General features: G+C 43.5%; 1 protein-coding gene and 2 long non-coding RNA genes across 4 annotated transcripts in view; 1 reads left to right on the top strand and 2 right to left on the bottom strand.

Annotated features, from left to right (window-relative positions):
- Positions 1-26,920: 26,920 nt before the first annotated feature.
- On the bottom strand, positions 26,921-28,660 carry LOC139570456 (uncharacterized). The gene is made up of 2 exons (XR_011674072.1): positions 27,808-28,660; positions 26,921-27,712 (listed from the first exon to the last, which is right to left on the bottom strand). It is a non-coding gene; the product is annotated as an uncharacterized lncRNA (long non-coding RNA).
- A 1,359-nt stretch (positions 28,661-30,019) lies between these two features.
- On the top strand, positions 30,020-32,523 carry LOC139569710 (uncharacterized). The gene is made up of 3 exons (XR_011673931.1): positions 30,020-30,166; positions 30,348-30,410; positions 30,636-32,523. It is a non-coding gene; the product is annotated as an uncharacterized lncRNA (long non-coding RNA).
- Positions 32,524-48,223: 15,700 nt separating this feature from the next.
- The window catches only part of LOC139570457 (serine/threonine-protein kinase tousled-like 2), a 27,111-nt gene continuing 3,245 nt past the window's right edge, over positions 48,224-72,089 (bottom strand). The window contains exons 2-20 of one of the 2 annotated variants that reach the window (XM_071392345.1): positions 71,456-71,538; positions 67,032-67,103; positions 64,928-65,029; positions 64,627-64,725; positions 64,400-64,519; positions 63,858-63,950; positions 63,493-63,603; positions 62,668-62,804; positions 62,277-62,486; positions 59,971-60,037; positions 59,731-59,828; positions 59,060-59,141; positions 58,537-58,628; positions 57,881-57,970; positions 57,527-57,696; positions 55,735-55,873; positions 54,524-54,635; positions 54,080-54,187; positions 48,885-49,207 (exon numbers count right to left, since the gene is read on the bottom strand). In XM_071392345.1, the coding sequence (XP_071248446.1) occupies positions 49,028-49,207; positions 54,080-54,187; positions 54,524-54,635; positions 55,735-55,873; positions 57,527-57,696; positions 57,881-57,970; positions 58,537-58,628; positions 59,060-59,141; positions 59,731-59,828; positions 59,971-60,037; positions 62,277-62,486; positions 62,668-62,804; positions 63,493-63,603; positions 63,858-63,950; positions 64,400-64,519; positions 64,627-64,725; positions 64,928-65,029; positions 67,032-67,103; positions 71,456-71,536 (2,163 nt within the window). In that variant the 5' untranslated portion in view covers positions 71,537-71,538 and the 3' untranslated portion in view covers positions 48,885-49,027. Of the gene's footprint in view, positions 49,208-54,079; positions 54,188-54,523; positions 54,636-55,734; positions 55,874-57,526; positions 57,697-57,880; positions 57,971-58,536; positions 58,629-59,059; positions 59,142-59,730; positions 59,829-59,970; positions 60,038-62,276; positions 62,487-62,667; positions 62,805-63,492; positions 63,604-63,857; positions 63,951-64,399; positions 64,520-64,626; positions 64,726-64,927; positions 65,030-67,031; positions 67,104-71,455; positions 71,539-72,089 lie in introns of both variants that reach the window. The other variant, XM_071392346.1, reaches the window with a different exon arrangement.

The following is a 72,089-nucleotide window of genomic DNA, read 5'->3' on the forward strand; positions in this document are numbered from 1 at the left end:
TGTGTGTATGAATGTACGCTAGTGTTAGGGTTGCGTAAGTTCAACTGAGATAGGAACAATAGGACACCTGAACTTGATTAAAATAATTGTTTAATTCAAAAGTTAATAAATGGCAAATGCATTTTTCGTATATACGGGTCCACTGCACCACCCCGCAGGGTGGAAACAGAGAAGACACTTGTTACTGACAAAGACATTATAATAAATACTCATGACAGAGATAGTTCCCACTTCCGAGCCGGCCTGTCAGAGTAGAGACTGGGCGTGGTTTAGACTTACCCAGCCTATCGTTGATGTTGGCACATAAGCTAGTCCTAGCCCCTTTGCGCTCTCTGTTGTCCCGTCGCTGTTGCTGTGTAGATTACGCTTCTTCACCCCAAAGACTGGGGTCAGACAGCTCTGTAATATTGTCTGAGCTATTCACACCTGTTATACAATGTCCACTGTTCTCGCTCAAGGCTAACTACAGCTTCCCAGCTTCTTATCTGAGCTAACTGTTACTTTCAGCACACACACACAGACACCCAGGCGCCCAGACCAACAGTTAGCTAATATTCAATCACGTTTGTTGTAGTATTCAATCACATATCATACAGTTGCTAATATTCAATCATGTTTGTTATAGTATTCAATCACATATAATACAGTTGCTAATATTCAATCATGTTTGTTATAGTATTGGGTTATAGTGCATGACTCAGAACCTCACATATGTTTTTCGTGTGTATAGTTTATCTGTTATTGTCTGGTCAGCAGTCTCCTGATTCACCCCCCTCCTGTGTCTCTCTAAGATTAGCACAGTCTCGGCCACACAGTACAGCTTCACACTACTGATACATTTGTTTCATACACACACATATTTCATACAGTACAGCGCTATCTTTAACACACACACATTTCAGGCTGATATTCATGGTTAGGCCCTGAGCACTGGTAAGAGTGAGAACAATGGAAAATGCAGGTTCACAGGAGTCAGCAATTCAAACTTTAATGCATAAGAAGCCCTACTAGCTTATAGTTAGTTAAGCATGTCAAAAAACCTTTATAAAACCCCACACTAGGGACATTTAAAAATTCTGAAAGAATTTAGGGAAGTGAGTGAGGACAATGGCAACATAACCACCGTGAAGGGCGGGATATTGGACATAAGACAAGTTCTAATATTGAACGGCAATATACCGGTCACACGGATTTTTATGTGTTTGCATGGTATGTTGGATATAAGATAAATTGTCGATTAATAAGTTTAGGTGGACCCTCGACTAAAGTGGACGGCAACATAGTCCAGGGAAAGGCAGAAGTATTGGAAATAAGACAAGTCTAGGTGGACCCTCGACGGCAATACACTGAGTAAGACAAGTTCCCTGTAACAAGTAAACGGCAAAGCAGTGGTGAAGAGAGGTTGGGTTATACTGCGCAGATGGCCCAACGGCATTGTTTTGGAGATAAGACAAGTTTACTGATTGAATAAGACGTGTCGGATATAAGACAAGTCACACTGTATGATTGTTGCTTTATGATTGTATCCCACTGTATGTACTAAATCAGGCTTCTATGTGACAGATAATAACGACATATAACTAACGTAACCAGTTACACTTAAGTACTAGTATAACCACGTAATTAACACTCTCACTAGGTAATAACAAATAGAGACAGAAATTATAAAACCTCCGATAAAAAGGAATAATAAGAAATAAATATGGCTCAAATTGTTTTTTTTTGGAAAACGTTCAAATCAACTCTGTAAGTGAATGGGGGAAAAGCTATACAGAGAAATGGACAGAAGAGGGCAGTATTGCCACGCTCAACGGGCTCCCAGACGACGGGGAGCCTGGTTGAATGCTGGTGACATCACGAAAAACTTAAAACCAATTCGGAGTAGAGAGAGAATAAGGATAATCCTCGCTGGGGGAAAGCTTGGACCTTTGAATTGTAATGTTTTCTGGGAATTGTTTCGGTGCTGGAGTTTGCGTATACAGACAATTATAATAATATGCTTGTTGGTGGGGAAACTCAGTTATTTCAGTGGTGTTGGTGGTTCAGCGGTAGGGTTTTTGTTTTTGCCTTCAACGAGGGAGACTGAGGTTCGTATCTCAGCCTTGACATCGATAGACTAAAACTAATTCTGATGGTAATTCAAATATTTATAGGTTTTGCCCGGAAAGATACGGTTGTTAGTGTTTGTTCAACATATGAACTGAACGTTTTGATAACTTGTTTAGGTTATATTTAAAGACTAATGCTATTATTGTTATGGATTGGCTGACATGCGATATAAATTTAGCAAAGAACATGGTACCTTTACATTTTTGAGTAGAGAAAGTTGAGAAGTTGATTTCACTTATACGATAGTTTTGGTGCAAAACTCAGTTGGAGTAAGAGGATGTTTTGCCTAGAGGCAGGAATAAGAGAGTTAGTTTTGGTATTGTATTGGCTACTAATTTTCAGGGTACGTTGCTAGAGACAGGACGATGTGTTGTGTAACGACGTTATATTGGGGATTGTTCATTCCATTTAGTAATAAATACTATAGTTGAGGAGTTTTTTAATTAAAGAGAGCAACAGTGTGAATGTATATGTAAACGCATATCCTGATTTGAACTATACTAATCTATTTGCTAAAATTACTGAACCTGTATATTCAACATTTGATAATGATCCTGTATTATAGGAGGAACGGGATACAATTTGTACTTTCCCCACCGGGTGTGGCCGTATCAAATTATGACAGGGAAAATTGGTTGTGTTATTTAGAGGGAAAAGGCGTGCATTATATCTTTGAGTCACTTTCAAAAGTGGCTAAAAGTTATTGGTTTTTGGTTAGGTAACACCAGGGAATTCGAACAAGAAGTAAACGTATTCTAAACATGATCTGTTTTCATTATGGGGAACAATGAACGGCCAGCAAACTGGTATGGCTGGCCGGGAGTGTTTTATTTTAAAAGGGACAGTACACGTTTATCACAGTTGTGTGAGTGTAATGGTAGAGTGTAAAGTATTTTGGGGAGACAATTTGGAGAAAGACTGAATGAGTTACATGAAACATAGAGGAAATTTAAAACGAATGATTTGAGGGTATTATCATAATTATTAGGTTTTGTTTTAGTAGTAAACGTTTGGGTTGAGGGGATTTCCATGTTCCCAGAGACAGGATATCTTAAAGGGACACACTCGCATATATGGCATATTAGGAGTTTTATTTTCTGAGTTTGAATTAGACAAGGGAATTTTTAAAAGTTTTATTTTTAAAGATAAGGGGTTCTTTAATAGGTCTAGATATGGTATGGAACACGAATGTAAGGGGGTGGTGTAACCTTTGACCAGTTTTCATTGCATTCCCAGGTGGTCTGATCACCCACAGGGGGGGGCATGAAGATAATAAATTTGTGGTCATCTGGGATACTAGTTTTGAGGTAAATTAATTATAATGGAGTTTATGGCTCTTGACCATAATTGTAGCTTGAACCACAGAGGAAAAAATGGAATTGAGGTAGGACAAATTATGGGGAGCAGGGGAATAAACTCTAGGGAGAAAGAGGAAGTGGTTCGGAATTCTGTTTTTAAACATTGGCTATGAAGGTTTTGAATTGGCTATTATTTATTTGGTATTAAAACAGAAACAATCCCATTTGTCATCGATAATAAATGGGGGGAGATATGATACATTGAGGGTTGGACAGGAGATATTTTAAGCCAATAGGGCAGGAAAATACATAAGCATTAAAATTATTTATGAAAATAAATAAGTTTCAGTTCTTAGGAGTGGTAATTTACTGTTGATAAGGTATCCACACTGTAAAACATATATTAATTATTTATGAGACTGAGATTGCCACCATAGACATGTTTTTCTAAAAATCCATGAGTTTAGATGAAGCCAAACAGTGAGACATTTAGTTAAAATTTGGAAACAACACAGTTGTTACAGACAGATAAGGGAAAGGGCAGACAGAGGAGCCCTCCCCGCACTGCTGAGACCTTGTAGGTTTGAGAGCAGAGAGGGGAGTTTTGGAAGGGGCGCCAGGACATAGATAACAGAATGGGTAGATAATAGTTACTGAATGGAGACAAAAGGGAGAATTGGACATGTGGAAAATGAAAGGGGTGCTCCTACATGATAATGTAGAACATAAGAATATTTTACTAATCTTACCTAAGTCATTATTTAGAGTAGGTAAGGTTGTTACCTGGCCTGAGCCAGGTATCAAAAGGGGGATGGGTACATTGTGGTCTAGGATAGGATGGGGCCTATTGGATAATAAACTAATTAGAATGGGTACATTGTGGTCTAGGATAGGATGGGGCCTATTGGATAATAAACTAATAAAAAAAAATAAAAAAAAATAATTATAGCTAACAAATAGGCATAGAAGTTAAATATATAATCAGATAGAACAAATGAGAAACTGTTTGTTAACCAAACCTGTATGTCCAAGATTTTATGCATTACAGGTGAATTAAAGGAGGGTAGGATTCACTCGACCTGGGGGCATATCGCGCTTGGAGGGTGAGACACACTGACACTGCCGAATGATCACAGAGTTAAGGAGAAGAACCGTTGCTAATAGAGTTCGGGGGTCAACTCCTTAATGAAAATTCCCTGACCCCGCCCTCTCATCACTGTGTACGTTCATAGAAGTGAAAGTGTTGCTTGATCTCTGGCTGATGATGTGTTCTCTGGGAGAGGGTGGGGCTTTACAGGACTGTTGGTCGTACTGAGCTATCTAATTGGGATACGATGGGGATGGTTGCCATCACAGTGCTGCCAGGGCCACCACCAGTTCCGGCGGGCCTGGTTCAGCCGGCCTCCTCCACCACTTCAAGACCAAGTCCCACACCATCACCTAAGCTCTCCAATCCGGTACAGGTAATAAATGTGAATGACATCTCAGATAGTGACCAATTGGGAACTGAAACTGGTTATGAGGGAAGGGAGAATATGTGGTTGGCCTATATGAGATACACAGCCAAAACACTTAACAGAAAAGACTGTGTGATCTGTGGACACGCCAGACCTATTCTGGCTGCTCACCCATTTGCCCTAGGTAATGGGGAAGGTTGGATGTGCATATTGGAAAGTTTCTATCATAATAAGCCAAATTCAACCCTGTGTAAAACTCTGAGTCTTGTGTTCCCAGAAGTCCCTCCCCAGAAGGCACCATGGGGGGTTAAGGCGTATGGGGGAAATTACAGCTGTATCACTGGTACAGGTAGGGGTATAGAGTATGGGAGGCTCCCTACTACTGGTTGAAGGGCTGAACCAAACTAGAGGTGTTGCTGATGTATGGTGGATGTGTGGACCTGCCAGGCGGTTGACCCCCATTTTGAAAGGAGACTGGCAGGGCACATGTGCTTTGGCCAGTCTGATAACACCATTGACTATTATTAAAGTTACAGCTAACCAACTCCTGGGAGCTGCACATGACAAAGAGGCTCGGGACCAACCCAGGAGACGGCAGAAACGTGACGCTCCTTGGTCCGAGGGTACAGATAACATCCACACCAACCTGTTGGGGGTCCCAATAGGGGTCCCCCACGAATTCCAGACATTAAACAGGAATGATGGCCTGTGGCATTTGATGCCCATTATTGGCCCAGCTATTGTTGATGCTAAACAAAATGCCTGGATCAATTATATCTACTATAATCAACAACGATTTGTTAACTACACCCACACAGCACTTACGGGGATGGCTGAACAATTGGATGCCACCTCTCGAACCAGTAGACAAAATGGGCTAGCACTAGACATGATTCTGGCCAACCAGGGAGGTGTATGTAAAATGTTTGGAGAACAATGTTGCACGTTTGTCCCTAACAATACCAGTCCGGATGGGAGTATTTCAAGGGCTCTGGTCGGATTGGGGGGGTTATCTGTGGAGATGGGGGGTCTTGCAGGTGTGGAGGAGAGTGGACTGTTCTCCTGGCTGGGTGGTTGGTTTGGTGAGTACACTGTATTGATGGTTACTGGATTTCTGACCCTAATAGTTGTATTTCTTGTGTTAATGTGCTGTGCTGCATGTATTATCCCATGTTTGAGGAAATCTTTTACAGATGTTGCGCACGCTGCAGTTATGATGCCACTGCTTGCTCACGGGGGGGATGCTGAGACTGCCTTGACAGAGGATGACCCATGGTTTGCGGTCCAAGAGGTCTATGAGTAAAACTGTTCTCCCTAAGAAGGTTATAAGTTCCTGGGTGGCAACGAGCCCACCTAGCATGTGGAAAAGGGATGAAATATGTTAATATATGAATAAACAGTAATATCTGTCCTATTGTTGTGAAGGTTTGAAGTTCCCGGGTGGCAATGAGCCCACCTGGTACAGGGTATATGAAGGGATGGACCTGATGTTTACATATACATATTTGTTCATATTGGTTTGTGGGTTTATTTTTTATGACACCTTTGTGGGTGTCAAAAGGGGGAATCTAAAAACCCCAAACGCTTGTTACTAATATTTTGATGACACCTTCCAAGTGTCAAAAGGGGGATTGTGGGGTTCTTTAAGGTTTTTAGCATGCTTGCTTAACAATGGGAAATCAACACACTAATAAAAATGTAAATAGCAAAAAAATTATATATATATATTTTCTTTTTAACCTCAAAAATCTAACCTATATCCTTTACTTAACACCCATCCTGGATGTTAAGCATCCTCATCTGTAAAAGCTGACTAGCATAGCCTAGCATAGCGCCACAATTAAATATCATGAAATCACAAGTCCAATACAGCAAATGAAAGATAAACATCTTGTGAATCCAGCCATCATTTCCGATTTTTAAAATGTTTTACAGCGAAAACACAATATGTATTTCTATTAGCTAACCACAATAGCCAAAGACTCAACCGCATATTTTCACCATGTTTCTACCGCATAGGTAGCTATCACAAAACCGACCAAATAGAGATATAATTAGTCACTAACCAAGAAACAACTTCATCAGATGACAGTCTTATAACATGTTATACAATAAATTTATGTTTTGTTCGAAAAATGTGCATATTTGAGGTATAAATCATAGTTTTACATTGCAGCTACCATCAAAAATATCACCAAAGCAGCCAGAATAATTACAGAGAGCAACGTGAAATACCTAAATACTCATCATAAAACATTTATGGAAAATACATGGTGTACAGCAAATGAAAGATAAACATCTTGTGAATCCAGCCAATATTTCCGATTTTTTAAGTGTTTTACAGCGAAAACACAATATAGCATTATATTAGCTTACCACAATAGCCAAACACACAACCGCATTTATTCACCGCATAGATAGCATTCGCAAAAACCAGCAAAATATATACAATTAATCACTAACCTTGACCAACTTCATCAGATGACAGTCTTATAACATCAGGTTATACAATACACTTATGTTTTGTTCGAAAATGTGCATATTTAGAGCTGCAAACCGTGGTTATACATTGTGAATATGTAGCATCGATTCACCAGAATGTCCGGAGCTATTTTGGACACTCACCTAATCTGACCAAAGAACTCATCATAAACTTTACATAAAAATACTTGTTGTATGGCAAATGAAAGATACACTGGTTCTTAATGCAACCGCCGTGTTAGATTTAAAAAAATTACTTTACCATAACAAACAGCTTGCGTTATTGCGAGACAGCTCCCGCCAAAACGGCAGAGAATAGAAATAACATTTTCCACAGAAATACGAAATAACATCATAAATTGTTCTTACTTTTGCTGAGCTTCCATCAGAATCTTGTACAAGGAGTCCTAGGTCCAGAATAAATCGTTGTTTGGTTTTAGAATGTCCTTTTCTCCTGTCGAATTAGCAACCTTAGCTAGCCATGTGGCGCGAACATGCCCATCTTCTCTTGACGCAAAGAACGGAAAATTCAAAAAGTCCCAATAAACGTTGAATAAACTGATACAACTCGGTTGAAAAAAACTACTTTATGATGTTATTATCACATGTATCAAATAAAATCAGAGCCGGAGATATCCGCCGTGTATACCGAACGCTTTTCAGAAGCCAATGTCGACGTACTTCGCGCGCCAGAGAAGACAAAGAAATTTCCAGACCTGTCACTCCAAAAGCTCTTGTTCGGCCTCAGATCCAGCTAGACACCCCATTCCACCTTCCACTGCCTGTTGACATCTAGTGGAAGGCGTATGAAGTGCATGCATATCGTTAAATATTAGGCAATTGAATAGGCAGGCCCTGGAACAGATCATCATTTTCAGATTTTTCACTTCCTATATAGAAGTTTGCTGCAAAATTAGTTCTGTTTTACTCACAGATATAATTCAAACAGTTTTAGAAACTTGAGAGTGTTTTCTATCCAATAGTAATAATAATATGCATATTGTACGATCTAGAATAGAGTACGAGGCAGTTTAATTTGGGCACGATTTTTTCCAAAGTGAAAACAGCGCCCCCCTATTGACATGAAGATATCTAGTACACTGGTAAAACTCACCCTACTTATATCAGATATACATTAGAATTGCAAATAAACAAGTAACACAAAAGTTATATAGTTTATCTGTGAAGAGTCTCAGCCAGAGAAATCATCAATTTCGATAATAAAACGTTGCGGTGGCGCAATGCGATATCGCCATAAACTGCACCAGCAACGTCTTATCTGATTCTTCAACGGCAACCACGGCGAAGTTCTGAGATGGAAATCCAGCGAAGGATGACCCGATCCAGAAGAACGGTCACGGCACCACTGTAACAGTACTCTGCTTGCGTTGTGTACAATCAATCACCGACACGAACTCCAACGTGTAGCACCAGTCATGGAGATTTATTCTGATAGGAACAGCACAAAATTGCACGTCATGCAATGCACGGCTCACCATCCAACTCTGCACTCACGCAAGCTGGTTTGGTACTTGTTCACTGGGCATGTAGTTACCAAAATAATACAATTACAATATACAATATAATATCTTTAACAATGTACCTGATAGGAACAGCACAAAATTGCACGTCATGCAATGCACGGCTCACCATCCAACTCTGCACTCACGCACTGTACAAAATATATGAACCCCCCCCCACCAGACACAGTAAGTTGCTAGCTAGTACTGGCGGGAATTCTTTGCAACAAAATGCACAACCAATATTCTCCCAAAAACACTGAATCTTATGTGTGATGTTCGAATAACATTTACAAACAAATTTATATAAATTGTACATTTAAATCATCACTTGGGAGTATAAAAATCACTTTTGACGGACAGTGCTTTGCAACCAACAACTTACCGCTGCTTTGGTGCTTGTTCACTGGGACGATTCTAACTGAAACATCCCCCCTCGTAAGCAAGCTACGCAAACCAGCCAATAAGATGCCATGTTGAGTAGGTGAAGGCAAGACAAAACTAAAACCAAAAACCCATTGGCTAAACAATGAAGTGGCAAGGGGAATCACCAATATAACCCTGTTACACTAGCTAATTTCCGATTCATATACGAAAATGTTTGACTACAGAGGTAGCAAAGCTGTACTTCAAATCTATGATACTCCCCCACTTAACGCTTGAGTAGTTGGGCCCAAGCTTGCTGTAGAACATTAAAACCCATTCAGTCTGTCTATAAACAGGCTCTCAAAGTGCTTGATAGGAAGCCCAATAGCCATCATCACTGTTACATCCTCAGAAAGCACGAGCTCCTGAGTTTGGAAAATCTTGTGCAATACACCAACGCATGTCTTGTATTCAAGGGCACTTCAGATATTACTCCTCCATCCTTTAGTCTGTTTTTACCCCCTCCATCCTCCTTCCCCCATCCCCATATCCAGAAGGGAGGGCGTTTGAGTAATGTGGCCCCCACACGAGCCCTCAGGGGTGGCGTTGGGCACCTCAGTTCGAGGCACTGCTGTTGTATGCACTGGAGGTGGATGGCGTGGAGCCCGACGCCAACGGCCGAGGTCCGGTGGCAAGGGCCTTGCAGAAGGGGGGCATGAGAAAGGGGTCTTGGGTCAGCTGCAGCACGTCGATGCGCTCCTCCTTGCGGTTGCCCAGGTAGCGGCGGATGAAGGCCTGACGGAGAGAGAGATAAAGGCACCGAATTGAGATGTTTATTTGTTTTTTAGGGGGAAGATCAGCTTTAATATTGCATATAGATTGTGGCTTCCATCAATGTAATTGTCTGCATCATTTCCAATCCCCCAATAGATAGATAGATAGATAGATAGATAGATAGATAGATAGATAGATAGATAGATAGATAGATAGATAGATAGATAGATAGATAGATAGATAGATAGATAGATAGACAGAACCAGATACAAATTTGAACACACTACTCATTCAAGTGTTCAACAAATAAACATATATTATAGATTCTTCAAAGCAGACACCCTTTGCCTTGATGACAGCTTTGCACACTCTTGACATTCATTTAACCAGCTTCATGAGGTATTCACCTGGAAGGCATTTAATTAACAGGTGTGCCTTGTTAAAAGTTAATTTGGCCTCCCGGGTGGCGCAGTGGTCTAGGGCACTGCACCGCAGAGCTAGCTGTGCCGCCAGAGACTCTGGGTTCGCGCTCTGTCGCAGCCGGCTGCGACCGGGAGGTCCGTGGGGCGACGCACAATTGGCCTAGCGTCGTCCGGGTTAGGGAGGGTTTGGCCGGTAGGGATATCCTTGTCTCATTGCGCACCAGCGACTCCTGTGGCGGGCCGGGCGCAGTGCGCGCTAACCAAGGCAGCTAGGTGCACGGTGTTTCCTCCGACACATTGGTGCGGCTGGCTTCCGGGTTAGAGGCGCGCTGTGTTAAGAAGCAGTGCGGCTCTGTTGGGTTGTGTTTCGGAGGACGCATGGCTTTCGACCTTCGTCCCTCCCGAGCCCGTACGGGAGTTGTAGCGATGAGACAAGTTAGTAATTACTAACAATTGGATACCACGAAAATTGGGGAGAAAAGGGGGTAAAATTATTAAAAAAATAAAAAAAAGTTAATTTGTAGAATTTCTTTCCTTCTTAACACCTCTAACGAGTCACAAACCCGGATCCGGGATCCCCCCCATCAAAAAAGCTGACTAGCATAGCCTAGCCTAAAGCCACAGGGATATCATATAATCAAATGTTCATGAAATCACAAGTCCAAGACACCAAATGAAAGATACAGATCTTGTGAATCCAGCCATCATTTCCGATTTTTAAAATGTTTTACAGGGAAGACAAAATATGTATTTCTATTAGCTAACCACCATAGCAAAAGACACAACTTTTTTTTGTCCACCATTTTTTTACTCCATCAGTAGCTATCACTAATTCGACTAAATAAAGATATATATAGCCACTAACCAAGAAACAACTTCATAAGATGACAGTCTGATAACATATTTATGGTATAGCATATGTTTATTTAGAAAAATGTGCATTTTTCAGGTATAAATCACAGTTTACCATTGCAGCCACTATCACAAAACTCACCCAAAGCGACTAGAATAACTAGAGAGAGCAACGTGTATTACCTAATTACTCATCTTAAAACATTTCTGAAAAATACACAGCGTACAGCAAATGAAAGCCCAACATCTTGTGAATCCAGACAATATTTCAGATTTTCTAAGTGTTTTACAGCGAAAACACAATATATCGTTATATTAGCATACCACATTTAATAAATGCATTCTACAGAAGATAATGGTATAGGAAACCTACAAAATAATAGCAAGAACCCCCTCTGCAGTTTAGAAAATGCTGTCATAATGCTGTGCTGATAAACATTTACAATACATGTTTAACTTTATCACCACCAAAATATATACATTTTTTCACTAACCTTCTCAGAATTCTTCAGATGACAGTCCTGTAACATCATATTACACAATGCATATAGAGTTTGTTCGAAAATGTGCATATTTAGCATCACAAATCGTGGTTATGCTATGTAATCAGTCAAAACATGGCATGCATTCTGGCCGGCGCCATCTTGGAAGGGCACCTAAGTTTACGATTATTTATCGATTAGATTGACTAAAAAAATACAGGTTGGACAGCCAATGAAAGATGCATTGGTTATTAATGCAACCGCTGATTTAGATTTTTAAAATTAACCTTACTAGGCATACAGTGTGCGTTACAGTCAGACTAGTGCCGCAATATTGGCCGAAAAATGCGTTTACATTTTTCCACATAAATACAGAATAAAATCATAAATAGTTCTTACTTTTGGACGAGCTTCCATCAGAATCTTGGGCAAGGTGTCCTTTTGTCCAAAAGAATCGTTGCTTTGTTGTAAAACGTCCACTTCAACTTCGGAACTAGCAGCTAACAGTAGCTACCTGGCACACACATGTCCAAATCCTCAAACGCAATACTACGAAAATTCCGAAAATAGCAATATACTTGCATAAACTGATATAAATCGGTTTCAAATAACTTCGTTATGATGTTTCTAACACCTATACCGAATTAAATTACAGACGGACATATCTAAGGCCGATAACTGAGCGTTTCAAAATGCTATCCTGGGGTCTTGCGTTGCGTAATGGCGGAAGTCGAAAAGGGAGCGCACCTCGTTCCTTGCCCTTTTATAAGCTCTTTGAAATACGTAGAAACACCATTCCACTTCTCATTGGTTACTGACATCCAGGGGAAGGCGGGTGCAGTTCATTTCGATCCATAGGGCACACACAGAGTTTTAAACTGATCCGAGATCAGAGCCTAGTTTTCAGACCTTCGCATGTCCTGTCATGATTTTCGCTGTAGAAAGAGTTCTGGTTCACCCACAGACATAATTCAAACGGTTTTAGAAACTAGAGATTGTTTTCTATCCAATAGTAATAATAATATGCATATTGTACGAGCAAGAATTGAGTACGAGGCAGTTTAATTTGGAGACGCAAAATGTCGAAGTTGAAACAGCACCCCCTGTAGTGACAAGTTAATTAATGTGTTTGAGCCAATCAGTTGTGTTGTGACAAGGTAGGGGTGGTATACAGAAGATAGCCCTATTTGGTAAAAAGCAAAGCGGGGTGGCAGGTACCCTAGTGGTTAGAGTGTTGGGCTAATAATCGAAAGGTTGCCAGCTCAAATCCCTGAGCTGACAAGATAAAAATCTCTCGTTCAGATGCTGAATAAGGCAGTTAACTCGCTGTTCCCCAGTAGGCTGTCATTGTAAATAACAATTTGTCCTTAACTGACTTGCCTTGTTAAAAAAAAACAATTATGGCAAGAACAGTTCAAATAAGGAAAGAGAAACGACAGTCCATTGTTACTTTTAGACATGAAAGTCAGTCATTACGGAACATTCAAAGTTTCTTCAAGTGCAGTCGCAAAAACCTTTAAGCTCTATGATGATACTGGCTCTCATGAGGATCCCCACGGGACAGGAAGAGTTACTTCTGCTGCACAGGATGAGTTCATTAGAGTTAACTGCACCTCAGATTGCAGCCCAAATAAATGCTTCACAGAGTTCAAGTAACAGATGCGACTTAACATCAACTGTTCAGAGGAGACTGCGTGAATCAGGCCTTCATGGTCGAATTGCTGCAAAGAAACCACTACTAAAGGACATCAACAAGAAGAAGAGACTTGCCTGGGCCAAGAAACACGAGCAATGGACATTAGAACGGTGGAAATCTGTCCTTTGGTCTGATGAGTCCAAATTTGAGATTTGGTTCCAACCGTCGTGTCTTTGTGAGACGCGGAGTAGATGAACGGATCTCTGCATGTGTGGTTCCCACCGTGAAGCATGGATGAGGAGGTGTGATGGTTGTTACCAACAAGTGAGGTCTCGAACTAAAAGCTACAGTACATGAACACACTTACCGCTGGCTACTATATGGAGACAAACAACATTTTTTAATGAGCTGTGAAAAAAAGAGTGAACTATTTTCCAATGCTCATTAGACTGGCCCAAGCCAACCCCAGTGAATAGGCCATGTTGTATATGGTACATTCTACTCTCTCTTTCTTCTTGTGTGTGTAGGAGCTACCACTGTACTGTATAGGGGGTCTGCGCTTCTTCTGGGACAACAAGTTTGACCATGCCATGGTGGCCTTCCTGGACTGTGTGCAGCAGTTCAAGGAGGAGGTGGAGAAGGGAGACATGGGATTCTGCCTGCCCTACAGGTCAGTCAACTAGTCTAGCAGACATCATAATTGTAATCATCTATGGATTATGCTGAGAGACCAAGGATTAAGCTGTCAAAAGCTGACCAACTTCAGTTATTTGTGTAATTTTGGTAAGTTATACAACTAAATGTATTAGTTTATCTTCATTTTCCCAATTCATAGAAAAACAAATCACTCCTTTTCGTATTCAGATTTGATAAATTCATTCCCTTGTTTCTTAATATTTCATTTATTCTACTTTCTTGCACTAGTAATACATCTGACAGAATGATTTAGGTGAGTATTTGGATTAGATTGTATTGAGGTGTTTTATACAGGTGTTTCTGTAGATTTGAGGAACTGCTGAACACTGTTGGTTTAGACGTTTCTGGATTCAATACTGCCTCCTAGTAGTACTGCCTCTTATTGGAACCCTCACAGATTTCAAGGTAGAAGTCCTCATTTGGGCAGCAGGTGGTTTAGCAGTCCCTGTATGTCTGTCTGTTCAATCCAAAATACAAAAGAGCGACAGACTCAGGTCCCTTGGTGCATCACACCACGGATCGCGTCACGTAGCCAGCCAGTACAGTGCCTTTGAGCCGGTGCTTGGTGGAGTCATAGACCCCCCGTCTAGAGCTCTTGGAGGAGAGCTTGGCACAGATCTCGCTGTGTTTCTCCAGGCGACTAGGATCAAAGCACCGGCCGCAGTGCTCACACTGCTTCAGCTTGGAGTTGGCTGCACTCATCCCAAATCGACGTTTCAACACCACCTGAATGAATGGATGTTATCAGATGGGCCAGAAAATGGGCAGCTGGGCAACAAAGACAAGATATACAATATGTACAAACCAGATGAGGCTGCTGGGAGGAGCTCATTGTAATGGCTGGAATAGAATAAAAGGAAAGGTATCACATACATCAATCACATGGAAACCACGTTTGATTCCGTTCCATTAATTCCATTCCGGCCATTACAACAAGCCTATCCTCCGATAGCTCCTCCCATCAGCCTCCTCTGATACAAATGCACGTGATCACTAACACTACACTAGATCAGCAGTTAGCATGGCTTTGGAATGCCAAGCTACTTTACCTGTCTGTCCTCCTTTCTCTTCCATGTTCAATCCCTTCTTAACTTCCTTTGGCTTGCTCACAGTGTATCTCGTGGCTGTCTGCTTTGGCTTACTTGTCACACTGCTTTCTTCTCCATTTCTCCTCACCTCTTTAATCCTTTCTTCCCCTTCTTCCTCTTCTTCGTTATCTCTTATCATCTCCCATAGGTCAGAATCCACCTTCATCAGGCAGATCTCCTTGATGAACTTCTCCACCTTTTTTCTGAACCGCTCTTTTGCGTACTTCTCCTCCAAAGCCTGAGCATCCATCTTGGCCCCACTCTTAATCAGTTTCAATTCTTGGGTGACACTGATCAGCTTGGCCTTCATACATGCCATCACCTGCTCAGCCTCTGAGTTAAAGACGTCCCATACCATCTCATCGGGGCACGGCGGTAGATCCTGTACAGTTAGGGTCTGAGTCTTGAAGTGAACGTGTTTCTTCACAACCTGCCTTCTGAACTTTGAAGCAGCAGGACGAGGGCTGCCCTCTGGTCTGACTGGCTGGAATGGCTTCTTCTTGGCATCATTGTTTGGCACAGTGACTCTGGCTCTAATGGGAGGCAGTGGCATCTTGGCGACCATATTGTCTCCATGGACTGCCTTCAATGGCTTGGCACTACGGAGGTAGATGTCTTTCACCACGCAGGTTTGATCCCTCTTGGTACGGATGGGTTGCAGTGGCTTCCGGATGGGAGGAACAGTAGCCTTCCCTGACTGCTGAGATGTTGGAGCTACATGCAGTCCTTGACTCTTCCCATTGCAGATGGACCTCTTCTTCTGCAGTACTGGGATTCTGGAGGGAGGATGTGGTTTCTTTTCCACAGCCTTCAAACTGGCAAGTCGCTGCAGAGCACCCTTTCTTTCTTCAGTCAACTCCAGTACTGGGATTCTGGAGGTGTTTAAACTGTTTTGTTTGAGAGCTGGAAGCTTCTCAGTGGCCTGAGATGGCAGGGCAGGCTGAACGGAGTTGCTACTGGCAGCTCCAAGGTTCCCTGTTAAAGCATTATCTTCCTGTAGCGGCTGCAAGAATCTCCTCATCATCAAGGAGATTGACAGTGGCCTTCTTCTAACCTGGTTCTGCAACTAAGTTTTCGTCTAGTAGCACTTTCTATATTTTATGGTGATCTACTGTGTTAACTATATCTCAGGAGGATTCTGCTAGATTGTCTTGGATACTAGTGTTCTATTTTCAGCAATCAGACATCAGAATATTAAATCAGAACATTTGGAATTTATTGATCGGTTGTGACATCATAATTGGTTCACATATAATGAGACTTCTAGAATCTCACACACTTATGTGGATGTGATGTCATAATAGACCATAATATACAGCCCAAAATGGTGAATGTGACCTACCTGTGTTGAACTGCTTGCCCTCATCTCATATTTAAACATGCCACTTTTCTTTGAGGTGAAACATATTAGTGAACTCTCTGAATTGTCAATTTAAAGACATTTTGCCTATTAATTCATTACTAAATTTAGCTAACATAGTTAATTCAGAGATTCTTACCTTTGCCTCGGCAGTCTCATCCAGATCATCATGGCATTTGTAGTTCTTTGATAGCCACATTAGCAGCTAATTAGCAGTTCATTTTGGGGGGCTAAATACAGGCGACAAAATTGATAAGTCACCTTGTCCTACAGATATTTCCATGGTTATAAAAACATCACACAAGGGTAAGCCTACATGAAACACATCCCTTATTTTATGTGTTTCTAAAATTCCCTATGGGGAAAAATGAATGGTGGAAAAACGGTTGGAACCATTTCCTAGTTTGACCGCTATGTTTTATGGGTATTATGACTCATACTGTGGTACTTTATTGTACTTACACAAATAACTGGAGTTGGTCAGCTTTTGACAGCTTAATCCTTTGTCTCTGCATGATCATTTGCCTCCAACTAGTCACTAGCATGAGAAATCTGCAGATTATTTTGTTTTAGTGTACTGGCCTTAGATAATTTTTTTTTTATGTGGGTGTTAGCAGCTGTAGATATTGCACCAGTTTCTTTTATACCCCTCAAGAAATAAACACTTGGGGGTTTGAGTTTTAACGCACATTTTTCTGTTATGGGTCAGGATGGATGTCGAGATTGAGGACATGGGAGGCAGCGGCGGCTCCTACTCCATCAAGACCCAGTTCAACTCAGAGGAGCAGTGGACCAAGGCGCTCAAGTTCATGTTGACCAACCTCAAGTGGGGCCTGGCGTGGGTGTCGTCTCAGTTTTACAACCGATAGAGGAGGAAGATGAGGACTGACCCTGGGTGTGCCCCTTGACCCTTATAAAACCACCATTTCATCACAATGTGTGACTGTAAAGTTCTTCTTCTACAATGCTCTCCTTGCTTCCCTAGAATGTTTTGAGAGGGTGGGGAGAAGACTGGAGGAAGGACTTTTGAGATTCACCACTGGTGTGAGTTCCAATCCAATAAGTTTTGTTTCCTTGTTTGATTTCCATATTGACCATTTGAAAGGACAAAATAAAAAATGTTAAATTGTACACATTTAAGTCCACCTAGACTCGTAGGTGTTATGAAGGGAGCTATCTGAGACTTTTGGAGCACATTCCAGGATTGAGTCCTAATAGTAGCTAAGTGGCTTCTGGTCGATTCTTTTCCAGCACATATCTTATGACACTGGATAGGTGAAAGCTGTTGTTTCCAATTGACCTGTTCAATTCTTAAAGATCAGTACACATGAAGGGAAGGAGAGAAGGACACGTTGAACTACTGAGATGCAGCACTGGAATGGGTTCTTATGTATCACAAGCTTCTTACTTTGCTCCAGAAGCAAATCTAGAGAGTCACGAATCTGGTTTTCTGCCTATTTTTCTTCAATTGGTTTGTATCTTAGTGGTTCAACTCCACTCTAGCCACAGAATAATGTAAATTTATTATGTTCTAATAGTTTTTCTTTTACTGTGCTGACAAGGTAAAGATGGTTTAATTTCACCATGCGTTGGAACAGGATTGGAAGGTTTGCCTCGTCTGTTCTGTCTCCACACTCGCAGGGCGCACCAAGTGTCTACCGAAAGCTTTGTCATCGGGATTATGCTGTCCTTTTGTTCATTGGCAAATTCAACAAGGCAATCCTTTCACTACAAGTGACTTCTTGGTGTAGATGTAAATGTAGACAAGGAGGCTTGTGGCAGTATTTAATGCTCATATCACTGTATGGTTTGGTTTTTCAGGTTCATTACACATATGAACATGCCAATAATAGACCCACACAGAACACCTTATGTAAAAGGATATTTCCAATTCTAACATTTGTATAAAAAAAAGGTCATCAAAATGTATAGACAGATAGTTTGATTTATTGATTACGTAAGTATTCAACCTCCTGAGTCAATACATGTTCAAATCACCATTGGCAGCAATTACAGCTGAGAGTCTTTCTGGGTAAGTCTGTAAATGCTTTGCACACCAGGATTGCATGTTAGTCTTCAAGCTCTGTCAAGTTGCTTGTTGATCATTGCTACAAAGCCATTTAAGTCTTGCCATAGAATTTCAAGCTAAGTTTTGACTTAAATAACTAGGGCGCTCTGGAACATTCAATGTCGTCTTGGTAAGCAACTCCAGTGTATATTTGGCCTTGTGTTTCAGGTTATTGTCCTGCTAAAAGTTGAATATCTCCCAGTGTCTGTAAAGCAGACTGAACCAGCTTTTCCTCTAGGATTTTGCCAGTGCTTAGCGCTATTCTGTTTATTTTCATTATAAACATCCTTGCCGATGACAGGCATGTAGCCACCACCATGCTTGAAAAGTTGAAGAGTGGTACTCAGTTATTTGTTGTTGGATTTGCTCCAAATATAACGCTTTGTATTCAGGACATAAAGTTAATTTCATTGCCACATTTTCTGCAGTATTACTTGTGCCTTAATTGCAAACAGGATGCATGTTTGGGAATATTTGTATTCTGTACAAACTTCCTTTTCACTATGTCATTTAGGTTAGTATTGTGGAGTATCTACAATGTAGTTGATCCATCCTCAGTTTTCTATCACAGCCGTTAAACTGTTTCAAAGTCACCATTGGTCTCATGGTTAAATCCTTGAGCGTTTTCCTTCCTCTTCGGCAACTGAGTTAGGATGGACGCCTATATCTTGGTACTGACTGGGTATATTGATACACCATCCAAAGTGTAATTATCAACTTCACCATGCTCAAAGGAATATTCAATGTCTGTTTGTTTTTTTACCCACCTACCAATAGGTGCACTTCTTTGCGAGGCATGGGAAAACCTCCCTGGTTTTTGTTGTTGAATCTGTGTTTGAAATTCACTGCTCATCTGAGGGACCTTACAATTATCTGTATGTGTCGGGTACAGAGATGAGGTAGTAATTCAAAAACCCTATTAAACACTTATCAGATGAGTCCATGCAATTTGTGACTTGTTAAGCACATTTTTAGTCCTGAACTTCATGCTTGCCATAACAAAGGGATTGAATACTTATTGACACAATACTTTTAATTCATTCATTTGTAAAAATCTCTAGAAACCTAATTCCACTTTCACATTATAGGTGATTGTGTGTAGGCCAGTGAAACTCAATTTAAACCATACAACAAAATGTGGAAAAAGTAAAGTGGCGTGAATACAGTAATGAACATTTTCCACTTGGCCATAGCCTTTTTATATGAAGAAGTCATGTCCCGGTCGTGGATGGCGTCCGAGAGGACTTCTGTCTGCAGCACAGAGAGGAGTGTCACAATGCACATGGGATATGTGAGGTGAAAGGCGTAATAACACGCCATGAGATACGTCACACTGGCATAGATGTCCTCTTTTGGGAAGGTCACCACAGGTATGGTTCCAATAGCCAGTATGCAGTTGGTTTCGCAGGCAATCACGACAGGGCTGAAGAGTGGTCTCTCCTGAAGAAAGGTGTTGGGGTCTTCTGCAGACTGACACAAACACAAAGAGAAAAACAAATATGACCACAAAGACAATTCACACCCTTTAGGTAAGAAATGTGTGCATGTATTAGAATTAGCCAGGATGGAAGGTGCCGGCTCAGCGCATCTGGCCTCCAGTGCATCTCCACGGCCCAGGATATCCTTCGCCGGCTCTGCGCACTGTGTCTCCGGTGAGTCTGCACAGTTTTGCATCTGCAGGGCGAAAATAACCATCCAGCCAGAACGGGTTGAGCAGGCTCTACGCTCAAGACCTCCAGTGCGCCTCCACGGCCCAGTGTATCCTGTGCCTGTCCCCAGAACCAGGCCTCCTGTATGTCTCTCCAGCCTGGTAAGCCCAGTGGCAGCTCCACGCACCAGGCTGCCAGTACGTCTCCTCAGTCGGTTGAGACCTGTTCCGGCTCCACGGAGGAAGCCTCCAGTGATGGTCCAGGGCACGAAGCCTCCAGTGATGATCCATGGCACGAAGCCTCCAGCGATGATCCATGGCACGAAGCCTCCAGCGATGATCCATGGCACGAAGCCTCCAGCGATGATCCATGGCACGAAGCCTCCAGCGATGATCCATGGCACGAAGCCTCCAGCGAGGATCCCCGGTCCGGAGCCTCCAGCGATGGTCTCCGGTCCGGAGCCTCCAGCGACGGTCCCCGGTCCGGGGCCCGCAACGAGTGTCCCCAGTCCGGGGTCGGCGACGACGGTCCCCGCACAAGAGGTGCCACCAAAGTGGGGTGAGCCAGTGGTGGAGCGGGGTCTGCGTCCCGCACCTGAGCCGCCACCGCGGATAGATGCCCACCCAGACCCTCCCCTATAGGTTCAGGTTTTGCGGCCGGAGTCCGCACCTTTGGGGGGGGGGGGTACTGTCACGCCCTGACCTTAGAGAGCGTGTGATTTGGGGTGGGCATTCTATGCTTTGTTTTCTATGTTTCTTTATTTCTATGTTTTGGCCGGGTATGGTTCTCAATCAGGGACAGCTGTTTATCATTGTCTCTGATTGGGAATTATACCTAGGTAGCCCTTTTACCCTCCTTTCAGTGTGGGTAGTTCACTTTGTTAGTGGCACTATAGCCCTGTAAGCTTCACGGTTGTTTCTTTCGTTTCTTGTTTTGTTGGCGACATTCTAATAAAAGGAATATGTACGCTCACCACGCTGCACTTTGGTCCACTTCTTTTGACGGCCGTGACACGTTCATGGGATTCTCCATTGTCTACAGAGCCAGTAATTACCTTTGTCCAGCAGTGGTGGCTTCATGACCTTTTTGAACACTCCATAAAACTGTTCCTGTTGTTAACTTCTTCAGGCTGCAAGCCCGACATCGGGATCAATATGACAACAGCCTGTCCAAGTGCAGAGCGCGAAATTCAAAATCTATTTTTGTAAAATATTTAACTTTCACACATTAACAAGTCCAATACAGCATTTGAAAGATAAACATCTTGTCAATCCAGCCAACATGTCCGATTTTTTAAATGTTTTACAGAGAAAACACCACATATATTTATGTTAGGTCACCACCAAATAAAAAAAGACAGAAAGACATTTTTCACAGCACAAGTAGGCTGCATTTAGCATGCACAAGCCAACCTAACTAACCTAGAACCAACCTAAATAACCTAGAAAAAACTACCTCAGATGACAGTCCTATAACATGTTACACAATAAATCTATGTTTTGTTCAAAAAAAATGCATATTTTAGCTATAAATCAGTTTTACATTACTGCTACCATCATAGTTACAGTAAGAAATCGCACGGGAGTAGCCAGAGAAAATACAGACACCAACGTCAACTACCTTATTACACTTCAGAAAACATTTCAGAGAAATATATGGTGGATAGCTAATGAAAGAGAAAGATCTTGTGAATACAGACAATATTTCAGATTCTTTAAATGTTTTACAGCGAAAACACCACATATATTCATGTTAGCTCACCACCAAATACAAAAAGAGAGACATATTTTTCACAGCACCGGTAGCATGCAGCTAGCATGCAGCTAGCATGCAAAGCCAACCTAACTAACCTAGAACTAACCTAAATAACCTAGAAAAAACTCCCTCAGATGACAGTCCTATAACATGTTACACAATAAATCTATGTTTTGTTCAAAAAAAATGCATATTTTAGCTATAAATCAGTTTTACATTACTGCTACCATCATAGCTACAGTAAGAAATCGCACGGCAGTAGCCAGAGAAAACAGACACCAACGTCTACTTCTAATTTCACATCAGAAAAGATTTCAGAACAATATATGGTGGATAGCTAATGAAAGAGAAAGATCTTGTGAATACAGACAATATTTCCGATTTCTGAAGTGTTTTACAGCGAAAACACAATATATCGTTATATTAGCTTACTACAATAGCTAGCACACAGCAGCATTGATTCTAGTCAAACGCTAGCGATAGCACAGTTCGACAGATATATGAAAAAGCATCCCAAATTGGGTCCTTATCTTTGTTGATTTTCCATCAGAATGTTCTCCAAAGGGTCCTTTGTTCAGAACCGTGTTCATTTGGACCTAGAACGAACGATGTCCCTGTTGAATTAGCATGACACACTGGCCATGCCATGCTAACCTCTCCGTCTTGACAAAATTCTTGCGTCGCATCACGTCTAAAGTCCAGAATAAATTTCAATAATATAATTAAAGTATATTGAAAAAACATACTTTAGGATGATTTTGTGACATGTATCAAAGAAAATCGAAGCTGGAGGTCATATTCACCTATAACGAGTGTTTTCCAGGAGCGCGGTCCAGTTCCTACTTCGCGCCCAGAAAAAATTATAAAGTGCGCACTTATCACTCAAAGAGGTTCCTTTCAGTCCCTGACAGAGATAATCAAGTCCTTTTTTCTCTCACTTCCGCATGACAACCAGGGGAAGATGTGTGACGTGTTTGTACAGTCCCAAGTGCCAAGGCCTTTTATAGAGAGTATCTTGAAGAGAGACATAGCTTCTTGGAAAATTCACTTTTTCCAGAAAATGGGCTGTAAAAAGAGTTATGTTTCACTTAGAGAAATAATTAAACCTGTTTTAGAAACTAGAAGGTGTTTTATATCCAAAGGTAATAAATAATATGCATATTGTACGAGCAAGAATTGAGTACGAGGCCGTTTGAAATGGGCACCTTTTTTCTGGCTACTCAATAATTTCCCTTGCAGCCATAAGAGGTTAAAGGTCCCCCAGCGGGTCTTCAGTTCAGGTATAAAGCAGTTCCCTCGATCGAGGATCCGCCAGAGTTCATCCATAACATGACAGACAGACATACAGACAGACAACCAGACCGAATTCTCGCGAGCTCACTGTTTTACATTTGCCCGAAGTAGTTTACCCCCGTCCCTGCTATGGCTTCTCACGCTGCTCATTTCCCACACCATATGTCATTTGAGATTCGGTCTGGTGTTAACCAGGCTAAAGAAGCATAGGCCTACTTAAAACTTCTTAGGGCTGCAATCCCGTTAACGGGATCGATATGACAACAGCCAGTGAAAGTGCAGGGCGCCAAATTCAAACAACAGAAATCTCATCATTAAAATTCCTCAAGCATACAAGTATTTCACACCATTTAAAATATACACTTCTTGTTAATCCCACCACAGTGTCCGATTTCAAAAAGGCTTTACAGCGAAAGCACCACAAACGATTATGTTAGGTCACCGCCAAATCACAGAAAAACAGCCATTTTCCCAGCCAAACACAGGAGTCACAAAAAGCAGAAATAGAGATAAAATTAATCACTAACCTTTGATGATCTTCATCAGATGACACTCATAGGACTTCATGTTACACAATACATATATGTTTTGTTCAATAAAGTTCATATTTATATCCAAAAACATCAGTTTACATTGGCGCCATGTTCAGAAATGCCTCCAAAATATCCAGAGAAATTGCAGAGAGCCACATCAAATAACATAAATACTCATCATAAACTTTGATGAAAGATACATGTTTTACATAGAATTAAAGATAAACTTGTTCTTAATGCAACTGCTCTGTCAGATTTCAAAAAAGCTTTACGGAAAAAGCAAAAACCATGCAATAACCTGAGGTCGGCGCTCAGAGCCCAATCAAGACAAAAAGATTTCCGCCATATTGTGCAGTCAACAGAAGTCAGAAATAACATTATAAATATTCCCTTACCTTTGATGATCTTCATCAGAATGCACTCCCAGGAATCCCAGTTCCACAATAAATGTTTGATTTGTTCGGTAATGTCCATCATTTATGTCCAAATAGCTACTTTTGTTAGCGCGTTTGGTAAACAAATCCAAAGTCACGAAGCGCGTTCACTAAAAGCAGACAAAATGTCAAAAAGTTCCGTAACAGTCAGTAAAAACATGTCAAACGATGTATTGAATCAATCTTTAAGATGTTTTTAACATAAATCTTCAATAATGTTCCAACCGGAGAATTCCTTTGTCTTCAGAAGTGCGATGGAACAGAGCTCGCTCTCACATGAACGCGCATGTTCAGGTCATGGTAGACCTTACTCAATCCCCTCTCATTCGGCCCCCCTTCACAGTAGAAGCATCAGACAAGGTTCTAAAGACTGTTGACATCTAGTGGAAGCCATAGGAAGTGCAAAATGACCCAAATCCCACTGTGTATTCGATAGGCGATGAGTTGAAAACCTACAAACCTCCCACTTCCTGGTTGGATTTTCTTCTCAGGTTTTTGCCTGCCATGTGAGTTCTGTTATACTCACAGATATCATTCAAGCAGTTTTAGAAACTTCAGTGTTTTCTATCCAATACTAATAATAATATGCATATATTAGCAACTAGGACTGAGGAGCAGGCAGTTTACTCTGGGCACCTTTTCATCCAAGCTACTCAATACTGCCCCTGCAGCCATAAGAAGTTAAAATGAATATATTTGCTTACATTATCCAGTTCTCTGAAGCAGGGATACGCTTGAAGTATCTTGGTAGGCCTCTCCTGCTCCTTAGTAGTAGTAAAAGTTGCATTTATACGGAAACACACTCCACTATTTAAATTTGTGTACTTACCACCCAACTGTTCAACCTCTGGGGTGCTGCATCTAGATAGTGGGGATCTCTCCAAGATCAAGGTTGAGGAGGTGGATTCGTCAGTCTCATCAGTGGACATCTCCTGACTGCTCTGAAATCTAAGGCTTTGTGGCCTCTTTCTTGAAGAGGTCGCTCCCTGCTTCTTTTTGGGGGTTGTCACATTCTGAATCCTTTTCAAAAGCTGCTAGTTCACAGATTCCTAACAAACAACAAATAGTTTGTGTTATAAATTACATTAAACAAAATCGAATCCAGAAATGAAACGATACAAGCAGACACATGTTGCCCTGATTGATCTGGATGAAGCACATCCCTCCTATTTTGAGTGTCAGATGTTTACACTTTGGCTGCCAGGTTCCAACAGTGCTGCGTTTGGAAACATGTGTTGAATACCTGAGTAGTGACTTACCTACTCAGCTCCACTGGTTGTAGATCTGTCCCGCAGCATTGGGTAGTACTCTATGAGACGCTTCACCATTACAGTGAGTTCACGGCTGCATGGATACTGGAAGTCATCCCCTACCGCTCTCTTAATGGAAATCATGCTTGTTACTGTATTCCTGATTAATCGACAGCGAAGACCGTTGGAAAGGATATAGTCTCCTTGTCCAGCACGCTGTTTTTCAAAAAAGGTGTTTCTTGATTGCTCCAACTCTGTGTCTGTGTATAAGACATACTGTGGGCTGACAAGCTGTACGGTTCTGGTGGCACCATGTTGGTCTCTTGGGTTTGGATGGGTGGGGGGATGGAGGGGACAGGAGGATGGAATCACAGGTCCCAGAGGAGGTGCCTGGTCTACACAGGTCTGATTCTTGACCCTGTATAAGACATACATTTATTCTTTAGTAATTATAAAGGCAAAGAACACCACACTGTAACAACAACCTAACAGCAAACACCAAAACAAGTACATCTGTAGATACATGTATTGTAATGATGGCCAGGAAATGCTACTTTGATAACAGGAAACACTGTCTGCTTGGTTAGATTAAATGTCTCCCAAATGTCAAAATCTAACATTACCTCATTTTCACCTTGAGTAAATCTCCAAATGGTTCTCCTTCTGAAGAAGTGCTCTGGCCCGGGAAAGAGATCACGTAAATCCTCCTTAGAGAGGCTGGGCAGCATGTCTGTGCTTATATTAGCAGCTGAAAAACACATTTAACCACATGGTAAATAGTTAAGTAATTAGCAACTAAGTCATAGTTTATAGACGCAAAGTGTCAGGTTGATATAGGTTATGAGACATTAGCATACTGTCTTCCCTTTCCAGTTAATACAGGAATGATTTACCAAGCTAGCTAATGTTAGCTAACAAAATTAGACTACCAGTATATCATTAACGTTGACGTCAATTACTTTAAACCAAAAGATTGTGCAAGCTAATGAAACTAACGTTAACGCTAAATTGTCTCCCATAATTGAAAATCTTAGTTAATCTTTGCTTGCCTAGCTAAGATTGTAGACAATGACTGACACCATCGATAATTTAGCTTCGCCGTCTTTGGCACCATTTCTATTTATTTTCTATTGTCAATAGAAAGGGCGCCAAAGACTGCGAAGCTAAATAATCAACGGTGTCAGTCATTAGGGCACATTTACACCTCATTAACACCATTTCTGGCAATTAAGCACTCTCAATCTAACCAAAGTTCAAGTTTTTTCAACGAATGGCCGTTCGTGCAGTTATTAACTGCTAAAAGTCAACGTTACCTAGTTAAAATTAGCAAACTTGGTTTGCCAACTTGTTAGGGTTGCGAAAGTTCAACTGAGATAGGAACAATAGGACACCTGAACTTGATTAAAATAATTGTTTAATTCAAAAGTTAATAAATGGCAAATGCATTTTTCGTATATACGGGTCCACTGCACCACCCCGCAGGGTGGAAACAGAGAAGACACTTGTTACTGACAAAGACATTATAATAAATACTCATGACAGAGATAGTTCCCACTTCCGAGCCGGCCTGTCAGAGTAGAGACTGGGCGTGGTTTAGACTCACCCAGCCTATCGTTGGTGTTGGCACATAAGCTAGTCCTAGCCCCTTTGCGCTCTCTGTTGTCCCGTCGCTGTTGCTGTGTAGATTACGCTCCTTCACCCCAAAGACTGGGGTCAGACAGCTCTGTAATATTGTCTGAGCTATTCACACCTGTTATACAATGGCCACTGTTCTTGCTCAAGGCTAACTACAGCTTCCCAGCTTCTTATCTGAGCTAACTGTTACTTCCAGCACACACACACAGACACCTAGGCGCCCAGGCCAACAGGTTGTCAATATCCAATCACATATGATATAGTTGCTAATCACGTTTGTTATAGTATTCAATCACATATGATATAGTTGCTAATGTAATAAATACCATTTAAAATAACACAAGCATATTGCTATTACATTGTTATAACTAACTTCTTTCAAAACAGGGTTTCTCACAAACTCATAAACAGATACAGAGACCCACACACACACCCAAGTACAGAGGGCTGACGTAAACCTGTCATAAAACACCGATAAGAAAAGGGTGCTTGGTACTGCATTTCACGAGATACTGAGACACACACATACCCAGAGACAGATGGCTGACATAGACCTTTTATAAACACGGACAAGAAAGGGGTGCTTGGTACTGCATTTCACGAGATACTGAGACACACACATACCCAAGGACAGAGGGCTGACATAAACCTTTTATAAACACTGACAAGACAGGAACATCTACGCACACACAAAATCTCCTCTTCAGTCTGAACATTTTACAGAGACACACAGAAATGTCAAAATAGGCACATCTACGCACACACCTAATCTCCTGTTTTAGCTGAACATTTCTGAAGACAAAGAACTCTACTCAGAGCCAATGGGACAGTGATACTAGCCTGAAGGGGACCTCGCCCAACTCATCAGGACCAACCAGAGGACCAGAACTTCCAGACTCAACCTACTTTCTGTGCTGTATAAAATGTCTATGCACTCTGTTATTTGGGCTTTTTTCTGCTGGTTCCTTATGAGCTGAATGAACGAGTCCGTATACGCTTGTACCAGATATCTTTACTCTTAAATAAAACTGTCACTTGTCATACAATTTACCACCTTGTCTGAATCGATCCTTGACCGGCTCACCCTTCTCCATATCCTATTATCAACACTAATCACGTTTGTTATAGTATTACTCAGAACCTCACATATGTTCTTCGTGTGTATAGCTTATCTGTTATTGTCCATTGTACACCACAGTCAGCAGTCTCATGATTCACCCCCTCCTGTGTCTCTCTAAGATTAGCACAGTCTCGGTCACACAGTACAGCTTCACACTACTGATACATTTGTTTCATACACACACATATTTCATACAGTACAGCGCTCTCTTTAACACACACACATTTCAGGCTGATATTCATGGTTAGGCCCTGAGCACTGGTAAGAGTGAGAACAATGGAAAATGCAGGTTCACAAGAATCAGCAATTCAAACTTTAATGCATAAGAAGCCCTACTAGCTTATAGTTAGTTAAGCATGTCAAAAAACCTTTATAAAACCCCACAAACTTTCCAATTCAAATGAACGTTAGCTAGCTAAGGAGAAAGGTAGACGAGTATAAACAAATGAACATTACCTTTTAATACTGCGGTTGATATATGGTCCATGCCTGGATAGGTGTCACCCATTCCATCTTCATTCATACTGTTGTTAGATGACTCAAAGATTTGCACCGTATTTGACTTTTTAGTTTTTTAGGCCTCCCTTATTTAGCTAGATAATGTGATGAACGTACCTCAGTTAAGCAATAACACATGAGAGGGAGTGCTGAATATCAGCATGGCTGTGATTCGGCCGTAGGTACGAGGCCGCAGGACAAATATAATAATATTCAGTATAACAGCACGACCTCGAGTGTGATATTGCTTTTATACAACAGTTCTACAAGCACAATTTATTATTTAACAGTAATAAGCGACAACAGATTATGATTTGTTTATTTATTTAATCATTTATTTGGCTCCAACACACATAGTTCCCCAACTGGTCTGGTACTGGACTGTTGCCAAGCACCACATATACATTTTCCTACACACTAGCTTGCTACTGCTACTTTGTGTAGTTCTACACGTTACCGTCCTCTCCTGACGACCATTCATAATTTAACTCAAATGTTATTTGTGGAAATATGTTCATATTTGCGGTGCAAAGTTTGTTACAATTTAAGATGGATAACGATCGTTAATGTAATTTACGGTTATTAGAACACCTGTAAAGCGGAGTGATACATGTATAGTTAAAAGTCCCAGTGCTGTTGTTCTCTACTCCAATCAAATTACTGGTCATATTATAAATACTTGTGAACATAATTTTCAGTTCTTTCCGCCCTTTTCATCGAAAGCATTGGAAACATTTTACTTGCGTTTGCGTTTAGTAACGTTCAAGATGCTTTGACGGTGCGTTATCTGCTGCGTTTTTATGACTTTTTCATTGAAACTGTTATTGAGCCATATCAATAGATTGCACAGTCGCAGCCCTGATTTCTGGTTGCTCTGTGGTATTGACGGATGCACTGAGGAATATAGTGTACAATTCCTTCCATCATGTAAAGAGAAACCACCTTCAACACCTACTTGATTGCATCCGACCAGATGAACAGCCATCGGAGGAAAGCCAAGCACCACCGGAACACGTAAGTAGCTGGCTAGTATTTTTTTTTTCTCTGGATTTAAAAAAAATATTTAATGAACTGACGATACACGGACCAAAGTCATACTGTCCATTAGGCTACTCGATCATTTTAGCCATAATGACTCTTATGGCTAAAGCTGGGTTAATGTGAAAATAATCGATGATAAATGGGAACAAAACACTTAAATAGCACTATTGGTGAAACTAAATACAATTTCAAATAATCATCTGTTAATTTGATGCGTGGTACACACGACAACATTTAACCCGATAATCTTCTAGCTAACTCCAGCATCACTGATCAGCAACTCCATACATCTGACTCAGATGAAGGGCAAAGGGGCATTGACCAACATGGAGCTGTCACAGTGCAACAAGTAAGTGCCACCAACCGAGTAAATCTACTGAAATTGACCATCTTTTTTAAAGTACTTAGATTTACTAATAGCATTCATAGTCAGACTTCGCAACCACTTCTCCCGTCACAAACATTATACTTGTCATGAACTAGTAATGTCCAGCCTCAGGATACTACATTCAATGTCAACATTTTTTTAGAATCTGACAACACATGCCACTGCTTTTGTGATAAATGCCAGAGCCAAGCATCCTCTCTCACAGGTAAGATGCTTTTTCTGAACAGAGCACATCATTTGGTTTGTTACATTATGCAGAGCATTTTGTAGTGGTTCAGTGATGGTTAAGTTCATTCTCAGTGCCAGGTTGTCCACCTTACTATTGTTGATCCCTTATGTCCTTATGTTAATGAATATGTCATAAGAACATCTGAATATCATAGGTATACATGATTGATGACATCCCCACCTCTCTCGCTCTCATTTTCAGAAAGGTGTGAATGACATTGTTGCTGGGGTACAGCAGTATCAATCATCACTATTGGACAACCTCAGGAAGCAGATGGAGGCAGTACTAAAGAAGCATTCAGGAAGCACATCAGGGCAACTTGAAAAAGATGCAATGAATATATTTGACAATTTCATTGGGCCTTTTGCTGGCGTTGCAACAACATTTAGACAGGACAGTGTTATTAAGAAGCAGTTTAGCTGTTTGGATGCAGAGGAAATTCACATTGCTCGAACCATATGCAGGATGAAATGTGGAGGATCAAAAGACATTTTCATCAAAGACAAATTATTTTATTATTTACCATTAGTCAAAAGTCTAGAACAGTTCTTATCACACCCAAGGATTTTGTCTATGGTTGAAAAGGGACCCCAGATGTGCAGGGGAAGTTTTTTTCATGATATTGTATATGGTGCTCTTCTAAAATCACAACCCTTATTTTCAGAGAAACGAAATGATTTGCAGATTGTTCTGTACACGGATGAAATAGAGATCTGTAATCCACTAGGATCCTTAGCATCAAAAAACAAATTGTTAATGGTGTACTACACCCTAGGAAATATAAATCCAAAATACAGGTCTAAACTGGCTGCTATCAAGCTAGATCAGCAAACCTCCGTCAATCTGGTGTAGATGTAATATTGACTAGAATCAAGGAAGACATGGATGCATTGTACAGTGGGGTTAAAATGCTAACTATTAACGGAAAGAACTTTATATGGTGCCATGGTCTCTCTCTGGAGATTCCCTGGCACAACATGAACTAGCAGGGTGTAAAGAGGGTGTGGGCTTTGCCTACAGTAAGTACAGACACTGAGTGTTCTTTTGAGGACATGCAGTCACACTTCAATGAGGATGCATATACTAAAAGGACATTGGAGAAGCATGTCAGACAGTGTGATGAAATAGAAAAGGCACAGACTGACTTGCTTCGCAACAGCCTGAAAACAACATATGGGATCAATAGAAGGAGCAAGTTAGTTGAATTCCCAGCCTTTGATATCATGCAACAAACTCCGCAAGACATTATGCATGTAATTCTGGAGGGCATAGCCTCATTGGCACTTATCAGCATTTGTGATTTCAGACTTTTTTGTTATGATACTTATTTTAATTCTGGAGGGCATAGCCTCATTGGCACTTATCAGCATTTGTGATTTCAGACTTTTTTGTTATGATACTTTTGAATCATCTTGTTGTGTCAGGTTTCTAGTTTTGAGTTGGTTGATCCACTTCTATCTCTGAGACGTGGAAACCGGAGGGGGGAAGGGAGGGGGTGCACTCCACTCATATGCGCGTATGCCGGAGGGGTCCGGGCGCGGCCGGCCAAAGTCGTAGGCCCCATGGTTGCCCACTTGTAGATTAACCCGTAGGTTGGGTTAATTAAAAAGTCGTCTGTCCGTACGGTTAGGGTTAGGTATAGTTTGTAGAATGGTTAAGGTTAGGGTTGAGGTTAGGGTAAGGTATGGTTTCTTAATATTTAGGTTAGGGTTAAGGTTAGGTATGGATTTTTAGAATGGTTAGGGTTAGGGTCAGGTATAGTTTTTAGAATGGTTAAGTTTAGGTAGGTCTGTCGACTCGATGTAGGATCAGGCAAAATCCCTTGAGTTGCGCACCTTATGCAGGTTTGGTCCTCGGTTGGTTGCCATGTGTCCATATCGAGAGGTGTGGTCATGATGTCTAGGTACGCTTTGTCAACGGATGTGGAAAGCATAGTGCAACCTAGGAGTTTGCTCCCCATCGGATCCTTCTCTTTTAGCTCCACGTTGTCTATGTATTTACTTCCGTGTTCGCCAGTCTTTAGGTCCTGGATGTTTTCAATCCTGTGTGTAATTCAGGGGTTATTCCCTTCCAGGATCCTAACTCTGAATCAACCCATGTCTAGTCGATTCCAGCTGGTCTGTATGGGTAGGATCAGGCAAAACCGTCGAGTTGCGTACCTTGTGCAGGTCCGGACCTCAGTTGGTTGCCATGTGTCCCTGTCGAGTGGTTAGTCATTGAACTGCCATTGGTTTGAGCAGACAAAAACCCAGAAGGCGAGCCCTCTCTACGGTTGTCATTCATCCGCCCTTGGAGTTCCGTCCTGCGTTTCGGTAGGTGTATGGAGGGTTTAGGATCAGGCAAACTTCCTCTGGCTTTGTATCGTACGTCTGCCAGGAGTCACAGTTGATTGCCATGTGTCTAGTTCTATTTTATTGTTTCTTTTCATCAAGGCCCATGGTCATGGTAACCCCGAGTTCAAGAAACCAAAAAGAAAAACATATATATATATATATATATAAATATTACAATATATATATACAGTGGGGAGAACAAGTATTTGATACACTGCCGATTTTGCAGGTTTTCCTACTTACAAAGCATGTAGAGGTCTGTAATTTTTATCATAGGTACACTTCAACTGTGAGAGACGGAATCTAAAACAAAAATCCAGAAAATCACATTGTATGATTTTTAAATAATTAATTTGCATTTTATTGCATGACATAAGTATTTGATCACCTACCAACCAGTAAGAATTCCGGCTCTCACAGACCTGTTAGTTTTTCTTTAAGAAGCCCTCCTGTTCTCCACTCATTACCTGTATTAACTGCACCTGTTTGAACTCGTTACCTGTATAAAAGACACCTGTCCACACACTCAATCAAACAGATTCCAACCTCTCCACAATGGCAAAGACCAGAGAGCTGTGTAAGGACATCAGGGATAAAATTGTAGACCTGCACAAGGCTGGGATGGGCTACAGGACAATAGGCAAGCAGCTTGGTGAGAAGGAAACAACTGTTGGCACAATTATTAGAAAATGGAAGAAGTTCAAGATGACGGTCAATCACCCTCGGTCTGGGGCTCCATGCAAGATTTCACCTCGTGGGGCATCAATGATCATGAGGAAGGTGAGGGATCAGCCCAGAACTACACGGCAGGACCTGGTCAATGACCTGAAGAGAGCTGGGACCACAGTCTCAAAGAAAACCATTAGTAACACACTACGCCGTCATGGATTAAAATCCTGCAGCGCACGCAAGGTCCCCCTGCTTAAGCCAGTGCATGTCCAGGCCTGTCTGAAGTTTGCCAATGACCATCTGGATGATCCAGAGGAGGAATGGGAGAAGGTCATGTGGTCTGATGAGACAAAAATAGAGCTTTTGGTCTAACTCCACTCGCCATGTTTGGAGGAAGAAGAAGTATGAGTACAACCCCAAGAACACCATCCCAACCGTGAAGCATGGAGGTGGAAACATCATTCTTTGGGGATGCTTTTCTGCAAAGGGGACAGGACGACTGCACAGTATTGAGGGGAGGATGGATGGGGCCATGTATCGCGAGATCTTGGCCAACAACCTCCTTCCCTCAGTAAGAGCATTGAAGATGGGTCGTGGCTGGGTCTTCCAGCATGACAACGACACGAAGCACACAGCCATGGCAACTAAGGAGTGGCTCCGTAAGAAGCATCTCAAGGTCCTGGAGTGGCCTAGCCAGTCTCCAGACCTGAACCCAATAGAAAATCTTTGGAGGGAGCTGAAAGTCCGTATTGCCCAGCGACAGCCCCGAAACCTGAAGGATCTGGAGAAGATCTGTAGGGAGGAGTGGGCCAAAATCCCTGCTGCAGTGTGTGCAAACCTAGTCAAGAACTACAGGAAACGTATGATCTCTGTAATTGCAAACAAAGGTTTCTGTACCAAATATTAAGTTCTGCTTTTCTGATGTATCAAATACTTATGTCATGCAATAAAATGCAAATTAATTATTTAAAAATCATACAATGTGATTTTCTGGATTTTTGGATTCCGTCTCTCACAGTTGAAGTGTACCTATGATAAAAATTACAGACCTCTACATGCTTTGTAAGTAGGAAAACCTGCAAAATCGGCAGTGTATCAAATACTTGTTCTCCCCACTGTATATATTTTTTAAGAGTGACGGTAAGAATAAGAATTTGGTAAGAATTTGCGAGTCCGTGGTCACGGTAACTCTATAGTGCTATTGGAGGTCTATTTTTGTGGTCTTAATGACCCCCTATCTTTTGTGTGGGGTGTGGCAGGTGCAGTGTATGTCCGGGCGTTCCTCCGCTGTACTGAAAGCCTCAGTGGTGGTCCGGCCCGTAGTAGTAGTGTTGGACCTGGAGGGGTTCGGGAGGTGAATCCTGGTCCGTGGATCCTGGCGAGTTTATTTGGTTTCTTCATTGTGGTTTATTTGGTTTCTTCATTGTGGTTTATTTTAGAGGTGGCTGCTGACTAGAGCATCCTTGAGGTTCTTGTTCCTTATGAGGGCCAGGATGGGTATGTGAAGAGGGAGTAGTTGTTTATATTTGAGTCTTTTTTGGATGTGAGTAGCCACTCGGTAGCTGGGTGAGTTGTAGGTTGTAATGATGGGTATGATTTGGTGGTTTCCTTTGGTTTGTCCTTTCCGTGTGTGTCTCTCGGAGTCGCGTTGGGCCTTTGAGTGCCGAGCGAGTATATCCTCTGTTTTTGTATAGGGCTTTGGAGAGGATGTGCGTAGCAGTTTTGAGGTCTTGGGATTGGGTGCATATCCTGCTGTACCTGAGGAATTGTGATTTGGTCGGTGTCGTTTGGAGAGGAGGAGTCTCTGCCTGTGGGGGTGGAAGGGTTCGTAGATCGGAAGTGATCCGAGGGTTATCCTGGTGTGGGGTAGTTGCGAGGAAGTTGAGTATTTCCACCTGAGATGCTGCATCCATGAGTACCTCGTTCTTGATGATGTTAAACTCCAACAGGTGCTGTGGGGGTGGTGAGAGTGGTGGTCCTAAGAGTGCTGGTGGATTGGTGGTTAGCATCTTGAAGGTGGGGAGGTTTTTGTCCGTAGCTGCCCATTTGTTTATGGTCACTTCTATCCCCTCGGATTGGGGAGGATGGTTCTTGTCCTCTTGTGGTATGTGGCTAGCCGAGGATTTCCGTGGCTGGTTGTAACCCGCTCCTGCTGATTTTCATGACATTCCCCCCTGGTTTGGGTATGGGATGGCATGGAAAGAGGCCACCTTAGCACTATCCTTCTGCTCCTCTCCCTCAACCACCCTGGTCAGGGTATGATCTCGGGGTGGGTAAGGAGGGTTAGTGTTTCCCGGCGGGGGCCCACCCTGTGCCACCCTGGTCAGGGTATGGCTGGGTCCCTGGGTATGGTGGAGGTAAGCAGCTTTTTGTTGGAAGTGTCCCTGTTTTTTCTTGTTGGGCAGTGGAAATATTTTTCCCTGGAGTGGTGTGGGGTGACGATTCCCGAAGAGGGGGCGTAATCACCTCCTTGGGGGGGTACCGTACCGATGTAAGGCGTCTGTTGGTCCGTGGAGATGGTGAGGTCCTCCTGGTGTGCGTAGCTAGTGTGGCTACATCGTCCTCCTCCTCGCTGTGAGGTTGGCAGTGGGTGAGCGGTGGCTTAAATTGGCTGTTGTCTTTTGTTGGCCAATTACCGTGGAAGTTGGTGAGTGAGTCCCTAATGTCCTGTAGGAGGCGGTCCAGGATTGGTTCGCTGAGGAGCTTTTTGGCCCATATGATGCCTAGGTACCAGGCTTCCTGCCAGTCAGAGCATGATGGTGTGTTGCAGAGTGTGGCGTATCTATTGGATACCTCCTCCCTGTAGTGCCGTTGTAGGATCTCGTGGCTGGTTTCTATCCAGAGTGAGGATGCCGTGGAGAGTGCCGCCAGTGTGGTATCAGATGCTCCCGATGGTGTGAAGGCTGCCGTGAGTGTTCTGGCCTTGTGGAGGTAGCCAGGAGGTAGGTCATTACCGGAGAGGTAATGGCTAATGGTCTCCAGGTGGTGTCTCGCTCTGATGAGTTTGGAGAGTGTATGTGCTGTGGCGTTGAAGCTGGCGGGGGTCTGTGGTTCCCCCGGTGATGTGACGTGCCACCGATTTGTAAGTGGTTGGTGAGACCAGGTTGTCCGAGTGGCTCTGAATGGTGGCAGTAGAGGCCTGCTGTTCAGCTCGGCTCTCAATACTCATGGGGGTGGTGCCGAGTATAGAGGTGTCGGTCCTCTGGTGCTGGGTGGGTGAAGGCATCGGTCTGGGTTGGGTGCGCTGCACATCCCGATCTGCTTGTTGGGTCCGAACCGTAGAGTGTCTGGAGATCGGTTTTAGGCGTGTGTCCCAAATGGTTAGCTTCGGTGTGTGATGTCCATCTCTGTATTCATGGCCTTTGGGAGTATCCGGTGGATGTGATGGGGTGGAGGGGTGCCTGGAGTAGGTGTAGCTCCTAGGTTTCCCCCGCCGTATCTGGTCCCGTAAAAGGTGGACCGGTATTCAGTTGGTCTATCCCTGTACGAGGGATTATTTTTCGGGGTGTCTGTATTCTATCTTGGTAGCCTTGGGGGTGGTGTGTGGTGGTGGTGTTCTGTAGAGGGGGTGGAAATCTGTGTAGTAGGTCTGAGATGGGTCTTCTAGGTATCTTTGAGGTCCTGGAGTGGGGTGGCGTGAGGTGGGCTGTGGAGTGTGGTTGCCTGCTGGGGATGTCATCAGGAGGTGTTTCTTTTCGTCCCCGGTGTGATGGTGTAGTCATCCGGTAGCTGGTTCCTATTGAGACCGTGGAGAGGAACTGCCTGGTGGGAGAGAAAGCCCACTGGTGTGGGATGTTTCTCCCGCTGTGTAGAAGACTGAGAAGGAAGTTCATTATATGACGTTTCTATTATAATGAGACCAGGCTGCCGGTCTAAACTTATTTCGGCCGGCTCCTCTGTGCGTCTCTTTTTAAAGAGTTCAGAGGGTCTGTGTTGGTAGCTGTGCCCTGTAGAAATAATAGGGCTAGTCTTGTGGTAGAGTAGGGGTTCTGAGTAGTCATCAGAGTGCCCGGAGTCGTCGCTGTCTCGTGGATCTTCCATGTGTAGTGTGTCCCTGTGTAAAACTTAAAATAAGGGTAAGAAAAAAGTACAAATGAAAATAAGTAGCCAAAAGGAGCTACCCCTGGAGTCCGTGTGGAACCTGCCTTCCTTACAGCTGCACAACGGGTCTAGGGGCATCCCAGCCACGACGCGTTTCTGCCTTACTCGGCTTCATCAGGTAGCAGGGAGGAGAAAAAGGTGCAAAAAAGCGCACTCGGTCGTAATGCGGTAAAAAGGCCGTATTATGGACCGGGAAAAATAGGGTGTAGGTGTATGTGTGGTGGAGGCTCGACGGTCTGGAAGGTCTATGAAGGTCCGTTGTGGGAGTACCAGCTGGTGTCTTGATCCAGGTGAGGTGTTTTAAGGGTGTTGCATAAAGCTAGGGGCTTTATCCTTTTGACCAGGAATAGGCGTGAGGTGATGAGATGTTCGTGGGGAGTATAGAGCCCCAGCTGATGTCTTGATCCAGGTGAGGTATCTTTTAGGGTGTAGCATATAGCTAGAGCCCAGTCGTACCGTTGAGGATGAAGTTCCCTTGTAGAGGTCCAGCTTGATTCTTGTCCAGTTGAAGTGTTTTCGACCAAATGGTGCTGAGGGATGCTCCTCTTTTTATGGGAAGTAATGGGGGTGTGGTTGACCAAAGGTCGAATCCTATTGGTGCACAAGGTGTGCACACGACAGGGCTGAAGAGTGGTCTCTCCTGAAGAAAGGTGTTGGGGTCTTCTGCAGACTGACACAAACACAAAGAGAAAAACAAATATGACCACAAAGACAATTCACACCCTTTAGGTAAGAAATGTGTGCATGTATTAGAATTAGCCAGGATGGAAGGTGCCGGTTCAGCGCATCTGGCCTCCAGTGCATCTCCACGGCCCAGGATATCCTTCGCCGGCTCTGCGCACTGTGTCTCCGGTGAGTCTGCACAGCCCAGTGCGTCCTGTGCCAGCGCCTCGCATCTGCAGGGCGAAAATAACCATCCAGCCAGAACGGGTTGAGCAGGCTCTACGCTCAAGACCTCCAGTGCGCCTCCACGGCCCAGTGTATCCTGTGCCTGTCCCCAGACCCAGGCCTCCTGTATGTCTCTCCAGCCTGGTAAGCCCAGTGGCAGCTCCACGCACCAGGCTGCCTGTACGTCTGTCGGTTGAGACCTGTTCCGGCTCCACGGAGGAAGCCTCCAGTGATGATCCAGGGCACGAAGCCTCCAGCGATGATCCATGGCACGACGCCTCCAGCGATGATCCATGGCACGAAGCCTCCAGCGACGGGGACGAGGGTCCCCGCACCAGAGGTGCCACCAAAGTGGGGTGAGCCAGTGGTGGAGCGGGTTCTGCGTCCCGCACCTGATCCGCCACCGCGGGTAGATGCCCACCCAGACCCTCCCCTATAGGTTCAGGTTTTGCGGCCGGAGTCCGCACCTTTGGGGGGGGGGGGGGGGGGTAATGTCACGCCCTGACCTTATAGATCGTTTGATTTGGGGTGGGCATTCTATGCTTTGTTTTCTATGTTTCTTTATTTCTATGTTTTGGCCGGGTATGGTTCTCAATCAGGGACAGCTGTCTATCGCTGTCTCTGATTGGGATTTATACCTAGGTAGCCCTTTCCCCTCCTTTCAGTGTGGGTAGTTAACTTTGTTAGTGGCACTATAGCCCTGTAAGCTTCACGGTTGTTTTGTTGGCAACATTCTAATAAAAGGAATATGTACGCTCACCACGCTGCACTTTGGTCCACTTCTTTTGACGGCCGTGACACGTTCATGGGATTCTCCATTGTCTACAAAGCCAGTAATTACCTTTGTCCAGCAGCGGTGGCTTCATGACCTTTTTGAACACTCCATAAAACTGTGCCTTGTTATTAAAGGTCCCCCAGCGGGTCTTCAGTTCAGGTATAAAGCAGTTCCCTCGATCGAGGATCCGCCAGAGTTCATCCATAACATGACACAGACAGACATACAGACAACCAGACCGAATTCTCGCGAGCTCACTGTTTTACATTTGCCTGAAGTAGTTTACCCCCGTCCCTGCTATGGCTTCTCACGCTGCTCATTTCCCACACCGTACCTCATTTGAGATTCGGTCTGGTGTTAACCAGGCTAAAGAAGCTTAGGCCTACTTAAAACTTCTTAGGGCTGCAATCCCGTTAACGGGATCGATATGACAACAGCCAGTGAAAGTGCAGGGCGCCAAATTCAAACAAATCTCATCATTAAAATTCCTCAAGCATACAAGTATTTCACACCATTTAAAATATACACTTGTTAATCCCACCACAGTGTCCGATTTCAAAAAGGCTTTACAGCGAAAGCACCACAAACGATTGTTAGGTCACCGCCAAATCACAGAAAAACAGAGCCATTTTTCCAGCCAAAGACAGGCGTCACAAAAAGCAGAAATAGAGATAAAATGAATCACTAACCTTTGATCTTCATCAGATGACACTCATAGGACTTCATGTTACACAATACATATATGTTTTGTTCGATAAAGTTCATATTTATATCCAAAAACCTCAGTTTACATTGGCGCCATGTTCAGAAATGCCTCCAAAATATCCGGAGAAATTGCAGAGCCACATCAAATAACATAAATACTCATCATAAACTTTGATGAAAGATACATGTTTTACATAGAATTAAAGATAAACTTGTTCTTAACTTCATCGGGATAGGGGGCAGCATTTCGACTTTGAACAAATTGCGTGCCCAAACGGAATTTCCTCCTAATCTGTCCCAGAAGGTAATACATGCATATTATTATTACTATTGTATAGAAAACACTCTGAAGTTTCTAAAACTGAATTATGTCTAAGTATAACAGAACTCATTTGGCAGACAAAAACCTGAGAAGAGGTCAAAACAGGAAGTGAGAACTCGATTTTCAAAACAGTGTCAAATGATACCCCTTCTAGTTATGGATAAGCAAACACTTCCTAGGGCTTCCACTAGATGTCACCGTCTTTAGATTTTAGTTATATGGTTCTACTATAAAGGAGGGGCTCATAGGAGCTATTTTACTGAGTGGTCGTCAAACTTTGTCTCTTTTGGCGCGCTCACGAGAGAGAGTGCTCTCGTTCCAATGCTCTTTCTTCAGACAATGAAATTCTCCGGTTGGATCCTTATTGATGATTAATGTAAAACACATACTAAATATGGATTGCATACATCATTTGACCTGTTTCTACGACCTGTAACGGAACTTTTTGAGTTTTTGTCTGGAGGGATTGCTCGTGCGTCATGAAAATGGATTCCTGGGCTGAACATGCTAACAAGTGGCTAAATGATGGGCTTTATGGAACTTTTCAGTCATTTATTGTCGATCTGGGAATCCTGGGAGTGCCTTCTGATGAAGTTATTCGAAGGTAAGTGCATATTTGTAGTGTTTTTGTAGCTTTTGTTGACGCCAAAATGGCGACTATTTCTTTGGCTGGATTGTGCTCTGAGCGCCGTTCTCAGATTAATCTTTTTTCGTAAAGTTTATTTTGAAATCTGACACAGCGGTTGCATAGAGGATAAGTTTATCTTTAATTATGTGAATAACACTTGCATCTTTTATCAATGTTTATTATGAGTATTTATGCAAAATCACCAGATGTTTTGGAATCAAAACATTACTGCACGTAACGCGCCAATGTAAACTGACCATACAAACGCTTCACACCGCGTGGCCGCCGCTACCCTAACCTGGTGGTTCCAGCGCGCACGACCCACGTGTAGTTCCAGGTCTCCGGCAGCCTCTGGAACTGCCGATCTGCGGCCAACAAGGCAGAGTTCATCTCAGCCTATGCGTCCCTCCAGTCCCTCGACTTCTTGGCACTGACGGAAACATGGATTACCACTGATAACACTGCTACTCCTACTGCTCTCTCCTCGTCTGCCCACGTGTTCTCGCACACCCCGAGAGCTTCTGGTCAGCGGGGTGGTGGCACTGGGATCCTCATCTCTCCCAAGTGGACATTCTCTCTTTCTCCCCTGACCCATCTGTCTATCGCCTCCTTTGAATTCCATGCTGTCACAGTTACCAGCCCTTTCAAGCTTAACATCCTTATCATTTATCGCCCTCCAGGTTCCCTTGGAGAGTTCATCAATGAGCTTGATGCCCTGATAAGTTCCTTTCCTGAGGATGGCTCACCTCTCACAGTTCTGGGTGACTTTAACCTCCCCACGTCTACCTTTGACTCATTCCTCTCTGCCTCCTTTCCACTCCTCTCCTCTTTTGACCTCACCCTCTCACCTTCCCCCCCTACTCACAAGGCAGGCAATACGCTTGACCTCATCTTTACTAGATGCTGTTCTTCCACTAATCTCATTGCAACTCCCCTCCAAGTCTCCGACCACTACCTTGTATCCTTTTCCCTCTCGCTCTCATCCAACACTTCCCACACTGCCCCTACTCGGATGGTATCGCGCCGTCCCAACCTTCGCTCTCTCTCCCCCGCTACTCTCTCCTCTTCCATCCTATCATCTCTTCCCTCTGCTCAAACCTTCTCCAACCTATCTCCTGATTCTGCCTCCTCAACCCTCCTCTCCTCCCTTTCTGCATCCTTTGACTCTCTATGTCCCCTATCCTCCAGGCCGGCTCGGTCCTCCCCTCCTGCTCCGTGGCTCGACGACTCACTGCGAGCTCACAGAACAGGGCTCCGGGCAGCCGAGCGGAAATGGAGGAAAACTCGCCTCCCTGCGGACCTGGCATCCTTTCGATCCCTCCTCTCTACATTCTCCTCTTCTGTCTCTGCTGCTAAAGCCACTTTCTACCACTCTAAATTCCAAGCATCTGCCTCTAACCCTAGGAAGCTCTTTGCCACCTTCTCCTCCCTCCTGAATCCTCCTCCCCCTCCTCCCCCCTCTCTGCGGATGACTTCGTCAACCATTTTGAAAAGAAGGTCGACGACATCCGATCCTCGTTTGCTAAGTCAAACGACACCGCTGGTTCTGCTCACACTGCCCTACCCTGTGCTTTGACCTCTTTCTCCCCTCTCTCTCCAGATGAAATCTCGCGTCTTGTGACGGCCGGCTGCCCCACAACCTGCCCGCTTGACCCTATCCCCTCCTCTCTTCTCCAGACCATTTCCGGAGACCTTCTCCCTTACCTCACCTCGCTCATCAACTCATCCTTGACCGCTGGCTACGTCCCTTCCGTCTTCAAGAGAGCGAGAGTTGCACCCCTTCTGAAAACCTACACTCGATCCCTCCGATGTCAACAACTACAGACCAGTATCCCTTCTTTCTTTTCTCTCCAAAACTCTTGAACGTGCCGTCCTTGGCCAGCTCTCCTGCTATCTCTCTCAGAATGACCTTCTTGATCCAAATCAGTCAGGTTTCAAGACTAGTCATTCAACTGAGACTGCTCTTCTCTGTGTCACGGAGGCGCTCCGCACTGCTAAAGCTAACTCGCTCTCCTCTGCTCTCATCCTTCTAGACCTATCGGCTGCCTTTGATACTGTGAACCATCAGATCCTCCTCTCCACCCTCTCCGAGCTGGGCATCTCCGGCGCGGCCCACGCTTGGATTGCGTCCTACCTGACAGGTCGCTCCTACCAGGTGGCGTGGCGAGAATCTGTCTCCGCACCACGTGCTCTCACCACTGGTGTCCCCCAGGGCTCTGTTCTAGGCCCTCTCCTATTCTCGCTATACACCAAGTCACTTGGCTCTGTCATATCCTCACATGGTCTCTCCTATCATTGCTATGCAGACGACACACAATTAATCTTCTCCTTTCCCCCCTCTGATAACCAGGTGGTGAATCGCATCTCTGCATGTCTGGCAGACATCAGTGTGGATGACGGATCACCACCTCAAGCTGAACCTCGGCAAGACGGAGCTGCTCTTCCTCCCGGGGAAGGACTGCCCGTTCCATGATCTCGCCATCACGGTTGACAACTCCATTGTGTCCTCCTCCCAGAGTGCTAAGAACCTTGGCGTGATCCTGGACAACACCCTGTCGTTCTCAACTCACATCAAGGCGGTGACCCGTTCCTGTAGGTTCAAACTCTACAACATTCGCAGAGTACGACCCTGCCTCACACAGGAAGCGGCGCAGGTCCTAATCCAGGCACTTGTCATCTCCCGTCTGGATTACTGCAACTCGCTGTTGGCTGGGCTCCCTGCCTGTGCTATTAAACCCCTACAACTCATCCAGAACGCCGCAGCCCGTCTGGTGTTCAACCTTCCCAAGTTCTCTCACGTCACCCCGCTCCTCCGCTCTCTCCACTGGCTTCCAGTTGAAGCTCGCATCCGCTACAAGACCATGGTGCTTGCCTACGGAGCTGTGAGGGGAACGGCACCTCCGTACCTTCAGGCTCTGATCAGGCCCTACACCCAAACAAGGGCACTGCGTTCATCCACCTCTGGCCTGCTCGCCTCCCTACCACTGAGGAAGTACAGTTCCCGCTCAGCCCAGTCAAAACTGTTCGCTGCTCTGGCACCCCAATGGTGGAACAAACTCCCTCACGACGCCAGGTCAGCGGAGTCAATCACCATCTTCCGGAGACACCTGAAACCCCACCTCTTTAAGGAATACCTAGGATAGGATAAAGTAATCCTTCTAACCCCCCCCCCCCCCCCTTAAAAGAGTTAGATGCACTATTGTAAAGTGGTTGTTCCACTGGATATCATAAGGTGAATGCACCAATTTGTAAGTCGCTCTGGATAAGAGCGTCTGCTAAATGACTTAAATGTAAATATACACTGCTCAAAAAAATAAAGGTAACACTTAAACAACACAATGTAACTCCAAGTCAATCACACTTCTGTGAAATCAAACTGTCCACTTAGGAAGCAACACTGATTGACAATAAATTTCACATGCTGTTGTGCAAATGGAATAGACAACAAGTGGAAATTATAGGCAATTCGCAAGACACCCCCAATAAAGCAGTGGTTCTGCAGGTGGTGACCACAGACCACTTCTCAGTTCCTATGCTTCCTGGCTGATGTTTTGGTCACTTTTGAATGCTGGCGGTGCTTTCACTCTAGTGGTAGCATGAGACGGAGTCTACAACCCACACAAGTGGCTCAGGTAGTGCAGCTCACCCAGGATGGCACATCAATGCGAGCTGTGGCAAGAAGGTTTGCTGTGTCTGTCAGCGTAGTGTCCAGAGCATGGAGGCGCTACCAGGAGACAGGTCAGTACATCAGGAGACGTGGAGGAGGCCGTAGGAGGGCAACAACCCAGCAGCAGGACCGCTACCTACGCCTTTGTGCAAGGAGGAGCAGGAGGAGCACTGCCAGAGCCCTGCAAAATGACCTCCAGCAGGCCACAAATGTGCATGTGTCTGCTCAAACGGTCAGAAACAGACTCCATGAGGGTGGTATGAGGGCCCGACATCCACAGGTGGGGGTTGTGCTTACAGCCCAACACCGTGCAGGACGTTTGGCATTTGCCAGAGAACACCAAGATTGGCATATTCGCCACTGGCGCCCTGTGCTCTTCACAGATGAAAGCAGGTTCACACTGAGCACATGTGACAGACGTGACAGTCTGGAGACGCCGTGGAGAACGTTCTGCTGCCTGCAACATCCTCCAGCATGACCGGTTTGGGGGTGGGTCAGTCATGGTGTGGGGTGGCATTTCTTTGGGGGGCCGCACAGCCCTCCATGGGCTCGCCAGAGGTAGCCTGACTGCCATTAGGTACCGAGATGAGATCCTCAGACCCCTTGTGAGACCATATGCTGGTGCGGTTGGCCCTGGGTTCCTCCTAATGCAAGACAATGCTAGACCTCATGTGGCTGGAGTGTGTCAGCAGTTCCTGCAAGAGGAAGGCATTGATGCTATGGACTGGCCCGCCCATTCCCCAGACCTGAATCCAATTGAGCACATCTGGGACATCATGTCTCGCTCCATCCACCAACGCCACGTTGCACCACAGACTGTCCAGGAGTTGGCGGATGCTTTAGTCCAGGTCTGGGAGGAGATCCCTCAGGAGACCATCCGCCACCTCATCAGGAGCATGCCCAGGCGTTGTAGGGAGGTCATACAGGCACGTGGAGGCCACACACACTACTGAGCCTCATTTTGACTTGTTTTAAGGACATTACATCAAAGTTGGATCAGCCTGTAGTGTGGTTTTCCACTTTAATTTTGAGTGTGACTCCAAATCCAGACCTCCATGGGTTGATAAATTTGATTTCCATTGATAATTTTTGTGTGATTTTGTTGTCAGCACATTCAACTATGTAAAGAAAAAAGTATTTAATAAGCATATTTCATTCATTCAGATCTAGGATGTGTTATTTTAGTGTTCCCTTTATTTTTTGAGCAGTGTATTTTTCATTCGGTACATACTTCCTTTTCACACTGCCATTTAGGTTAGTTTTGTGGAGTAACTACAATGTAGTTGATCCATCCTCGGTTTTCGATCACAGCCGTTAAACTGTTTTAAAGTCACCATTGGCCTCGGTGACATCCCTGAGCGGTTTCCTTCATCTCCAGCAAATGAGTTAGGAAGGACGCCTGTATCTTTGTAGTGACTGGATATATTGATACACCATTGTTACGTTCCCCAGTTTCTATGTTGTTGTGGGTTTTTATGTGTGTTTTTCAGGAAATAGCTTCCTGGATTCCCCTAAGCAACTGATTGGTCGGCCCCATTGATGATTGGAGTTCTGACCCTGCGCTCTCGTCAGATACAGCTGTCTACAATTACAGACACCTTCTGTAGCTTTAAAAGCCAAAGTTCCTTTGTTAGGAACTGGGAGCTTCTTGAAATGTCCTGTGTTGGTTGTTGCTCAGTGAGAGCTTCTTGGTATGTTGTGTTTCGTTGGTCTGTATAATTTGTAAAGTATTTTGTAGCTGGTCCTGCTGACGTTTGTGTATGCCATAGGACTGTGTTTTTGTTCACTTTTCGGTTGTAATTATTGTTTAATTTCTTCCCAGGGGGGAAGTGGAAGGCACCGTGGGAGTGTTTAGGCAAGAGGCCTGCGGGCATACATATACCCGTAGTATGTACTATGTCTATGCACACTAGGTAAGACCTGGGCGGACCATCCCCTATATTTTGGTTAGTGCGCCAGTTGGTGGTAGGTAGGAGAGGGGGCTTTAACTTCTTTCTTTTGGTTCCATCCAGCCCCTTTTCCCCAAATTACCGTGTGAAGGAAGAAATAAATTCCCTGTTAACAGTAATGTATTCTGCCTCTGTTATCCTTACCCACACCTAGTCACATACCTCTTTCACTACACATGGAGTTGTGTAGCAGGGTGTTGCGTTCCCTCCAAGAGGCGTGCGTAACAACCATCCAAGTGTAGTTATTAACTTCACCATGCTTACACTGATATTCAATGTCTTTTTATTTATCCACCTACCAATGGGTGCCCTTCTTTGCAAGGCATTGGAAAACCTCCCTGGTCTTTGTGGTTTGAAAGTCACTGTTCAACTGAGGGACCTTACAATTATCTGTATGTTCGGGGTACAGAGATGAGGTAGTAATTCAAAGTCTGTTAACCCTCCTGTTCTGGTCGAGTTGAACCGATTTACAAGTTCTCTCTGAAAAATGTAATCTGATCTTCATAAGGTTCCATGACTTTGTCCACACAAAATAAATGTAGGTTATTATGTAGGTCAGACTACAATTAGTGAAAATTTGAGTTCAGGCACATGCCCATTCATCAGATGGACACACTTTCTCTCCCAGACCTCCACATGGATGTGTGTTTGAGCACACGTACGTCACTCCCCTTCTTGGCTTCCATGGCAACCCCGACAGGAACCTTTCCCCAGGGTAACTGGTATTCAAACAATTGCAACATTGTTTCAATACTATACCGAACTTTTCTAGCAGCACAATGATGTACTGGTCTTGATCATGACACTAGGAAACTGACGTAGTCTGTGATAAATAGCACAATATGTTTGAGTATTTGTTACTCAAAGATGAGTTATCAGGCCTCCCGGGTGGCGCAGTGGCCTAGGGCACTGCATCGCAGCGCTAGCTGTGCCACCAGAGACTCTGGGTTCGCGCTCTGTCGCGACCGGGAGGTCCGTGGCCTAGCGTCGTCCGGGTTAGGGAGGTAGGGATAACCTTGTCTCATCGCGCACCAGCGACTTCTGTGGCGGGCCGGGCGGTAACCAAGGTAGCTAGGTGCACGTTGTTTCCTCCGACACATTGGTGCGGCTGGCTTCCGGGTTGGAGGCGCGCTGTGTTAAGAAGCAGTGCGGCTTGGTTGGGTTTCGGAGGACGCATGGCTTTCGACCTTCGTCTCTCCCGAGCCCGTACGGGAGTTGTAGCGATGAGACAAGATAGTAATTACTAACAATTGGATACCACGAAATTGGGGAGAAAAGGGGGTAAAAAAAAAAAGTTATCAGCAGATAGAAGTTCATAACTTAAGTGGATATGGATTGATAATAAGCTAAACACGTATTGCACAGAGTCCATGCAATTTGTTACTTAAGCACATTTATACTCCTGAACTTCATGCTCGCCATAAAAGGGATTGAATACTAAGACTTTAGTCTCTAAATCTCTACAAATCATTTTTCATTATTTCACTTTCCGAAGGCACTGAGATTGGCTATTCAGGCAGTCGTTGGGTTGCTAGCCTTGTACGTAGCTAGCTCTGTATTACCAGTTAGGCTATTCTGCTTTTCTCTGGTAAACACACCTACGCTCAAGCGTGAAATCATGTTTCACAATATACTAAAATAACGTTGCTATTATTTAAGTCATGTTGGAATTTAGATTTATACTGCACAATTTGCAATGAATGAGAATTATCTTTGACGTAACTCCTTGCTAACAAACCACAAAGTCATACCAACAGTCGGTGAATGGTTTATATGCATTTCTATTAAGTCTCTCTCCCTCCATTTCGAGGGAAAGCCTCATGAAAAAAATAGACAAAGTAAATTCCCAGTCCAATATAATATTTAAAATCAGTCAAGTGAAAATGACTGCTTTCTTTAACTTGTCAATGTAAACCTAACAGTGTTGTATCAGCCAGGCATGCTTTCAACTTAGGTCATCAGAAATAGAAACTCCCCCATCATTTGAGCCCTTAAAAATAGTTCATGGCTCACCATGGGAGGGGGGGGTAATTGATTATATTGTTGGGAAATATAGAGTTCAACTTACGATACAACTCAAGCAAAAATATTTTTTAAAAAGCTTCTCAAAACAAATGGATGTAAGAAAATGGTGCCGACAGACAGGGCTGCCATGCTTCTAGCTTACAAGCATTTCGCTACATCTGCTAAACATGTGTATGTGACAAATACAAATTGATTTGAGCTGTTTGGTTTTCCCACAACACACATACTATAACTTCAGTCCATTTTCCTATAGCCCTCTGAAGCAGCCCACTGGACAGGCCAAGCAAGGTCTTTCTCTTATTTGTGGTGTGTGTATGTGGGCAGCCATTGGGTCCTACAGACAAGCCATAGACTGGCACTGCCCCTTCGCATCTTAGGAGGGGTGAGGATAGGGAGGGCACTTCAGATATTACTCCTCCATCTAGTCTGTTTTACCCCCTCCATCCTCCTTCCCCCATCCCCCAATCCAGAAGGGAGGGCGTTTGAGTAATGTGGCCCCCACAGGGGCCCTCTGGGGTGGCATTGGGCACCTCAGTTTGAGGCACTGCTGTTGTATGCGCTGGAGGTGGAGGGCGTGGAGCCCGACGCCAACGGCCCGGCTCCAGTGGCCAGAGCCTTGCGGAAGGGGGGCATGAGGAAGGGGTCTTGGGCCAGCTGCAGCACGTCGATGCGCTCCTCCTTGCGGTAGGCCAGGCAGCGGCGGATGAAGGCCTGACGGAGAGAGAGGTATAGAGCCACCGAAGTGAGATTATTTTTTTTAGGAGGTACAGTGGGGAGAACAAGTATTTGATACACTGCCGATTTTGCAGGTTTTCCTACTTACAAAGCATGTAGAGGTCTGTAATTTTTATCATAGGTACACTTCAACTATGAGAGACGGAATCTAAAACAAAAATCCAGAAAATCACATTGTATGATTTTTAAGTAATTAATTTGCATTTTATTGCATGACATAAGTATTTGATACATCAGAAAAGCAGAACTTAATATTTGGTACAGAAACCTTTGTTTGCAATTACAGAGATCATACGTTTCCTGTAGTTCTTGACTAGGTTTGCACACACTGCAGCAGGGATTTTGGCCCACTCCTCCCTACAGATCTTCTCCAGATCCTTCAGGTTTCGGGGCTGTCGCTGGGCAATACGGACTTTCAGCTCCCTCCAAAGATTTTCTATTGGGTTCAGGTCTGGAGACTGGCTAGGCCACTCCAGGACCTTGAGATGCTTCTTACGGAGCCACTCCTTAGTTGCCCTGGCTGTGTGTTTCGGGTCGTTGTCATGCTGGAAGACCCAGCCACGACCCATCTTCAATGCTCTTACTGAGGGAAGGAGGTTGTTGGCCAAGATCTCGCGCTACATGGCCCCATCCATCCTCCCCTCAATACGGTGCAGTCGTCCTGTCCCCTTTGCAGAAAAGCATCCCCAAAGAATGATGTTTCCACCTCCATGCTTCACGGTTGGGATGGTGTTCTTGGGGTTGTACTCATCCTTCTATTTCTCCAAACACGGCGAGTGGAGTTTAGAGCAAAAAGCTCTATTTTTGTCTCATCAGACCACATGACCTTCTCCCATTCCTCCTCTGGATCATCCAGATGGTCATTGGCAAACTTCAGACGGGCCTGGACATGCGCTGGCTTGAGCAGGGGGACCTTGCGTGCGCTGCAGGATTTTAATCCATGACGGCGTAGTGTGTTACTAATGGTTTTCTTTGAGACTGTGGTCCCAGCTCTCTTCAGGTCATTGACCAGGTCCTGCCGTGTAGTTCTGGGCTGATCCCTCACATTCCTCATGATCATTGATGCCCCACGAGGTGAGATCTTGCATGGAGCCCCAGACCGAGGGTGATTGACCGTCATCTTGAACTTCTTCCATTTTCTAATAATTGTGCCAACAGTTGTTGCCTTCTCACCAAGCTGCTTGCCTATTGTCCTGTAGCCCATCCCAGCCTTGTACAGGTCTACAATTTATCCCTGATGTCCTTACACAGCTCTCTGGTCTTGGCCATTGTGGAGAGGTTGGAGTCTGTTTGATTGAGTGTGTGGACAGGTGTCTTTTATACAGGTAACGAGTTCAAACAGGTGCAGTTAATACAGGTAATGAGTGGAGAACAGGAGGGCTTCTTAAAGAAAAACTAACAGGTCTGTGAGAGCCGGAATTCTTACTGGTTGGTAGGTGATCAAATACTTATGTCATGCAATAAAATGCAAATAATTTCCTTAAAAATCATACAATGTGATTTTCTGGATTTTTGTTTTAGATTCCGTCTCTCACAGTTGAAGTGTACCTATGATAAAAATTACAGACCTCTACATGCTTTGTAAGTAGGAAAACCTGCAAAATCGGCAGTGTATCAAATACTTGTTCTCCCCACTGTAGATCAGCTTTAATATTGCATATAGATTGTGGCTTCCATCAATAATATTCTGCATCATTTCCAATCCCCCGATAGATACACACAGTACAAGTCAACAAAAAAAACACTACTCATTCAAGGGTTTTTCTTTATTTTTACTATTTTCATTGTAGAATAGTGAAGACAAACTATGAAATAACATATGGAATCATGTAGTAACCCAAAAAGTGTTGAACAAATCAAAATATATTTTAGATTCTTAAAAGTAGCCACACTTTGCCTTGATGACGCGTTGCATTCTCTCAACCAGCTTCATGAGATAGTCACCTGGAATGCATTTCAATTAACATGTGCGCTTTGTGGAATTTCTTTCCTTCTTAATACGTTTGAGCCAATCAGTTGTGTTTTGAGAAGGTATGGGTGGTATACAGAAGATAGCCCTACTTGGTAAAAGACCAAGTCCATATTATGGCAAGAACAGCGCAAAGAGAAATGACAGTCTGTCAATATGGAACATTTCAATAACTTTTTCGATTGCAGTCGCAAAAACCATCAAGCACTATGATGAAACTGGCTCTCATGAGGATCCCCACAGAAAAGGAAGAGTTACTTCTGCTGCACAGGATGAGTTCATTAGAGTTAACTGCACCTCAGATTGCAGCCAAAATAAATGCTTCAGAGTTCAAGTAACAGACATCTCAACATCAACTGTGTGAATCAGGCCTTCATGGTCGAATTGCTGCAAAGAAACCACTACTAAAAGGACACCAATAAGAAGAAGAGACTTGCTTGGGCAAGAAACACAAGCAATGGACATTAGACTGATGGAAATCTGTTCTTTGGTCTGACGAGTCCAAATTTGAGATTTTTGGTTCCAACCACTGTCTTTGTGAGACGTGGTGTGGGTGAACGGATGATCTCCGCATGTATGGTTCTCACCGTGAAGCATGGATGAGGTGGTGTGATGGTTTGGGGATGCTTTGCTGGTGAATTCAAGGCATACTTAACCAGCATGGCTGCCACAGCATTCTGCAGCAATACGCCATCCCATCTGGTTTGTGCCTAGTGGGACTCATTTGTTTTTCAATGGCACAAAACACAACTCCAGGCTGTGTAAGGGCTATTTGACAAAGGAGAGTGATGGTGCTGCATCAGATGACCTGGTCTCCACAATCACCCAACCTCAATTCAGATGGTTTGGGATGAGTTGGACCGCAGAGTGAAGGAAAAGCAGCCAACAAGTGCTCAGCATATGTGGGAACTCCTTCAAGACAGTTGGAAAAGCATTCCAGGTGTAGCTGGTTGAGAGAGTGCCAAGAGTGTGCAAAGCTGTCAAGGCAAAGGGTGGCTACTTTGAAGAAGTAAAAAGTAACACTTTTTTGGTTGCTACATGAATCTATGTTATTTCATAGTTTTGATGTCTTCACTATTATTCTACAAAGTAGAAAATAACAAAAATAAAGAAACCCTTAAATGAGTATGTGTGTCCAAACTTTTGACTGGTACTGTGTGTGTGTGAGTTACAGATATATTGTGGCGTACAGCAGGTCAGCCACCAGGGGGAGACTCGTCAAGGCCTGGAAACAGATGGAGTTTACATCACGAGGCGGTGGCTCCATCTGCTGGACGTGCCAGGTCTCAACGGTCTCTCCGGACAGGACTAATTGGGGTTGATTGGGAGCTGGTGAGTAATCAAGGGCGGATTGCTCACCAGCTGTGCAAGGCCCATAAAGCTGCCAGAAGGGCAGCACACAGGAAGAGGACTAGGGGAAGTGAGGTGATTCCCATGTGGTTGGATACGGTTACCCGAGCTAAGCCGAGGGAGTTGAGTTTGTGTGCCCGACAGGATACAGGAAGACCCGGAGCCCAGGAGAAGGTATCCCGGAGGGTCTCATGGGGGAGACCTGTTCTTTTCGATTTATTATTTAATAAACACCCTTGAAACCGAGCTAATCATACTCTGTCCGTGTCTATATATATATAAAATAAGCAAAAATGGGGAGATTTGATTATGTCAAGTCTTAGCTGATGGAGATCAGATACACCCTCCTACCCTGAAACACACACGCTGGTCCCCCCCGTTGTGACCATTTTCCCAAGCATCAAACCTTTTTGAATATGTTGTGACAAGTTAAACTTCTTGACGCTAGGGGTCAGATTATTATTATAATAATTTTTTTTAAAGAATGTTCCCAAGGTAAACGGACTATTTCTCAGGTCCAGATCGTAGAATATGCATATCATTTACAGATTAGGATAGAAAACACTCCAAAGTTTCCAAAACTGATTTTGCAGGCGAAAACCTGAGGAAAACTAACCCGGAAGTGATAAAAAATTTAAAAAATAATCTGTGTTTCATTTCCCGTCTTTCTTCCATTTAAAGGGGTATCAACCAGATTCCTTTTCCAATGGCTTCCTCAGGCTGTGACCAGGCTTTAGACATAGTTTCAAGCTTTTATTTTGAAAAATGAGCGAGATTTTTCAAAACGCGTCAGGTGTCCTTTGATTAGTTCCTGCCCGCGACAGATGTAGCTCGACATTTTCTTTCTCTGTAGTATTGAATAGGTTACCGTCCGGTTGAAATATTATCGATTATGTATGTTAAAAACAACCTGAGGATTGATTATAAAAAATATTTGACATGTTTCTACGAACATTACGGATACTTTTTGGAAATTTCGTCGAACGGAACGAGGCTGTAGTTTTCTGAACATAATGCGCAACCCAAATGGCGTTTTTTTGTTATAAAAGTAATATTTATCGAACGAAAATAATATGTATTGTGTAACTGAGTCTCGTGAGTGCAAACATCCGAAGATTATTAAAGGTAAACGATTAATTTTATTGCTTTTCTGACTTTCGTGACCATGCTAATTTGGGGCTAGCTGTTCTAGCATTGATTGATACACTCACAAAAGCTTGGATTGCTTTCGCTGTAAAGCATATTTTCAATAGGTGGATTAACAACAAGCTAAGTTGTGTTTTGGTATATTTCACTTGTGATTGCATGATTATAAATATTTTTAGTAATATTTTGCGCCCTGCAATTCAGCGGTTGTTTAGGAAAATTATCCTGCTAAAGGGATCCGTAGCGCAGAGAGGTTAAAGGAACGGTGGATGCTTCACTCAAGATACAATTCAATCTGGGTAAATGATTGTAAAGGGATGGGAGGTTGATTCCATGGTTTAGCTGACAGAGTGTGTGTGCGTTTACAAATGTGTGCTGCATACCTTGGCTTCTGTGGTGACCACAGGTTTGGGGGGAAACTGCACCTCTTTGGCTTTCAGTATGGTGTTCTCCTGCAAGATGTCCTGCTGGGACTGGTTGTGTCCAAATGGCTGGAGAGAGGAATAAAATGAAAGAGATTTACGGAGGGAGACAAAAGCGATAGAGGGGGGAAAAGAGGCAGGACTTCTTTGAAAGCCTACAAACGCCAAGACTTTCAAAATCATTGTTGATTGAAAAGGACAAAAGTAGAGCGGTCGAAGGGACTAGCAAATAAATACTTAAGTGTAAAGTTTCAGTAGCCTCGCTAGAACAGCTGGTTCTAGAGTAACGTTTCAGACGGTGACGTTTGTCAGGCACGATGTTAGCAAGACATCGCAAGGACGCACAGCGTTGTGAAGGGGAATCCATTCACGCGTTCTACTTGAGCGTGGTGTGTGTGTGTTTACCTTGCGTCCGTAGAGGCTCTGGTAGAAGATGACCCCCACCGACCACACGTCCACCTTGTTGGAGATCTTGGGGGGTTCCTTGCCTACCACAAAACACTCTGGGGGCAGGTACCTGCAGAGGGGGCATTATAAATTAGTTAGTAATGTATACTAAACAAATATATAAAACGCAACATGTAGTGTTGGTCTCATGTTTCACGAGCTGATTTAAAAAGAACACAGAAATGTTCCATGCGCAAACTGTCAGAAACCGTGTCAGGGAAGGACATCAGTGTGCTCGTCTTGCTCCTCATCGGGGTCTTGACCTGATTGCAGTTTGGCGTTGTAACCGACTTCAGTGGGCAAATCCTCGCCTTCGATCGCCGCTGGCTCCCTGGAGAAGTGTGCTCTTTAAGGATGAATCCCAGGTTTCAACTGTACCAGACAGATGTCAGTATAGCGTCGTGTGGGTGAGAGGTTTGCTGACGTCAACGCTGTGAACAGAGCGCCCAATGGTGGCAGTGGGGTTTTGCTATGGGCAGGAATAAGCTACGGACAACAAACACAATTGCATTTTATCGATGGCAATTTGAATGCACAGAGATACCGTGATGAGATCCTGAGGCCCATTGTCGTGCCATTCATCCACCGCCATGTCGGCCCTGTGTCGCAACGATCTGTACACCATTCCTGGAAGCTGAAAATGTCCCAGTTCTTCCCCCATTGAGCTTGTTTGGGATGCTCTGGATCGACAGCGCGTTCCAGTTCCCGCCAATATCCAGCAACTTTGTACAGCCATTGGAGAGCGGGACAACATTCCACAGGCCACAATCAACAGCCTGAACAACTCTATGTGAAGGAGATGTGCGGCGCTGCATGAAGCAAATGGTGGTCACACCAGATACAGACTGACTGGTTTACTGATCCACGCACCTACCTTTCTAAAACATTTTTTTTTTTTTTAAAGGTACAGTATCTGTGACCTACATATCTGTATTCCCAGTCATGTGAAATCCATAGATTACAGCCTAGTGAACTTCAATTGACTAATTTCCCAATATGAACTGTAACTCAGTAAAATCTTTAGAAATTGTTGCATATGTCATTTTCTTCCTTCATTTTTTCTCCATTGTAGATTGAGTGTATGAATGTTATAAAGTTTCCATTGCTGACTGTTGTATGTGTGTGTTTTTGCTTATATGTACGCTTGCAAGTGTGTGTAAAGTGCGTACCAGTAAGTCCCTGCTCCCTGGGAGGTCAGCTCCATCCCATCCACAGAGTTGTAGCTGTCGTCATCCATGATCTTGGACAGGCCGAAGTCAGTGATCTTGATCTCGCCGCACGCCGTGCCGTTCACCAAGAGGATGTTGCCTATGGAGAGAAAGAGATGGGAAATGTAGTGAAACGCATAACACACATTGTGATGAATCTTTTGATTGAGGTCATTTGTGGCAAGCAGTTCATTGTATTACATACATATGATCAAAGCTCCCTCTAAGCTGCACGCGAGCTCGTAGTAGCCCCGGGACTGCCGCGCAGAAGAAATACAATAATAGCCCACAGAGAGAAGCACGAGATTAGAAAGTTGAGTAAAGTTCAGAGTTTTCCCTGTTAGTTAACAATATCAACGTTTCCCCTTTACTGTGTTTGTGATTGAATCAACGCAATATTAGCCACTTTCAACGCAACATACCGAAACAAAAACGAACTATGCAAGAGATTTTGTTGTAGGCAGAACGCATTGGAGCAGGATTCTATTGCATTGACATGCACAACTCAGCCCATACTCCAAATAGACCAGACCAGTGCAGCATAACCACATCAGAGCTGCAGAGGGCCTACATACAAATAAACCATTGCCATATATGGATCTGTGCCACTTACTTTGAACTGGACTGTTTACACCATGAGCGGTTGTGAGTAGATGCGCTTATTTTGAGATCAAAGCGGGAACTGCATGTAGCAATGTGCACATTTTGTTAATATTCTTTGCTCGTTAGGGTGTTATTAGCCCAGTTATAGATGATTTGTAGTCAGCAATAGGGGAGTGTACATTTCTAGCCATCTTTGAAAAGCGAGTCAGGTAAAGAGCTTTTGTCTTAAAGGGCCAGTGTTGCATTTTGAGACAGGCTTGAATAAGCTAAGTAGCCAATAGGCAGAGGTTAGCATAATTTGTCTGATTCTCTGTAATAATGGTATAGGAATAATAACTTATTTTATTTGGTAAAGTGGTTTCTTGCATCAAACAACATTTCCAGTCACCTTGTCTGAAAGGACAAGTGGATAAACAGGTTAATGTCAAGCCCTGCATGTTTTTTTCAAAAGTCTCATGGAATGTAGGCCTGCATCAAACACCACACATTGGCTGTTACTGTAGGCTGAATGATAGAAACTCTATTTCCATGTTAAAATGTTATGGGATGGCTTTTCTCCATTGTTTTTTATGGTAGGCCTACATTATGGTCAAATAGACAGTCTACTTGGCCACTTAAAACAGTAACTTAAAGCGGGTACAGCCTCAGTGTTCACAGTAAGCGCGCGCTGGAAGTTGCACAGAATTTTCACAACATTCAAGTTTGCGCTCAGCGGACCTGAAATGAGCTCAATGCTGAATTTTTTTTGAGGGAACATTGCATATGATAAATACATTTTACCTTGAACTTTATTTGGTGTGTATGCTCCAAAATACTACTAAAAAAAGGGAAGACTATAGTGGACCGGCTAACTTAAAACCCAGATATGCATGGACGTCACAGCAGGGTCAAACAATCAAATACTGTCAAATCAGCTGCGCTCAATTTAGTTTGCAAGTTGAACTAATGGAATAGTACCAAAGGTGAAAAATCCAAGCTAAATCTAGCGCACCTCAAATACCGTCAAGTGTTTGACACACACATATATATATTTGACCCGGTCACTCCTGCACAGCTCAAGCCTACTCCTGCAACAATTAAGGTTAGGATTAGGGTTATCGGGAGCAGGTTAGGGTAAGGGTTGTCAGGAGCTGACCGTGGCCTGACTAACCTGGCTTGAGGTCATAGTGGATGATGGGCGGGCGGATCTCGTTGAGGTACTTGAGGGCATTGACGATCTGCATGATGATGGAGCGGCCCTCCTTCTCAGACATCAGCTTGTGCTGCTTCAGGTAGAAGTCCAGGTCGTTGCCCTCGCAGAACTCCAGCACTGTGCAGAACCTGGGGAAGAGAACACACAGAGTGAAGCCTTTTAAAATTAGGAGAAAACCCTAGAATAATGGAAGTCACCATACAGACACCGAACTAAGGGCTAAATTGACTAGATTGACTATGAATAAAAGCATGGATGAAAGTTCCGATCCATCCATCCATCCATCCATGGGTTAGTGATGGAATGACTTACGAGTCTGTGTCCAGTGAGAAGTAGTCATACAGTTTGACTATTCGGGGATGGTCCAGTTCCTTGTGGATCCTGTACTCTCTGCAGGCATGCCTGAAGCAAACATGGATGCACTACGGTCAAACACTGTAGTGACTCAACACAGCACACACACACACACACACAGAGTAGATGTCTACAGTGTCGGACCTAAGCAATCACATGAAGACACACAGCCGAGAACATCTTGGAAAACCCCTACAACTGGATAATGGATGTACAGATTAAGGGGACATTACATCAACCAAATATACAACAACCATCCAAGGAATTTGTGTGTGATTTAAGTTAAACCATTATTTTATGGGCTGATTCAAATATTTAAAACACTGCCAACAACTGAGGTAGCAGAGTTGGAGGCAACATTTTCTGTACACAAAACACAACTGATTTAATCTTAGAATTTTTCTTGGATGATATCTATGAGAAGGCAGCAATTATTTACTCAAATCTAAAGTAAAAAGCGAGAAACTGTGTTGTATATGATACAACCGGCAACAGCAGTACATCAAACTCGTTTTCCATAAAGTGCTTTCCAGTCTACTTAAAATTATTATTCTGTGCACCGAGGCGGCTGTTTGGCGGACACAAAATGGCTGTCCAGCCGCAGGTTTCCTTACTTGTGGTAGTTCTCCTTCTTCTCGTCCCTCCAGTTCTTGTTGAGCTGGTGGATCTTAACCGCCACGTATCTTTGCTCCGTTAGGTCAAAGGCCTAAAGATGAACACAGAGTGAATACAGAGTCAGACCAAAACAATGTTATAGAGCAATATTCAGTTCATTACATGGATGGACTTAGGGTGCCTTTCGTAAATTTCCTCCAGTGTTACAGAGTGAGCTCTGGGTCGTTCGTAAATTCAGAGCGTTGTCAGATTGTCCGTTCACTCGGAGCGCACACTGGACGCTCTGGTCAAGGTGTAGGGTTAATCTGAGCATTCTAATCTCACAACAGCAATTGAGCACCCAAGCTAACTGGCTAAAGTCGGCTAGTTTGCTAGCTACTTCCAGAAACAAATGAGAGAACACCTCACTCTGACCATTTTACTCACCCTAGCAGAGCTGGTTAGACTGTTTTCATGTTATTTTGGTTCAGTGACAAAGCCGTTTGCCGACGTTTACTGACACCAAGCCTAAAAAGTGGTCACCTTGTAAACTTCACTGAAGCCACCTCGTCCCAGGAGATATAATAGTAGGTATCGGTCGTTCAACGTGGGGTGGTCTTTAAATCTGAAGAGAGGGGGAGACCACTGGTCAGTCTCTGAATGAGGATTGATCAAAGGAACAGGTACATGCTACATTCCAGGAGGATAAACATACAACAGGACAGTCCACTCCAAAATGTTCTGTACTCTTGCTGGTCCTGGAGCGCTACAGGATGTGCTGGCTTTTGCTCCAGCCCAGCACTAGCCCACTAGATTCAAATAATCAAGGTCTTCAATCTGCAGGTTGGCATTTATTGTCATGAATCTTGCCCTGGAGGCAGCTCTGCAGAGTGGTCACCACCTGGTGTGGCCACAAAGTCAACAAATCGTATTTTAACCCCAACCACACTGCCAACTCTGATGCTTAACCCTAACCTTAAATGATGGTTATATTTTTGTTTTCATTAATTTTTACAATATAGACAATTTTGACTTTACAGCTGGCCCAGCTAGCGGAAATCTCTCAGTTCTGCCTCCAGGGCAAGATTCATGACAAACATCAACATGCCTTCAATCTTGAGGACCATGATAAGATAAATCTACTTTGTAGTGAGAACGAGTTTGGTAATTGGAATGGAATGCAGAAAAAGAGAGGAAGGCCAAGGGGAGCGTACGAGGAGTTGTCCTCGTTGTGGATCCTCTTCAACTCCCGGATGTGGAGGTTCCTGACGCGCTCCAACCTCTCCAGCTCTGCCTGGATCTCTGCTTCCTCCTACAGGAGACACACTTGTTAGTCACTCAGTATCACACACACTTCATATAACAATCATGTCTAATGACAGTACTGTTTGGATTTATTGTGTATTGCATTTCTCCTGTTTCTTTTCAGAGATGACAGCTGAGAAGGACAGTACCTTCTTTAGATGCCCAAGCCGGAGTTTGAAAATCTCCTCCTGCTCGTGATATTCTGCAAGCGACAACCTGTGTGGTTCAAAGACAAAAGGGGCAACTATAAAACAAAGTCATCTTCTTTCGGGTTTCGTCTCTATTGAAGACTGCCCCAGTTAGGCGCTTAATCAACGGACCAGCTACACCTATGTGGAAGCTTGCTGTTCAGCACCTGAACAACTTGGATGTGCATATTTTACCCTTGTTGGATTCTAGCTTGAAATATCTTTATTTATGCTACCTTACTAGAACGTATTGATTACTTTGCATGTATAATGAATGTATATGTTTGTGTCAATGGAGGGTGGATAAGAACTAGGTGTATGGAAAGTTACTGAGTGGGACAATGGGGGGGAGAGGCAGGAAGTTTACATTTGGTCAAACATGTTATTGGTAAATCTCATGGATCCTATGGAGAAAGGCAAAGGGCAACAGTCTGGTTTCAGTTACTGATAAGGTAACACAGCCGTGGAGTAGGGAGGAGTGAGGAATTTGGGCCGAGGTCAGGACAGATGAAGTGAGAAGGAACAGTTCCATTACACACATATACTTACATGCCCAACAAGATTCTAGCAGGGAGCCGTGGCCATGACTACACCAGTGAGAGGAACCAATTAAGTTCCTGACAAGTATTGGCTGTCTAGATGTGCAAGGAGTTGACTCCGCCTAGTAGGAGAGTATAAATATATGTGCTTGTGTAGAAATGTCTTGTCTTTACAGCTGTATGACCCAGTGGGTGAATAAACTTGATTTGAGCTTTTCCTAGTCATCCGTTTGAGTTTTTAACTCTGTTTAGAACCTAACACCCTCTTCATTAATGGCGCTCTCACACACTGCGATTTTTTGTAAATGCTAAAGTCTTTTGATATCCTCCACTGTAAGAGAGAAAGAACAGCTGGTACATTTTGAAGATTTGCTATCAGAAGAGTGCATACACTTTGCGACTCTGCCGTTGTGACACTGTCCGTGTCATTTCCACTATTATGAATAAACTTTGATTTTATTTCATCATTAAAAATAGCAGATTCAAACAAAAGGCTTATTTTTCAAATCTGTCATAATGTATATGTTCTAGTTGGCCAACAATGGCTATGTTAATAAAAGGCAGTCCAATTCGGATCTTTTGCCACTAACTAGTATTTTGACCAAATCAGATCAGCACTTTTGCCAATAATTGGACAAAAGATCAGAGTGGCATACTACATTAGAAGCTAAATCTACTTAGGGTTTTCAAAAGCTAGCCAGCTTCAGTTAGTGTCACATTCCAGCTCAGGCTTCATCCGTATTACGACGGTGGATATTGTCGCAGATCATCCATTCTGTTGACCAGATACTCAAGCGGCCGCTCTAACAATGAAAATAAATGTCTTCAAAAATGGAAGGCAGTCGGGAGGCAAGATCAAGTGGGAGTTGGACCATTCTAGCCAATGAGAGGGCAGATACGCATGTGAATAGGCACAACTCTGACAGTGTTTTATTTTTTTATTTTTTATACATTGGCATTAGATATATTTGGTTGCTTTCATAAAATAGTGTGAAATACACACAAACTAAATGTAGGGACATGTTGTTGTGATGTTAAAAAGATGAACCAATTGCTCCATCTTTTCTACAGCACATGCCAGCATGCAGTGTTTCTATTGGCCAAAGACAACAATCGTGTGGAATCTCCCTTGTAGTGTTCACACAGCACGAAAAGTGCAAAGCTGTGTCAGAAAATTCAGACATTTGGTGTTGTCCGGAGCTCGCAAGTGCAATAAATTGGATGTCGTTGACCCTACCATACAGTGACTCATGAGCTCCCGTTTATCACGAACGACCTAAAGATCATGAAAAATTAGCTGCGACACATGAATCGTGCCACTATCGTTCCAAACTCATACTGTGGGGGCTTGACATAAGTCAACGACACTGGCCAAATCGACCCCTAGACCCTCTGCACTTGTGGAGATCTGAGAGGATTTAACAGGTGTAAGCAATATCGTAATAGCTTCAATTTGTCCTCTAATAAGCTAGGTGGAAGTTTCACCATATTGCCTATATAAATCTAATAGTCTAAAATCCTAAAAGGGCATTGGGACACCCTTTCCCTATACCTGTGTCGTGTTCATAAGGACACAAGGGAAAACATTTGGCAACAGAAAATGAGAAGGAGCCTTTCTTATTGGACAAGTTCATGTAGTCCCTCCCTGTTTTCCTTTGTTTTATTCCATTTTGTTCCTAATGAACATGGCCTACACAAAGATAAGCCAGAGGCACAATTCGTCCTTACGCTTCGTTGTCTTGTCCGTTGGTCTTGCTCTTGCGTTTGTTGGTGCCGGAGCTGTTGGGGGCAGTTGGAGGCTCCATGGTGTTCGGTGTGGTGAGGAGGGTGAGGCTCTGGGCCGTGGTGGTGGTGGTGGTTGTAGAGGGCTTCCTCTTACCCAGCAGCTTCCGCTGTCTCTCTATGTCCTCCCTCTGAGAGTTTATCCTCTCCTGCTGCCTGGGAACACACACAGAGGCAGACACAATGAGGGGCAATGTGGATGGCACAGTGCTGGGCCATTGAAATCATAGTAATTCTATTTATTTCTATGCGTTAGGAGTAAAGTGTATGTATGTATGACTCTAAGCTGTGTGTGTTCACTTGAAGAGGTTGTGTGTGGGTGTGTGCGCACACTGACTTGATGAGGTTCTGGAAGGCGTATCCGTCGGTCCACTGCTCGGTGAATGAGGCTCCGTGTCTCACAGTGGTGAAGTGGCCCAGTCGCAGGCGGTCCTGCATGCTTTTGTCCCGGCACGTCCTCTTCTCCTGCTTCGACTGGACACACACACACACCGCTGATTACAATTATTTACTTCTAATCGGGGTCTGATTTTGACCTATGACACCAGGTGAGTAGAATCTCAGGCCAATCAATTAAAAGGGCAATTCCACGACTTTCCAACCTCAATCATTATCTTCAGCCCATACGAGTGTCTACACATGTGAAAACGGCACGTTTCTATGATCTACAGTAAAAAAAGATGAGGTTCTAAAAAAAATGGTTCTGTGAAGAAAAACAGTGATTTTCAAAACCTGCAATATGTTTCTAGCCAGAAGGAGGATATTTTCTTGCTCTCCACATCACTGCGAAACTCATGTTTGAAAATCACTGTTTTAACTTTTGATGAGGTCATCGGGTAGAACTTAACTTTATATTTTCCCCCCCTACAAAACATAGAAATGCACCTTTTTACATATGTAGACACTGGTATAGTGCTGGAGATAACGAACAGGAGATGGAAAAGTTGTGGAATTGCCATTTAACTACCAGGTAGCTAGTACTCTGGACCTCCAAGGGTTAGAATTTACCTTGAGCCAGGTTGTGCTTCTTCTGCGGTGTGAACAGACCCTTATGCCACTCGGCATCGATTTTGCACTAAGTACTGCTCGTTTTAAAGTTTAACCATATCAGCTTGTTGTTTTGGACATTTAGAACCAAGGGTGTCCATGGAAATACACTCACTTTCTCGATAAGCAACTTTTTGCTCATGGTCACACACTTGTTGAGGCGCTCCTTGTACCGCTCCAGCGCCCTCTGTTGCTCGTCTATCTGGCGCCGCAGGTCACAGTTAGTCTAAAAAACAACAACCCCCTGTTTGTATACAGTAGTAGTTTTGCCTCCCTAGTTATCAGACACCTACAGCTACTATCACAGTAACTACCCAACATCATTTGACAATTACATTGAGATGTAAACTAAGATGATTTGCAAATAAACAAGCAACGTTTTGGTCACATTAAACATTTTGGATTCTCCTACACAGTTTTTCTTCTAACGGGTAACTCCAATGCCGTAGAAAGAGATAAAGATGTGAAACAATGTCTTACCCTCAATAAGTCGTCGATTCGTCCCTCCTTCTTCTCTAGGTCAGAGTTCTTGTTGTTCTCTAATGCTGTCAGCTTCTCAAGCGTCAAGTCAGACTGGGGTGTGTGTAGGAGAGTGAGTGAGTGGGAGGAGAGAGAGAGAAAAGGAGAGACGGGAAAAGCGAGAGAGAAAAAGAGAGACGGGAAAAGCGAGAGAGAGAAAAAGAGACGGGAAAAGAGAGAGAAAAAGAGACGGGAAAAGAGAGAGAAAAAGAGATGGGAAAAGAGGGCGGAGAGAGAGATTAGTACAAAAGGCACTAATGACAGAATGGACAATGCATCCATCAATAGGGTTGATTAAGCAACAAATGCGTAGTTAGGCTGGTGGTCAATAACCAGCTTTCCAATTATTTCCAAGTTAAGGATAGGATTACTTCAACTGCCTAGTATGGAGTGGCACAACATCAGTGCGTTCTAATATGGCAGAAGTGGAGGTGAGCTGTGCCAAGGGGAGACCACTGTCTAGCCATGCCAGGTAAGGCGGGAGGGCCAGGCAGAGCTGTTACCTGAGTAGATTTGTGACAGGATGAGGAGGAGTGGAGCAGAACAGGCTTCATAGAGCTGGAGGAGGAGGAGGGCTCGGCGGGAGCTGCTGAGCCTGTGGACGACGGACTGCCCTGCTGCACCTAATGAGATAGAAGGGGGGGGGGATATTTCAGACTGTTCCCATCGATCTACACTGAGAGTCATGTTAGTCGTTAAGTGAGGGAGCATAAAGAGGGCTGGTGCTCACCGCCACTGGGGGGTTAGAGTGTGAGTGTTGACAGGAGGAGTGCACCAGGGGAGGGACGCCCCGTGCCAGACTGGTGGCAGGGCAACTACCACCAGCAAACTGAGTCAAAGCATGTGCGCGCGAGAGAAACAGAGAAAAGATTGAGCCATTGAAGGATGAAAGTACAAGCACAGACAAAGAGTCTGAAGAAATGCTGTATTTCAAATCAAGCGTGTTAAAGTGCTTCAATTGAAGGTAATGAGATATCAAGACAGCCATGTGTTAGCAAGAAAGCTACGCAGTTCAGGAATTTCTCACTCACCTCAAAATAGTCGCTAATTTTGTGACTTCTGGCGCCTCCCTTATCGTACTGCTCTCCTTTCCTCTTCCTGGTTCTCTGGTCACTGGGCTTCTTCTCTGGTGTCTAAGCAACGGGGTCACACAGTACACACCATTGGAGGAAAGACAACTACAGAATAACTTGTGTCCATCTTTTCTGGGTTACCTAATTTCCATTGATCGTGTGTGTGTGTGTGTATACTTGTGGGGACAAGAATAGTAAACAATAAAAAAATTACCAACTGGGGACATTTTGTTAGTCCCCACTGTTAAGTACATGTTTTAAGTATCCCTATATTTCTGTTATTACGGGGCTATCACTCAGTCAAGAGTGCGCCTGCGCAGGGAGTCTTGTTGTCGATGGACCTAGCCTTGAGTGTAATGGCTACCTTGTAGTGTGTTCATATAGTAAACTTTTTAAAACTGGAACCTTGTCGTTGTGTCATTTCATTTTGTTAGTCCCCTGCATTATTGCAGGGAACAGAGCTGTCAAGGGACATTTACAGCCGACCTCCGCCTGAAGCTAAAAGCGAAGGAACACTGGAAACTAAAAAAGTGTGTGTATGGACTGGCAGATGCATCAATCTACTGGTACAACAAAGTCAAGGCAACAATGCTGAATACAGGTGGAAAAATTTCACAAGTGGATCCTGCAGTCTTCTATTGGCTTGATCAAGACTGCAATGTGACTGGAGTACTTGCCTGTCATGTTGATGACTTTTATCTGGGGTAGCTCACAGACCTTTGCTTCAACTGTGATTCCACACCTCAAAGCTGTTTTCTACGTTGGCCGTGAGGAGCATGATAATTATTTGTTATGTTGGCATAGAGTTTATTACAGTCGATGAAAGACTACTGATGCAACAGGAGAGCTATATCAAGAATCTTCAACCCATTCACCTGGATTCTTCAAGAGCCGTACAAAGGAATTCCCCTCTGTGGAATTGAAGCTGATCAATTGAGGTCAAAGATAGGACAAATTTTATGGGTTGCTAGACAGAGTAGACCTGATGTAATGTTTGATGGTTGCAACTTGGCATCTAACACAAAACTGTCACACAACCCATTTGTAATGGGGATCTTGAATAATACTTGGACATTTAATTATGTTGTTGATGTTTTATTTGTCTTTAAAGAAAAGGGGGAGATTCTTAAGTTCATGTTTTAAGTATCCCTATATTTCTGTTATTACGGGGCTATCACTCAGTCAAGAGTGCGCCTGCGCAGGGAATCTTGTTGTCGATGGACCTAGCCTTGAGTGTAATGGCTACCTTGTAGTGTGTTCATATAGTATAGTAAACTTTGTTAAACTGGAACCTTGTGGTTGTGTCATTTTGAGTTAACACCCACAAGGTCATATGCTATTTCTAGGGGGTTTAGGGTTAAGGTTAGAATTAGGTTAAGGAAAATAGTATTTTGAATGGGACTGAATTGTGTGTCCCCACAAGGTTAGTTATGCAAGACTGACTGTGTGTGTGTGTGTGTGTGTGTGTGTGTGTGTGTGTGTGTGTGTGTGTGTGTGTGTGTGTGTGTACGCACACATACACAGGCCAGTGGCAGCTCCTAAGAGGAGGAAGGGGAGGACCATCCTCAGTGAATTTATATATATTTTTCTTTAAAGTTACAAATTAAATAAAACGTTTTCCTTCTTAAATAAAACTAATAAATATATTCACGTTAGCAAATAATTGAATAAAACACACTGTTCTGCAATGAAGTTCTACAGTAGCCTCAACAGCACTCGAGGGTAGCACCATAGTGTAGCCGGGGAACAGCTAGTTTTCGTCCCCCTCTGGGTACATTGACTTCCTTGCAACTGTTGGACTAATGATTACACCCTAGATCAGCTAGATGCAGGGAAGAGTGTGCAAGGTGGTTTTGAATGTGTCGCTGCCTGGATTACTCAAATGTTTCTCTACCTGTTGTAGCGACCTCATGATGGGTATAGGGAACATTTGAGTATCATGTAGTAGCCTAAACTTATCGACGTTACATTGAGCTGGGCGAATGGAACATGAATGACAGTCAGCCAATATGCTGTACTAGAAATAAGGCCGTCCCTGGCACACGCATGTAGTCATACTGACCTCCAGCTCCTTGTCGCTCAGAGAGCCCACGCTGCACAGGCTCTGGTTGGACGACTCGTTTATTCCCGAACCCTGGAGGAAACAACAATACATTGGTCAACAAGAAAATGGATGCTAAATGCCTCTGTCCTGCAATAACTTCAGAAAGTATTCAGACCCCTTTACTTTTTCCACATTTTGTTGTGTTAGACTGAATTTTAAGTTTACTTATTTTAAAACCTTTTTGTCCTGAATACAAAGCATTATGTTTGGGGCAAATCCAAAACAACACTTCATTGAGTACCACTGGTCATATTTTCAAGCATGGTGTTGGCTGCATAATGTTATGGGTATGCTTGTCATCTGCAAGTAATATCGTTTTTTAGGATGAAAATAACACAACACAGCTATAAGCACAGGCAAAATCCTACATGAAAACCTGGTTCAGTCTGCTTTCCACGATTCACTGGGAAATGAATTCACCTTTCAGCAGCACAATAACCTAAAACACAAGACCAAATCTATACTGGAGTTGCTTTACAAGAAAACAGTAAATGTTCCTGAATAGTCTAGTTACAGGTTAAACTCAAATCTACTTAAAACTATCGCAAGACCTGAAAATGGTCTTCCAGCAAAGATCAACAACCAATATGACAGCGCTTGAAGAATTTTTAAGAGAATAAATGGGCAAATATTGTATAATCCGCACAGCTCTTAGAGATGTACCTAAAAAGACAACTAACTGTTGCCAGGTGCTTCTACAATGTATTGACTCAGGGGTGTGAATACTTATGTAATTGAGATATTTATGAATTTCACTTTCAATACATTTGCTAAAATTTCTAAAAACACATTTTTTTACTTTCTCAATATGGGATATTGTGTGTAGAAGGCTGAGATGTTTTTTTTTATTTTTTTTATTTCATCCATTTTGAATTCAGGCTGTAACAACAAAATGTGTTACATGTCAAGGGATATAAATACTTTCTGAAGGCACTGTATGCAAGACAGGTTAATTCAATGAGTATCACACAATAAAGTATTTAAACCACACACACATTTACATACAGTTGAAGTTGGAAGTTTACATAGACCTTAGCCAAATACATTTAAACTCAGTTTCTCAATTCCTGACATTTAATCCTAGTAAAAATTCCCTGTTTTATCTCAGTTAGGGTCACCACTTTATTTTAAGAATGTTTAATGTCAGAATAATAGTAGAGAATGATTTCAGATTTTTTTTTTTTCATCACATTCTCAAATGGGTCAGAAGTTTACATACACTCAATTAGTATTTGGTAGCATTGCCTTTAAATTGTTTAACTTGGGTCAAACGTTTCGGCTAGCCTTCCACAAGCTTCCCACAATAAGTTGGGTGAATTTTGGACCATTCTTCCTGACAGAGCTGGTGTAACCGAATCAGGTGTGTAGGCCTCCTTGCTCGCACACACTTTTTCAGGTCTGCCCACAAATGTTCTATAGGATTGAGGTCAGGGCTTTGTGATGGCCACTCCAATACCTTGACTTTATTGTCCTTAAGCCATTTTGCCACAACTATAGAAGTATGCTTGGGGTCATTGTCCATTTGGAAGACCCATTTGCAACCAAGCTTTCACTTCCTGACTGATGTCTCGAGATGTTGCTTCAATATATCCACATCATTTCCCCTCATGATGCCAACCACTTTGTGAAGTGCACCAGTCCCTCCTGCAGCAAAGCACCCCCACAACATGATGCTGCCACCCCCGTGCTTCACGGTTGGGATGGTGTTCTTCAGCTTGCAAGCATCCCCATTTTTCCTTCAAACATAACGATGGTCATTATGGCCAAACAGTTATATTCTTATTTCATCAGACCAGAGGACATTTCTCCAAAAAGAACGATCTTTGTCCCCATGTGCAGTTGCAAACCGTAGTCTGGCTTTTTTATGATTTTGGAGCAGTGGCTTCTTCCTTGCTGAGCAGCCTTTCAGGTTATGTCGATATAGGACTCGTTTTACTGTGGATATAGATACTTTTGTACCTGTTTCCTCCAGCATCTTCACAAGGTCTGTGCTGTTGTTCTGGGATTGATTTGCACTTTTCGCACCAAAGTACGTTCATCTCTAGGATACAGAACGCGTCTCCTTCCTGAGCAGTATGACGGCTGCGTGGTCCCATGGTGTTTATACTTGCGTACTATTGTTTGTACAGATGAACGTGGTACCTTCAGGCATTTGGAAATTGCTCCCAAGGATGAACCAGACTTGTGGAGGTCTACAATTTTTTTTCTGAGGTCTTGGCTGATTTCTTTTGATTTTCCCATGATGTCAAGCAAAGAGGCACTGAGTTCGAAGGTTGGCCTTGAAATACATCCAATTGACTCAAATGTTGTGAATTAGTCTATCAGAAGCTTCTAAAAGTCATTACATAATTTTCTGGAATTTCCAAGCTGGTTAAAAGCACAGTCAACTTAGTGAATGTAAACTTCTGACCCACTGGAATTGTGATACAGTGAATTATAAGTGAAATAATCTGTCTGTAAACAATTGTTGGAAAAATGACTTGTGTCATGCATAAAGTAGTTATCCTAACTGACTTACCAAAACTATAGTTTGTGAACATGACATTCTGTGGAGTGGTTGAAAACGAGTTTTAATGACTCCAACCAAAGTGTATGTAAACTTCCGATTTCAACTGTACATACATATACAGTACCAGCCAAAAGTTTGGACACCTACTCATTCCAGGACTTTTCTTTATTTTTACTATTTTCTACACATCAAAACTATGAAATAACACACATGGAATAATGTAGTAACCAAAAAGTGTTGAACAATTCAAAATATAATTTAGATTTGAGATTCTTCAAAGTAGCCACCCTTTGCCTTGACAGTTTTTCCCCCCCACTCTTGACATTCTCTCAAACAGCTTCATAAGGTAGTCACCTGGAATTAATTTCAATTAACAGGTGTGCCTTGTTAAAAAAGTTATTTTGTGGGATTTCTTTCCTTCTTAATGTGTTTGAGCCAATCAGTTGTGTTGTGACAAGGTAGGGGTGGTATACAGTAGATAGCCCTATTTGGTAAAAGACCAAGTCCATATTATGGCAAGAACAGCTCAAATAAGCAAAGAAAAATTACAGCCCATCATTACGTTAAGACATGAAGGTCAATCAATGCGGTACATTGCAAGAACTTTGAACGCTTCTTCAATTTCAGTCGCAAAAACTATCAAGCGCTATGATAAAACTGGCTCGCATGAGGACCGCCACAGGAAAGGAAGCCCCAGAGTTACCTCTGCTGCAGAGGATAAGTTCATTACAGTACCCAGCATCACTAACAGACACATCTCAACATCAACTGTTCAGAGGAGACTGCGTGAATCAGGCCTTCATGGTCGAATTGCTGCAAAGAAACCAATACTAAAGAACACCAATAAGAAGAAGCTTGCTTGGGCCAAGAAACACGAGCAATGGACATTAAACCGGTGGAAATCTGTCCTTTGGTCGGATGAGTCCAAATTTGAGATTTGTGGTTCCAACCGCCGTGTCTTTGTGAGACGCAGAGTAGGTGAACGGATGATCTCTGCATGTGTGGCTCCCACTGTGAAGCATGGAGGTGGTGGTGTGTTGGTGACACTGTCAGTGATTTATTTAGAATTCAAGGCACACTTAACCAGCATGGTTACCACAGCATTATGCCATCCCATCTGGTTTGTGCCTAGTGGGACTATCATTTGTTTTTCAACAGAACAATGACCCAACACACCTCCAGGCTGTGTAAGGACTATTTGACCAAGAAGGAGAGTGATGGTGCTGCATCAGATGACCTCGTCTCCACAACCACCCAACCTCAACCCAATTCAGATGGTTTGGGATTAGTTGGACCGCAGAGTGAAGGAAAAGCAGGCAACAAGTGCTCAGCATATGTGGTTACATCTTTTCCAAGACTGTTGGAAAAGCATTCCAGGTGAAGCTGGTTGAGAGAATGCCAAGAGTGTGCAAAGCTGTCAAGGCAAAGGGTGGCTACTTTAAAGAATCTCAAATACATTTAGGATTTGTTTAAGACTTTATTGGTTACTACACGATTCCTTGTGTTATTTCATAGTGTGGATGTCTTCAGTATTATTCTACAATGTAGAAAATAGTAAAAAAACAAAAATAAATTAAAACACTGAATGAGTAGGTGTGACTTAATATGGTGCAAGACTGTCTTCCCTATTAATTTGGGGTTGGAGTGGACTTAGCAACACTGGCCCTTGGTAACATCAAGCAGTGTGGGCACCTTGTCTTGCTGATTATTCCATTGGTGGGTGGGTGTGCATGTGTGTGGTGTGTGCCCGGTGGTGTGCCTTGCCACGGAGTGCTGCTGAGACAGATGATGACTGATAAACTGCAAACTGGATGCCAGAGCAGCACTGTCACACACAGAGAATGGATGCAGACACAATTTAATGGAGACAGACCTTGGCCACTCCGACTCCTGTGAAGCGAGCCTCAAGCAGCTCCTGCCGCCGAGGGTCCAGGCTGTGCAGTTCTTCCATCATGTCTACAGAGAAGAGAGAGAGAGAATGTGTTAGTTAAAGAGTTCAATCGTGGTTTCATCAGACCAGAGAATCTTGTTTTCATGGTCAGAGTCCTTCAGGTGCCTTTTGGCAAACTCTAAGCGGGCTGTCATGTGCCTTTTACTGAGGAGTGGCTTCCGTCTAGCAACTACACGGTTGTCAAAACATCAAGCTAGGGAAAGCGTTCAGGAAACAGACCTTGTTGGAAATACTAAACTCCCCTATAGAAAAAATGTATTGTGAAAAAACGATTGGAACCATTTCCGTGTTTGACCGCTAGGTTTTATGGGTATATGACGAAAATACTGTGGTATCAAAGACTGTACAGTATGAAGATAGACAGAAACTGCTTCTCCAATATAAATCCCTGATCACACTTGTAGGTGATGTCATGGAGACGTTGGCTTGCTAAGCTCATGCGCAGAAACATGTCTTCGGGTCTAATGGTCGTCTCGCACCGAACTACGCATGTGCAGGCCATCAATTTAATTGCACTTGTTTGATTTGGCCTGGTGCCCCGGGTAGAGGAGTTTGT

The sequence above is a fragment of the Salvelinus alpinus genome, chromosome 3, assembly GCF_045679555.1.
Source record: "Salvelinus alpinus chromosome 3, SLU_Salpinus.1, whole genome shotgun sequence".
Classification (NCBI taxonomy): domain Eukaryota; kingdom Metazoa; phylum Chordata; class Actinopteri; order Salmoniformes; family Salmonidae; genus Salvelinus; species Salvelinus alpinus.